Here is a 57,350-nt window from a genome sequence, read left to right on the forward strand (position 1 = left end):
GGGGATTAGTCGCCACTCCTAGGCCTTGAAGCGTTTGAGTGGCTTGTTGTAATGGCCAATGTTTTGGCCATTCTTGATGAGAGATTATACTAAGGTCTGCACCTGTATCCAGTAGTCCATTCAATTCATGTCCTTGAATATTTAGTTTTAGCATGGGGCGAGAATCTAAATTTAAAGAAAGCATAGCCCAATCTACACCTGTGGAGCCTACTGCCAGCTGATGACATTCTCCTGAGTAGTGTGACCTTGGTGCTGGCATTTCATCCTTGGTTTCTTGAGAAGACTTTGGTTATTCTCTTGGATGTTGAAATTTCAGTTCTTAATCTAGTTACATCCCCCTACCTCAACAGAGCAAGGAGTGTGGATTCTAGGCTTGGGAACCCGAAATAAATCATTCTGGTTGGATTATGATTTTAACTATATTTGAGTTTCTGATATGACCATTAAAAATAAACACACACACACACACACACACACACACACGTTGTTGACCTATTTTCATCAGTTCTTTTATTCCTACAAATAGTCATTTATTGAGATCCTGCTTCTTGCCTGGGGCTGAGCTATGTGTTGGGGATGAAGAAAACTGAGTTTTCTAGCATCTCTCGGTCTCTCAGAAGAGACAAATGCAAACACAACTGTTCAGAATCCAGTGGATCACACCCAACAACAGAGGAAGGAGCCTGGTGCTTTGGAGTAAAGAGGGAATTCACTTTAGGGTTTAACAAGTTTATATAAGTCCCGTATTTCTTGCACTGACTGCTCAAAATCAGAGCTCTATTTCAATACCATTCCTTCTAGAGAGATCTGTCAGGAGACCAGGATGGATGATTCAACTCCTTCCAACTTCTGGCTGGCACAGGGGAACTCTGTTATCTGAATGCTCTGTGAAGCAGTTTTCTGGTCTGTTTCCGTGGGTGTTCCTCAGCTGTTCCTTGGTCAGCTCCTCACAGCCTCCCTGCTGCAGTGCCTCTGGGGCCTGGGCAGATACTCATGCTTGGGGAAGAGCCTCACTCCCTCTGAAGCATCAGGCTTCTCTAGCTGTGGGTGCCAGTGAATTAGGGTCTTCCTCCCTCTCTTTGCTTGGCGTCACTACCTTAGCAATGGTTTTAATCTGCTGCACAAAATTCTTAATGGTGTAAGCAAAAATAATGAAAATACAAATAACCAGGACGTTAAGCAGCCCTCAAGTGGATCAGTAAGCTCTCCTTTATCCTGCAGCAGAGTGAATCAGTCAGGCACAGGAGGGCTCATTTTCTGGTTAAGGAAATGGCCCCCGGGTTACAGAAGGAGTCTGAGTTTTATAGTTTACAGTGAGGGTGAATTAATCATTAGAGACTGCAGACGTGCTGTTCAAACAGTCAGGGACCTAGTTGTGCAGGTTAAACTCAGGAAGGCAGTTGTAAGAAGTTTGAAACTCATTGTCACTGGGAAAAGCTCAGAACTCGGTGTTCACTGCTTATCTTCCTTCCTCTGGGACCCTTTGTTACCTAGAGCTTCACTATTTGCTTTTCTCTTCCAGGAAATGGGAAAGGGCAAAAGTCCATGTTAGGCAAAAGTCCATGTTAGGGCAGGCTGAACATTGTTTGCAGGCCAGGCTGAACGAATGATAGCTGCAGGATAACCCACGCACTCAACCCCCTCTGTCTGGTTCTTTATCACCTGTTTGCCTCAAGTGCTCATCACCACCCCCCACAAGGATGAACACTCAATCCCTGCTCATGGCTGAATACTCAGTGCCCCCTGCTTAAGGCTGAACACTCAATTCCCCCACCCAAGGCTGAACACTTAACCCCCCTTATGCCAACAAGGCAGCTTGCAAACCCAGAGACCCTATTAGATTTAGGCAGCACAGCAGAAGGACTATAAAACCCTTCTCCTGCCGGGATTTCTCTCTCTCTCTCTCTCTCTCTCTCTCTCTCTCTCTCTCTCTCTCTCTCTCTCCTTTCTCCTCTTTCTCACTGCTGTAATAAAGATTACTTGGTTGCTCTGAGTGTCGTGGTCACTTTCCTTTCATCTGGTGCCAAAACCCAGGAAGAGGATTAAAACCCACTTTTGGGTCCCTCTTCCTTTGGAAGCCCCTCACTGGATGGCCTGAACCCATTTTCTCGACTGCCAGAACTACAAGTACCACCAGCCTTCGATTGGTGAGATTCCCCTTCCTGGAGTCCTAAACCCAATGGTGGTGTCGGGAGGATTTGAACGTAGATGGTTCGGCAAACCTCTTTGCCCACCTGCGGGGAGAAAAACATGTCACCACAGCCTTCAAGGCCACAGTGGTCCTCAGGGACTTGATCCTCCCACAGATTCGACCCTCGGGTTCAAAATTATTTCCCTTCCCCTTCCCTGGCATAATTTTATAGGTCATCCTCAAAGGATGTGTAACCTCTGGGAGCACATAACAGAGAACTGAAGATCACACCCCACCCAGACCTTCATGGTCCCCGTGGCCCTCATAAAGTCCTCTCACCTTTAAGACTTGGCCGCTAGAGATACACTTACCCTCCCCTCCCACTCTCCTCTCTCTGGCCCTGGGAGTCTCCGGCCCCTCTGGGGGGGGGTCCTGAAAAGCCTTGGCCAAGTCTCCCACAGCTCTGGCCCCATCCAGGACGGGAGCTTCGACTGTCAGGATTCGGTGACGACCAATCTCTGCAGCTCAAACCTGCCACTAGGCACTACCTGATTTTTGGTTCTAGTGGGGACACCCCTTTTGCAAATAAATCAGTTCCTTCCCTCTCCCCTTATGTTACGTTTGCAGGTCCTCCCCCCCACCCCCTGCCAATCCCCCCCCTTATACTATGTTTGCGATGTTTGCGACATGGGTAATGCGTCCTCTCTGTGGTCGACTCTCCCTTACAATGCCTTTTAGACAACCTCAAAACCCTCTCCTTGACACCAGCTAGTAAACCCCAAAAACTGATCTATATTAAATATAGCACCCAGGCTTGGCCCACTTATCCCCTAGAAAACCAAAGCAAATGGCCCCCAGTTGAGTCTTTACAATTACTGTGAGCATTTGAAAAAATGGGTAGAGATCTCTTATGTCCAAGCTTTCTCCTTCTCTGATCCAATCCTGCTCTCTGCACCTCTTGCAAACCTCTATAAATTCTTCTAGCTTACAAACCAACCCCACTAACCACTGATCCTCAACTTTCTCCTCCGGACTCATCCACTGCTTTTGATCCTGCTGATGAACCCCCACCCTATTGCCCGGCTCAAATAAGTCCTCACTCTCAACCTTCTGCCCCAGCCCCTCCACCGTCACTCCAGCCTCAACAACCTGCTTTCTACCCTCCAATTTCTAGATCAAAAACCCAAACCACCACCCTTCCTCAGATCGTTGCCCTCTTGCGTGAGATGGCAGGTACTGAAGGTATTGTCTGAGTGCATGTCCCCTTCTTTATGGCTGACCTTTCCCAAATTGAAAAACGACTAGGCTCATCTACTACCAACCCGGTCCTATATACCAAAAAATTCTAATACTTCATACAGGCCTACAGCCTCACCTTCCATGATGTCTATATGATCCTCTCCGATACTTTACTTCCTGAGGAGCAGAGAACAGGCTTGCACTCCTGCAGACGAGATCCATCAGACCAATCCGGCACATCCCACTGGGCCCTAAGCAGTCCCAGACCAAGATCCCCTCTGGGACTACAACACCAGTAATGGCATCACAAACCAAGATCATTTCACCACTCGTATTCCAGCAGGCCTAAAAAGGGCAGTCCAGAAAGCAGTCAATTTTGAGAAACTTCAGGAAATTATCCAAGATAAACATGAGAACCCACCAGCCTTTCTGGACTCCCTAACTAAGGCTCTCTTGTAGTACACTAATTTGGATCCAGAAACCCCTGACTGCCGATGGTTATTGATGACTTATTTCTTTGCCCAAAGTTTTCCTGATATTCGGATAAAACTTAAAAAATTAGAATGTGGCCCCCTCACTCCCCAGACTGAGATTCTTGCTACTGCTTTTAAGGTCTATCATAACCAAGATAAAAAGACTAAACACCTAAAGTGCCAATTGCTGGCTCAGGCCCTCTGTGGGCCTTCCCAAAACTCATCTCCTATGTTGCGAGACTATCCCCCAAGGTCAGAATCCCCTGGGGCCTGCGTTAAGTATGGACAAGAAGGACATTGGAGCAGGGCCTGCCCAATCCAAGGCTACCTACCAGACCCTGCCCAAAATGGGCCACTGGGCTTCAGACTGTCCCAATACCCGAAGGCCCTAGCCCCCATAATCTCGTGGGATTGGCCATCGATGATTGATGGGCTGATGGGGCCTCAAGACTCCTGTCCCAACAAGTCCAATCACCATGCTGGAACCCAGAGTCTAAATGACAGTTGATGGTTGCAAAATCCTTTTTTTAAATAGACACTGGAGCAACATTCTCCGTCTTACAGGAGTTTTGGGATCCTTACTTTCCTCTCAGTCCTCTATTGTTGGGGTAGGTGGACAAACAATATAGCCCAGAACCACCCCACCCCACCCTGCTTACTCTCAGGCCACCCGTTCTCACCCTCCTTCCTGGTGACGCCCCAATGTCCCATCCCCCTTTTGGACAGAGATATTCTATCTAAGTTTAAGGCCATGATTTCCTTTCCACTGTTTTCACCATCCTCCCTCCTCTCAGTTATAGCCATGGCTGCCCTACAGGCTACACCAGATCATTCTCTTCCACTTCCACAAGATCAAGTGAACCCATTAGCCTGGGACACCAAGACTCCATCCTTGGCTCAATTAAAAAACATCCATCACATTCCAAACAAGCCTCAATATTCCCTCCTGATGTCCAATCAAAAGGGACTACAACCCATCATTTCCAGCCTTCTCAAAAAGGGTTTTCTTACGCCCACACATTCACCATATAATACTCCCATTCTTGCAGTCAACAAACCCAATGGGACTTACTTCTTCCACGAGGCAGTCAAACCTATCCACCCACTAGTCCCAAACCCATAGATTCTCCTGTCCCTTATCCTGGCCTCAACTTCCTATTTTTCTATTATAGACTTAAAGGATGCCCTTTTCACCATTCCTTTGGCCCCACTTTCCCAAGACCTCTTTGCCTTTACCTGGACAGATCCAGATACTCAATAATACCAACAATTAACAGGGGCTTTAGAGACAGCCCACATATTTTTGGTCAGACATTGTCTGCCGATCTAAAGGGCCTCAACCTCCCTCTGTCAACTGTCTTCCAATATGTAGATGACTTACTCCTCTGCAGTCCCTCCCTCAATATTTCTAAGACTGATACCAACACACTTCTTAACTTTCTGGCTGACAAGGGTTACCAAGTGTCTCCCCAAAAGGTACAATTATCACAACCCAAGTCACCTACCTTGGAGTCCAACTCTCCCCAAATTCCAAGACAATCACTCTAGATTGAAAGACTCTAATTCATGACTACCCCACCCCCAAAACCAAGGAGGCAATCCTATCCTTCCTGGGTCTGGCAGGATATTTTAAGACTTGGATTCCCAACTTCTCACTCCTGGCCAAACCACTATACGAAATGGCCAAGGGGGACAAATAGGAGCCCCTCCCCTCGTCACCTAAATCTCATTTTCTTTCCATACAACAAGCCCTCCTCCAAGCACCAACCCTACATCTCCCAGACATCCAACAAACCTTTCTTCTTTATGTTCATGAAAAAATAGGCTTATCCCTTGGAGTGTTGGGTCAGAAGAAAGGGCCCACCTTTGCTCCTGTTGCTTACCTTTCCAAACAACTGGATTCAACTGTTAGGAGGTGGGCTCCATGCTTACGTGCTCTAGCTGCAGCACACATTTTACTACAGGAGTCAAAAAAACTGACTTTCAGAGCACGAACTATTATCATTTCCCCTCACACTCTGGAGGATCTTCTCACTTACAAAGGTTTACAGACCTTTCCCCCTTACCACTTCCTTTCCCTTTTGGTCTCATTCCTCCATGATCCCTCCATTTCCTTAAGGCCTGCTCAGCCTTAAGCCCAGCCACTCTTTTTCCCAAGACTGAAGCACCTGCCTCCCACCACTGCCTCGAAATACTAGAAAACCTTATGCCTTGGGCTTGGGATGTGGCTCAAGTGGTAGCGCGCTCACCTGGCATGCCTGCGGCCCAGGTTCGATCCTCAGCACCACATACAAACAAAGATGTTGTGCCCGTCGATAACTAAAAAAAATAAATATTAAAATTCTCTCTACCTCTATCTACCTCTCTCTCTCTCTAAAAAAAAAAAAACAAAAAACAAACAAACAAAAAAACCCTTATGCCTTGCCCCACTCATATCCATGAAGGGCCTTTTTGCCTGATGCCAGTTACACCTGGTTTACTGACGGCAGCGCCTTTACACTAGAGGGTCATCATTATGCAGGCTACGCTGTTATCTCCCTGACTGACCCACTCGGCACAAAAATTTCTACAATGGAGGCAATCCCTGCCTCCACACACCACCAACCAGCAAGCTGAATTAATAGCCATCACTAGGGCATTCTAAGTAGCGGCTGAACATTCCCTAAATTTATACACAGACTCTAAATATGTTTATCACATAATCCTCTCCCACTCTGCCATATGGAAAGACAGAGGACTCCTTACAACTAGGGGCTCCGCAGTCACCAATGCTCATCACTGATCTCCTTAGAGCCTCACTCCTTCCCACTAAAATCGGAATCGCACACTGTCGCTCACACCAACATGACTCTTCACCTGTCACAAGAGGCAATTCAAAGGCTGATCAGGAAGCCCGACTAGCAGGCTTTGCCCCATATTGCACCCTAGCGCCAGTTATCCCGCAACCCAAATCTCAATGTCAACCCGATCCCTGCTCTCATACCTCCATTCCATCCTTCACACGGACTCCCAGAGCCTAAAAGCTTTCACAAGCTCATTTCTCACACTCAGCCCCGAGGAAGTCCACTTCTAACTGCTCCATCTGTAAAAGAACAAATCCTCGAACCCCACTGAAACCTGGAACCTACCTCACACATCAAGCACGGGGCCACATTCCAGCAGCCAACTGGCAGTTAGATTTTACCAACATGCCACCAGTCCGCAAACTTAAATACCTACTAGTTCTAGTAGACACTTTCTCAGGATGAGTTGAAGCCTTCCCAGCTGCCAACAAGCGGGCTACACAGTCGTCTCTATCCTCGTCTTTGAGATTATACCCTGATTTGGAATACCCACCTCTTTTCATTTCTCAAGGGACCCAAATTCATTTCTCAGATTACACAGCATATTGCTAAAGCTCTTAACATCCCATGGCACCTACACATTCCTTATCATCCACAATCATCTGGAAAGGTGGAGCGTACCAACTGGACAATAAAAGAAATTTTAACTAAACTTACCCTTGAGATTCACCTAGATTGGACCAAACTCCTTCCCCTCGATTTATTCCAACTCAGAGTATTACCAAGGAAACCAACCCTTCTCTCCCCGTTTGAGGTCGCGTATGGCCGTCCTGCCCTTCGCCCTGGTGACATAGTTCTCCGTGGACTCTACCAGGAAAGTCTCTCTTTCCCTCTTCTCTCCTTTATATGCTCCCAACTCTGGAAAAACCAAGAAACCCTACTTCCAGACCCCCAGAGGTCCCACGCTTCTTTTCCCCTGATGCCAGGAGCCTGAGTATTCTTCTCTCCCCCACAACACCAAGGTTCTCCCTTGTCACCAAAATGGGAAAGCCCCCTACAAGTTACCCTATGTACCCCCATCACCGTGAGGCTTCAGGAGTCTCCAACAAAGCTAACTCCCTGGATTCACATTTCCAGGTTAAAACCTGCATCAGCTCCTGAGCCTGAGTCTGCGGATACCTCCTCTTCTTCACCGGCATATGCCTGCAGCCCTTCTCCCACCAACCCACTGAAACTCCATTTCACCAGGTCCCCCAAAAGCTATGAATAACTTCCAGATCCGGGTCCATCTCCCTCACCTCCTCTTAGGCTACACCTCCCTTTTCCATATTTCCTTGGATCCTATATATGGAGGTTCACAGTAGTTGATCAATGGAAGGATGATCAATATCAAAAACTGAACAAATTGCCACTTATGATATGCCCATCAATTCAACTGGCCCCATTACCATTTCTCTTGCAAATTATTGATTCTACAAAACAGCTTCAATAGGACCCTATCTCTGCTTTCTATTTGATCAGACCCAAGATTATTGCAAATGGTGGCCAGACAATTATAAAGGCTGTCCTTACTGGTCATATAAAATCCATCACCAGGACAGGAAACTAGATACCAGTATGTTTCATACCTGAAGAGACTTGGCAAGAGGCCTGAGCACAGGGCAGATGGTGAAAATACCATTTTGCGCTAAAAATCTATGATCCAGCCCATCCATCATTGGCCTCAGGAGTCACAGGCGCCACCTTTTGGGTGAACTACCAGACCAAACCCTCTGGATATTTATGGACAGGGAGAAGCATCATAGCACAGGCCCCATCCAGGTCAACAATCTTAACCTCAGACATACAGTACTCTGAAAAGGTCCTAAGTAGGCAGTTAGGGGAACTCCAAGGTCCCTCCTCCTCAGACCCCTACAAACCTGGTTCTCAGATCCATACTTGGATCAAAATCATCCAAGACACACTGACATTTCTAAATATGACAGTCCCCACACTAAATCCCCAAGACTGTTTTCTTTGTGCCTCCCTGGCAAGGCCCCTCCTGGCCGCAGTCCCCCTCAACTTCTCCTCTTATGATCTCTCCCCCACTGGCATTAAAATGCAACCTGCCTCAAACATCCCTTTGCAGGAACCCATATCCAGTACCACCAATTCCTCTTCCTTGCCCCATGGCTCTGTATTAGCCCTCCATCACACACCCAACACGACAGAAGCTCACATTACACGGTTGCTTCCACCAATAAATACACAAACCCTGGAGACTTTCTTTGGTGTAATGAAACCTTAATGACCCACATCTCTGACAATATAACTGCTCCCTGTTTTGTTGTCCAGGTAACCTCTCAACTTACTTTATGTTGCACCGCAGAGTTTGAGCTCTTACTCCCTCACCCTAATTCCCCACGCAGCAAGTGTGCAGCCTTTCTGCCAATTTTGATAGGACTCTCTGTAGCTTCAACTGTAGCAGTGGCTGGAGTCTCAGGAGGAGCTATAGGGCACTCTATCTGGACTAAAGATGGCCTTCACAAAAAGCTTCAAGCGGCTCTCGATGCTACGGCAAAGTCACTCTCCTCCCTCCAGAGGCAGGTCACCTCACTGGCTCAGGTGGTTCTCCCAAACCAATGAGCTCTAGACTGACTGCCAAAAAAAGGGAGGTACTTGCCTTTTTCTAAGGGAGAATGCTGCTATTAAGTCAATGAATCAGGCCTAGTAGACAGAGTGTTAACAAACTCACTGACCTTGCAACCCAACTGACTAAAACTACTTCCCAAACTTCTTTTCTGGGATTCTTTCAAAATCCCTTATTCACCTGGCTCCTGCTCCTCCTGGGCCCACTTATAGGCATACTGCTCTTCTGCACCTCCCTCCCATGCATAATAAATTCCTCCAAAACCAGATGATCAAATTTCTAACCGTACCTTTAACCAGCTTGTCCTCAGGGACTGCCAACTGCTTCACAACCTAGATGACTCCAACTCATCTCGAGAAGCCCTCACCCAATGTTGACAACGCAAAAACAACGGCCAGTGGACAACGAGAGACAATGCACCCAGAGAACTTCTTAGCCTGTCATCCTGGATTTTTGAGCCTTTATGCCCTTTTGAGCCTCCTCATGGCCCTTGGCCTCTTCCCTGTTAGTCCCCCAACTTGGAACTCCTGCTCAAAACTGACCTTTGCTTTAATCCTCATCCTGTTTTTGCTTACTCTGATCCTCTTCAGGTGCTGGTGACGCCATGTGGAGACAACGCTTTCAATACTTCCTAGAGTCCCTATGACGGGATCAGTGGCTGATACCAAGGATCTCCTCTGCTCAGGAATGGTTTGATGCCATTGACGACTTATGGCTTCAAGGGACTTTTGTGGACTTTGCCCCTGACCAGATAACTGTCTATAGCCACTGGGTGCTATTTCTAGCTGCCCTGGTACTCCCAGGCCTGTCCCTGAACATTCTTCCACTCTCCCAGGCAGGTCCCACGCTGCCCCATCCTCTCAGCAGGAAGTAGCCAGACAAATTTTTGCCACCCCCACATCACTTAGAAACAAAAAGGGAGGAATGTTAGGTGCAGGGCAGGTTGAACGAATGTTAGTTGCAGGATAACCTGGGCACTCAACCCCCCTCTGTCTGGTTCTTTATCACCTGTTTGCCTCAAGTCTGAAGCTCCCCCGCCCCCCGACTGAACGCTTCCCCCCTGCTCAAGGCTGAACACTCACCCCCCACCCCAACCCCTCAAGGCTGAACACTTAACCCCCCTTATGCCAACAAGGCAGATCACAAAAAACCCAGAGATCCTATTAGATTTAGGCAGCACAGCAGAAGGACTATAAAACCTTTCTCCTGCTGGGCTCTCTCTATCTCTTTTCTCCTCTTTCTCACTGCTGTAAAAAAGATCTCTTGGTCGCTCCGAGGGTCGTGGTCACATTCCTTTCAGTCCAGGGTTCAGAGTTTAAGTATCTGCCTCCTTCCTTCAGGACCCATTGTGGTTGGGAAGCAGGTGAATGTTTGCTTTTGGTGGAGATGCTGGGAATGAACCCGGGAAAGGATGAAAGTTTGCTTTTTCCCTCAGGGCCCACTGTTACTAGGAAGGGATGTACTGGAAGAGGTTTAATGTTTGGCTAATTTCTCTTCCTCTTCCCAAGCCACACTATCCCTGCACTTTTCCTGGGAGAGATGCCTTGTAGGAATATTATTTTCCATAACCCTTCAAGGGGTCCTCCATAGCCACTTAGAACTGATCCACTTAGCTGGCCAATGTGGTTAACTACAAGTTTGTTCCCTTCCGGGTAAGAAATGCTTTAACCCATAAAGGATGTGTCTCTAGCTGACTCTTAAAAGCGACTCCAGAGTTAAAATCTTGAGGCTGATTAAGTGAAAAGGCCATAAAGGCTTGAATAGTTCATCAGTCAGGAGAGGAACCTGTGCCCAATGGTGGTCCAAGGCTTGGTCTGAGTTTGAGTCCTGCCTCCTATACTTATTAGTTGTCTTACCTTGAGCAAGTTCCTTACCCTTTCTGTGCCCCATCTGTAAAAATAGTGTTGTTAGCGCATAAAAGAACCTACTGATAAAAGGTCATTGAGAATCAGATGAGTAAAAACAGGAAGCACACAGAACAGTGCCTGGCTGAGAGAAAGGATTCACAGTGTGACCTGTTATCATTGCTATAAACGGCCTTTTCTGTTGCAGGGCAAATCTTTCCAATAGATTTTATGCCCTTGAGGACTGGATCTTCTAACTGCAGACAGAAGCTGAATCAGGCATTGCACTTATCCCCACACCAAAAGCTTTGAGGGTAGGTAGCAAACTGAACTGAGTGTCTGTTACATGCCACGCATTGCTGGGTACAGTGGGAAGGATGAGTAAGTAATTGCCAACACGGTCCTACCTTTCACTTAGAACCTAGGAGAATGTCTGCCCTGTAGATGTAGGTTGCAAAAAGTGAAGAAAGTTGATATGAATTCTTTTGAATATAGTCCATTTTTAGACGTATGCTAACATCCTTGTGCCTTTGGCTTTTTTTTTTTTTTTCACCAGGGATTGAACCCAGGGGCGCTTAACTACTGAGCAACATTTCCAGCCCTTTTTTATATTTTATTTAGAGACCCGGGTCTTGCTGAATTGCTAGGGCCTTGCTAAGTTGCTGAGGCTGGCTTTGAACTCATGATTCTTCTTGCCTCAGTCTCCTTAGCTGCTGGGATTACAGGCATGCACCACCACGCCAGTATTGCCTTTGACCTTTGACTAGCAAAGGCAGGTTTCACTAAAAATTGTGACAGACCGTGTGGGTTTCTTGGCTCTGGTTGGCTCTTGCTGGTAGGCAGCTGGCCTTAGGACAGTATATGAATTAGCAGCTTGGATCTTGCAAATTCCTCAGTTATAAAGTGTCTGGATTGATGTTACTTTTGAGAAGCTTTAAGAAAAGATTAAGCTTTAAGAAAAGATAAATGCCAGTATGTGTGCCAGCCCAGTTTTCAAAAAGAGAATTGCTGATACTCTGGAAGTACAGCTAGGAGCCAATGCCCATGTTCCTGTCACATCAGTGTCCTGGAGTCCCTGGATCCTAGAGTCCTAAAGTCACTCAAAATTTGGCTCAATATTTTTCCTTCTCAAATCCACCCATAGGTATCAATTCTCTCTCATTTTTGAATCTTGTATTTCTTTTGCCTGGTCAATATTTAGTTATTCCATTTTATTATTTTTTTCTGAAACTTCTTTTGTATTTTTCCCTCTTTATTTTCTCCAACACTGAATTTGTCTTAATTATTTGCATTTCAAGTTATTTCAAATCTGACAGAAACTGTGTGTGTCTGTGTGTGTGTGTGTGTGTGTGATGCTGGAGATTGAACCCAGGGCCTCGTTTATGTCAGGCAGACACTTTACCACTTCATGACTTTAGCCACATCCCCATAGGAAAAAAAAAGTGTTAGGTGGGATTTTAAAATGTAGATGTAAAGCAAGTGACAATGATGGCATGAGGAGGGGAGGAAAGGTAAGGAGGATAGATCTGTAAAAAGTTCTTTCATTGTTTGGTAAGTGGTAAAGGAACTAACTTAAAGTAGACTGTGGTAAGATAAGAATGCATACCTTGAAATCAGAGGGTAACCACCAGAAAATAATATCAGAAAAGCTTTTAGCTTTTTTGTTTAGAGGATAAACTTTTTAAAAAATTGGTTAATATAATAAAGGCAGGAGAGAAAAAATCAGAGAAAAGAGGACTTCTGGGTTAAATGCAAAACAAATAGTACAATGGTACACTTAAAACCAACTCTACTTATAATAATATTAAATATAAATAAACTAAATATTCCAATTAAAAGGCAAAAATTGTCAGAATGGATGTGTCAGTTATATAGGTAAATATATGGAAAAAGACATAACACAAAATATTAAAAGAAAATTGGTGTATCTTGAGAAACTTTATGGAAAGAAGAATTACTAGAGATAAATAAGGATATGTCATAATGATTAAGTAAATGGTCAATTTAACAGGAAGACACAAAAAAACCCTAAATTTGGATGTACCTGATAATAACATTATAAAAGAACAAATTTATGAACTTTCTCTCAGTAATTAAAAGAGCAGAAAAAGTCAGTAAGATGACTTGAACTGAACAATTAATAAAAATTGATCTAATTAACATATATAGATCATTACAAGAAAAACTATGTTCTTCTCCTTCTTCTTTTTAGAACTGTTGTCTTCTTAAGTGCATGTGGAACACTTATCCAAATAGACCATATGCTGAGCCATATGATAAGTAAGTCTCAAAAATTTCAAAGGATGAAAATCATAAAGAGCATGTTCATTAAGCATTATGGAATTAAACTAGAAATCAATCATGGAAAAATCACTTAAAAATCTCCAAAATGCTTGGAAGCTTAGCAATATCCTTTTAAACAAATATAGAGCAATTTAGACACACATAGAAATTAACAACTATTTTAAAATTATTTATAAAAATACAATACAGTAAAATTTATGGGATATAGGTAAAGAAGCATGTAGAGGAAAATACATAGGTTTTTTTTTGTTACTGGGTATTGAACTCAGGGGCACTCAACCACTGAGCCACATCCCCATTCATTTTTTGTATTTTATTTAGAGACAGGGTCTCAATGAGTTGCTCAGGGCCTTGCTAAATTGCTAAGACTGGCTTTGAACTTGCAATCCTCCAGCCTCAGCCTCCTGAGCCTTTGGGATTACAGGCATGCACCACCACACCCAGCTTTAACTCCTTCCTCAGCCTCCGGAGCTGCTGGGATTAGAGGTGTGTGCCACTGTGTCTGGCAAATATATAGTTTTAAATGCATGTATTGGAAATTAAAAGTTAACTTTTATTGATATGAGTTTCTACTTTAAAAATCCAGAAAAAGAACAAATTAAATCTAAAGTAAGTGGAAGAAAACAAACAACAACAACCAGGGGACTGGGAAAGAGAAACAAAAAAGAGAACACTAAGGATAAGAATGGGACAGAAAAGAGACTAACAATATAAAAAACTAAGTAAGGGAAAAGTTTGAATTTAAAAAAAGATTAATAAAATTGATAAACCCTTGGCAAACTGTTCAAGTAAAAAATGAAGGAAAACAAATTATTGTAATCATTATTTGATTATTATAAATAAAAGACAGGCTATCACTACTAATCTTACTGATATTAAATAAATAATGTTGGGAAGTTTTATGCCACTAACTTTGACTTCTTAATTGAAATGGCAAATTTCTAGACAAACACCTGTCACTAGAAAAAAGAGAATATCTAAAGAATCCTTTAATTAAGAAATTGAATCTGAAAGCTAAAATCTTCTCACAAGATTAACTACATGACTTCAGTGGAAACTTCTTTCAAACAATTAGGAAATTAATAATATCAATCTTACACAAAGTCCTTCATGGAATTAGGGAATGCTGCTCGCTTGCATTAAGAGATCAGTATAACCTTAACGTGAAATCCTGGTGTAGACATTACAAGAAAGGAAAGTCATCAGCCAATATTTCTTAGAAACTCAGATGGCAAAAGAAAATCCAGCAAATCAAACCCAGAAAACATAAAAATCACACTCCATCATGAGAAGCTGAGGTTTATTCCCAAAATGCACAGTTAGTGTAACATTAAAAAAAATCAGTGAATGTAATTCGCCACCATTAACAGAATAAATAGATGACCTTACTGAATAAAGACAAAGTATTCAACATCTCTCTTTTTAAAAATATCTTTTATTTATTTATTTATTGCTGAGGATCCAACCCAGTGCCTCATGCGTGTGAGGCAAGCGCTCAACCACTGAGTCACAACCCCAGCCCAACATCTCTTTTTGGTTAAAAAAAAAAAAAAAATCAGTGAGCCAGGAATAGTAAGGAACTCACTTAATCTAATAAAGGATATCTATAAAAACAAAACAAAACAAAACACACAAATGATAACACAAAGAAAATAACAAAACAAAACTTCAGTTAACATAATCTTTTTTTTTTTTTATATTTTTATTTTTTAGTTTTTCAGCGGACACAACATCTTTGTTTGTATGTGGTGCTGAGCATCGAACCCGGGCCACACGCATGCCAGGCGAGCGCGCTACCGCTTGAGCCACATCCCCAGCACAACATAATCTTTAAGAGTGAGATTTTGACTGCTTTCTTGAAAGTCTGAGGGAAAACCAGGATGGAAACTCCTGACTGCTATGAAAATTCTAGTTAGTACAACTAGGTGAGAAAAGAAACAAAACATAATTATTATAAAAAAACTAGAAGAGGTAAAAGAGTTATTTCCAGAAGACATAACTGTGGCTAAGATTTTTAGAATATTAATCAAACTATTAGATTTAATTAGTGAAGGTTGGGCACACACACCTGTCACCCCAGTGACTCAGGTGGCTGAGGCAGGAGGATTGAAAATTCAAAGCCAGGCTCAGCAATTTAGTGAGACCCTGTCTCAAGATAAAAAGGATGTAGCTCAGTGGAAAGTGCCCCTGGATTAAATCCCTGGTTCCAAAACCAAAAATGCTGGGAACAATTATCCTCAGTACAAAAAAAATATAGTTCTTCTTATTAGTAGCTATATGTATCTACACAATATGTTGCATTTTTATTTTTTCCCTCAAATAAAAAGTTTATTTACTATTTATTTCTTGAAATTTTTTTCTTGTGATAAAATGTATATAATACAAAATTCGAAATTTTAACAATAAAAAGCCATTCTTTTTATTATAATTGTTAACACATATTGATTTGAACCATTCTTAAGTGTACGATTCAGCAGCGTTCATTACATTAGCAATGTTACACAACTATCACCACTGTTTCCAAAATTTTTTCATCATCTCAAACAGAAACTCTGTAACTATTGAGCAATTAAAAAAAACCCCATTCCTCCCTCCCCCAGCTCCTGGCAGCTTCTACTTTCTGCCTCCATGAATTTGCCTATTTTAGACTTTAACATAAGTGGATCATATAACGTCTGTTCTTTTGTGTCTGGCTTGTTTCATGTAGCTTGTTTTCAAGGTTTATTCATGTTGTAGCATGTATCAACTTCATTTCTTTTTATAGGCGAATAATATTTTATTGCATGTATATACGACATTTTGTTTCTGCATTCTCCTGCTGTTGTATATACGACATTTTGTTTCTGCATTCTCCTGCTGTTTCCATCTTTTGGCTGTTGTGAAAGTGCTGCAGTGGTTTCCCATTGTGACATTTCCCTAATGACATTTTTTAATCAGGCCGAACATTTTCATGTGATTTCTTTCCATTTATGTATCTTTTTTGGAGAAAGTCTACTCATATTATTTGCCCATATTTTAATGAGGTTGTCTTTTTGTTATTGTTGTAGGAGTTCTTTGAATATTCTGGATATTAAACCTTCATCAGATAGATGATTTGCCAGTATTTTCTCCTATTCTGTAGATTGCCTTTTCACTTAAAAATTTTTTTTAGTTGTATATGGACTTAAGGGCTTTATTTGTTTTTATGTGATGCTAGGATCGAAGCCAGTGCTTCACATGTGTGAGGCAAGCGCTCTACTACTGAGCCATAACCCCAGCCCTGTCTTTTCACTTTCTTGATATTGTCTTTTGATGCACAAAAATTAATTCTGATGCACAGAAAGGATCAAAAAGACGGGAGGTAGAATGACTATAAAAGGAAATATTTTCTTTACAGCCACCATCTATGCTAGAAGTATCTACACAGGGTTTGAAACAACTCAAAGAAGGCCTTTTTAAGTGATGAAAATCCTCCAGAATAGAGACAGATTGGTGGTTCTGTGTCAATCAATACCATAGCTGAACTATCTTATGTGATTTCCTGCAAAGAGCAATCAGAGAATAAGACAAAACAGTTTACAGATTTCAGGTTGGAAAGATTTTAGCAACAGGAAGATGTTCACACAGGATGGGGAAACTGATTGTGAAAAGGAAATGCCTTCTTTACTGTTCCAGCTAAGCTAGGTTGGAGGAGAGTCCGTCAGGGGTTTGAAGTAACTCAAAGGTCTTTTTCTGTGTTGAAAATCCTCCAAAAATAGGCAGATTAGCAGGCCTCTCTTCCAGGCATTCTGCTCTGTTGCTGTTTTCTGGAAACACTTGGCAGGTACATGGGGACATAAAGTTGCCAGATTTCTTTAGGGTTGTAAAACAACACCACGGGAAAACCAAGCATGAAGCAAGAGCTCAACTCTTAACAGGGATATTGTTTGTGGTTTTGTTACTGGAAACTGCCGGTGACCTTAACAAGTCCTGTTATATAAACACAACTTTGGGTAAACACAGGAATTACAAATTAAGAAAGAGGTGGGGTGAGATTTTGAGGCATAAAAGGCTCAGCAGGTGCCCCACAGTACTGCACGTCCAGAGGCCAAGTCAAAGATGAGGTGAGTTTATAGCACCCGGCCCCCTTCTTTATTTTATCCTTCTTTATATGTATTAGTATAGAAGAAGCCTACAGGGGAGGTGCACAAATGTAACAAAGAAACAAGGCCAAGGGCTAAACTGTGGTGGATTAAAGGGCTTCCTGTATTAAGGCCTTTCCTTTTTTTTTTTTTGTATCCACAAAAGGCGGTTTTGTCTTTCTCAGGAGCCAGGATCTACTCTAAGGAGGATCTCCCTGTTCCTCCTCCTTTTCCTCCTCTTCTTCCTTCTCCTTCTTTTTCTTTTGCAGTACTGAGGCTTGAACCCAGGGTTGCTCTACCACTGAGCTATATCCTCAGCCCAGATGGTTTTTCTTGAAGTTACAGTTTTCCTCTTCACAAGGGATGCAGCAGCTTCTTGGCATTTTAACTATATTTACTAGCAATTTTTTAAAAAAATTAGACCAATAGCAACACATTTGAGTGACACAATTAAGGATTTAGATTTTATCAAAATAAGACTTTTTGAAATGTTAAAATGACAAGAAACTTAATATCACCAAATAATACCTGGATGATTGACATCTGCCAGCAAGATGGTTATGTGGTTATGTGGTAAGTGTGGCCTGTGTGCTAATGTCCATGGCCACGGTCATGTCTTCAGGAAGCCAGTTCTCTTTCAGGTAACCTCCTGGCATTCTGGAGTTTGATACCATTTCTTTTTTAAGTTTTTTTTTTTTTATGTGTGTGTGTGTGTGTGTGTGTGTGTGTGGTTGTGGTTAGTACTAGGAATAGAATTCAGGAGCACTTTACCACTGAGTTACATCCCCAGCCCTTTTTATTTTTTGAGACTAGGTCTTGCTAAATTGCTGAGGCTGGCCTTGAACTTATGATCCTCCTGCCTCAGTCTCCCAGTCACTGGGATTACAGATGTGCACTCGAGCTAATTATATACCATTTCTTAAAAGCAAATGATCATAAAAACAATTAATACAATCATATGTGGATTTTAAATTGCATATTTGGGCTGGGTACAGTGATGAGGGCTTGTAGTCCTAGTTACTCAGGAGGCTGAGGCAGGGGAATTGCTTGAGCCCTGGAGTTTGAGACCAACCTGGATTGATCCCATCTCAGGAAAAAAGCAGTAATATTTAAAAAGTCTTTTATTATAGAAATTTTTAAGAAGTAGAGAGGTTAGCATAATAAGCCCCATGTTCCCTTTCTTTAAGTCCACATTGTATTGGGAGCATCTTTGTAGCCTAATTTAGGGGTACCCAGTGGAGGTTCCTCTTGGCTGGAGAGCTCATATATTATTGCCAATTTAGTGTTTCCTGAAGGTGGCCATAAATTGAGGCTCCCTTAACTCTGTGCCTTCATATCTTGGTGGTTACTCTCTGAAGTGGACGTATTATTCCTAGCAGCATAGAACTTGCTGGAATCTGGGTGTGTTCAGAAGAGCTACTAAAGCATATATGTGGGTGGAAGAGCAACTTCTTGGTCCCGGCACTTCTATATATCTATTTTCTTTCCTGGGTGCTTGAGGGAGGGGTGTGTGTGTGTACGCGCTCTGTAAAGCAGGGGATCATTTTTGCATTCCTTCCTTCATCTCTCTGCAGCACCCTGGGAGCTCTGGTTGCTCTCCTGCTCTGCGGACAGCTTTTTGCTGCAGATTTTGGCAATGATGTCACAGATTTTACAGGTAGGTCTTTGGGTTTGGGCAGCAGTTGTGCATCCCCACCTCTGCTGTGGCCCACTCTGACCCACTGGATCTGCATTCTTGGAGAAGACCCAGTGGTGCCTTCTCATCCTATTGTGTCCTAGCAATGAGGGTAGATGCCCTTTATTATCTTCCAAAGGTTGGAAGGAGGTTGATATGCACAGCAGCTTCCTCTCTGACTTTTTATAGGTCTCTGGGAGCAATAATTGAATATTAACTTCCTTTACTGGTTTCCTTTTGTTTGCAGATGACAGCTGCCCGAAGCCGCCTAAGATTGCAAATGGCCATGTGAATCACATGGTTCGCTACCAGTGTAACACCTATTACAGACTGCGCACTGAAGGAGATGGTAAGACCTGGACAAGAGTCTCTGCCCAGCAAACACCCTAGCCCTGACATCCCCATAATGGCCAAAAAGTTCATCTGCACTTCCTGGACCCAGGAGATTTAGATCCTGAGTTAGTTTTTGTCACCAGTAGGTGGTTCTGTGAGCAAACTTTTCTCAGCCCCAGATTCTCTTTTGTTAAGTGGAGTCCAAGCCATGGAGCCTACCTATCTCAGAGTAAGCTCTCCATCTATGAAAGGAGATATAGTAAAAGAACAAATGACAATGACAATGGGTAACCCTTCCCATTGTAGGCAGCACTATATTCCTGGCACTTTCTAAGTGCTTCCTATCTATTTGGAGCACTTAGTTCTCACAGCACTGCTCTGAAGAGATACTGTTATTCTTATTTATCTGATGAGGAAACTGAAGCACAGAGAAAATGAATATCTTGCTCAAGTTCAGGTGGCCTTTGAGAGGTGGAGTCAGCTCTCCAGCCCCATCTCTATTTGTCCTATATCTTGTCATGAGCACAGTCTGTCCTGCTGGGGATGCCTGGAGCTCCCAGTGCTTGACTCCTCTCCTCCCTCCTCCTCTCTTCTCCTTTTACAGTCTTCTCTTTAAATACCTTCTCACCCTGCCTGAGGTCCAGAATCGCTCTCTCTCTGGGCTCATTTCTTTCCTTTTGTTTCAGGAGTATATACCTTAAACAGCGAGAAGCAGTGGATCAACAAAGACATTGGAGAGAAACTTCCTGAATGTGAAGCAGGTGGGTGCTGGGGTTAGGTCATGGGTAGGCAGCTAGGCTGAAATGTTGCAAAGCCACATCCCTTTTCTGTGGCTTCCTCTGAGCATACAGGAGCCAAGGCGAGGGATCAGGGAGAACCATAGCCAGTGGGGTCAAGACCTCTAAAGGAGCTTACTGAGCATCTTGTTTCTTTTGGGCTTGAAGGGCATTGTCTTTACTGCCCCTGGATTAGGAGACCCTATGCATATAGACAGCCTACCTAGAGAGCCTAGTTCAAAGGTAAAACGAGAAAGAACAAGTCAGGGAAGGTTGAGCAAAAGCTTAACCCATGGAGGTACAAAACAGAAGGCTGAAGATGAGCTGGGACTCCTGATTCCTTGCTTTCCCCCTTTCTTCTGGGAACAGAGGGTCTTGTCCACTTTCTGCCATCAGGGCTGTGGAACTGCTAATCTGCCTTGGATCAACTGCAGTGTCTATAAAATTTGCATTCCTGCCAGTGCTAACACACAGCCCTTGCTAGTCAGGAAGAAGGAATTAGATAGCATCCAGCCCTTTTAAGAATTTCAGGGAATTGTGAAAATTCCTTTGTGGTGACAAAATTATTTAAATATTCAAATAGTTTATCAGCTGGGGTTTAAAAACCTTAGTTCTACTTACTTCTTTTTTGTTGGAAAAGCAGGGACTAAAACTCTACTTTGTGATGTACAGAATGAAAAAACATTATTTTAAACTGTGAACATTGGCAGTGAGGTGAGCAGATGGTAATAGCAAAGCATTTGAGCATTTCTAATTTTGAAAAGGGTAGACAGTAAGAACATCAGTGCTTTTACTTGTCTTTCCTGGCCTGGGAGACTTTCACATGCCTGCTCTTGAGTTTCTTGCTCTCCTTGACAGTGTGTGGAAAGCCTAAGAATCCGGTGGATCAGGTGCAGCGCATCATTGGCGGATCTCTGGATGCCAAAGGCAGCTTTCCCTGGCAGGCTAAGATGATCTCGCGCCATGGTCTCACCACAGGGGCCACGCTGATCAATGAACAATGGCTGTTGACCACGGCCAAAAATCTCTTCCTGAATCACACAGAGAATGCAACAGCAGAGGACATTGCTCCTACTTTAAAACTCTTTGTGGGGAGAAGGCAGATGGTGGAGATTGAGAAGGTGGTTCTCCACCCTAACTACTCCATGATAGATATTGGGCTCATCAAACTCAAACAGAAGGTGCCTGTGAATGAGAGAGTGATGCCCATTTGCCTACCTTCCAAGGATTATGCGGAAGTGGGGCGTGTGGGTTATGTGTCTGGCTGGGGGCGAAATGTCAACTTTAATTTTACGGAGCACCTCAAGTATGTCATGCTGCCCGTGGCTGACCAATCCAACTGTGTGCTGCACTATGAGGGCAGTACAGTGCCTGAAAAGAAGACCCCAAAGAGCCCTGTGGGGGTGCAGCCCATCCTGAATGAGCACACCTTCTGTGCTGGCATGTCCAAGTACCAGGAAGACACCTGTTATGGTGATGCTGGCAGCGCCTTTGTCATTCATGACCTGGAGGATGACACCTGGTATGCCGCTGGGATCCTGAGCTTTGATAAGAGCTGCACTGTGGCCGAGTACGGTGTCTACGTGAAGGTGCCTTCCATCCTGGACTGGGTTCGGAAAACCATAGCCGACGAATAATACAAGCTGGCTGAAGTCTACTCAGAGGGGTGGTCTGAAGCCCTTGCCTGACAGTGAGATTTCATCCTGAAAGAGGGAAAGGTAGATGGGACAGGACACCATCTGAAACTGATAGGCCCTAGCCCTGAACTGATGAGTCAATTAATAAAGAACTTGCTTATGATTAATTTTGGTGCTGTTTCTAGTCTGGGCCTTTTTTATTCTTTCATTTATGGTACTGGGGAGACAAGTGGCATAGAGTTTACCGGAAGTATGTCAGAAAACACTCCAAGCTGCCTGGAAATTCCCAACATGATACAAATTGGTTCATTTTTGGGGAACTGTGCATTGATTGAATGCCTACTGAATGCCCGATCTCAGAGAGATAACTCTTATCCTTGTTTTACAGATGAGGAAATACAGACTCACTTTGCTTAAGTTTCCACAGCTATTAAAAATGGAAGCTAAACCAGAACCTAGGTCTATTTAAATACAAACTGTGAGTTCTCTTTAACTGTATCCTGTTGCCTCTTTGAAGTGGATTAGGAGAAAGGGCACAGGAGTTATGGTTTAGATAATCGTCCCTCCAAAGCCTAGGACTTGTAAGGCATGGTCTCCAGCCTGTGGCACTACTGGGAGGTCGTGGAGCCTTTGAGAGGACTTATGGGAGGAAGTTAGGTCAATGGAGGTGTGCCTTTAAAGGGGACTATGGGACTCTGGTCTTCTGCTCTTCCTCTTTGCTTTCTGGATGTCATGAGGTGAGCTGTTTTTTGCTCTATCACGTGCTCCCCTTCACGATGTGCTGCCTCACCACAGGTCCCAAGCAACAGGGCCAACTCTGAAACTCTGACCCAGAACAAAACTTTCCTTTTCTAAAGCTGATTATCTTAGGTATTTTGTCACAGTGAGGGAAACTGATACAAGCTAAAGTGGGATGAAAAGAACGTGTTCTGACCCAGACAATACTTTTACTGTTGTGTTTCAACTTTCCAGGGCTCCAGAAAACAAAACAAGGAGATATAAAGGAGGATCTCTGATTTGCTGGGTCTAAATCACAGCTCGGGCATAAACCTGCTAAATGCTTTAAGCTCTCTGGCCATTATCAGATCCCTGGTCTCTTCCACAGGGACTTAACAGAGGATCTCCAAAGTCTCTACCAGCTGCAATGCTCTGGGACTCTGTAAAAAGTTAGGAGTCTCTTCCACAGTAGGAGGAGATGTTTGTCAACCTGAAACCCATCCTCTACCAGGAGTCAAATGCAAGCTGTGTGATCTTCCATTTCACAAAGATAAGGGGCTTGCTCCTAAGGGTCTCACAGGTGAAAGGTGAACAGGAGGCTTTTTTCTCTGAATCCTTTCTTGCTCTAAGCCTTTAGTACACTGACCCTTCACCAATTCACCTTCTTATCATCTTAACATATAGCCTCTCCTTCTCATAGTATGAAAGGTCACTGATGTCACTATTCGTTCACCAGGATCTGGCCTTCACTGTAAAGTTCTCTTTACATGCATCTCCCAGATCCATTAGTATATTTCGACAGGTGGACTAGTGGACTAATGAAAATGTGGAAGAAATAAGACAGAAACTGAAAATGACACAGTTAAATGCTTACAAAACGCTTCTCAGAATGCAGTCACTTATACCCTTTTCTTTCTTTTTTTATATTTATTTTTTAGTTGTAATTGGACATAATACCTTTATTTATTTATTTTTATGTGGTACTGAGAATCGAACCCAGGGCCTCACATGTTCTAGGCAAGCACTTTACCACTGAGCCACAAGCCCAGCCCCTCTTTTTTTTTTAACCTTTATTTATTTTTATGTGGTGCTGAGGATCAAACTCAGGGCCTCATATGCGCTAGGCAAGTACTCTACCGCTGAGCCACAACCCCCGCCCCTCATTTATACCTTTTTCTTTCGAAAGTATCTTCAGCACTAAGTTTTCTGGGAGAAGAAACCATCCCAGTTCCCTAAAGAATTATCTGGTTGTATTAAATGGCTTCTGATCACTCCTCAGAGGAAAATAATGATGAGAAAGACAAGAAAATCACTTATGTTCTCTGCCTTCCTAACAGCACCTCCTGCTGTCTGGGCCTCGTTCTTGGTTCCAGAACAGAGTCTGAGCTCTCTCTGCTGCCTCCATCCTTGGGCCTTTTCCCTTGGGTCCCTCCCCTTTCTGCATAAGGTCTCTTACTCTCTCTCTTAAGACTCAGACATTGCCTCCTCTCAGAACTTATATTTATGCAGCAGCTAGTATCAGATGGGGCACCCAGAATGTACTCAAAAAGTACTTGTAGAATAGAAAGAATTAAGATAGGATAAAAAAATAAAAATCAGGACTTCAGAGAAGATTCCCTGAAGTGCTCAATGAGATGATATAATTTTAGCATGCAAGTTCTGAGTTTTGGGTGGTTATTTAAATACTTATCATGTACCAAATATTGTGTGATTGGGGCTGTGAAGAACAGAAAACTCGAACAACAGTGATTTAGGTAAAGAATTATTTTTTTTCTTTCATAGAAGTCTGGAGAGAGGCACATATAGAATTCACTCGGGTACTCAATAATGTCACCGTGGATCAGACCCTTTCATTGTTCTTTTCAGCATATTATTTTCTCATATTGATGCTGGTTGCCTTCTGAGCCTAAGAATGGCTGCTATAGTTCCATGCATCATGATTTAAACTAAGTGGAAGTGGTAGGACAGAAGACAGGTGGTGGTGAAAGGATTTTCTTTTGCTTTATTCCTGGAGTAACTCTCTCCTTTTATCAGCAAAGGACACATAAACCCCCAGCAGTCTTTCTTCTGTGCCACATTAGCTTGAATGTCTCATGGAAAGAAAGTCTCATGGCCATCCCTCCTGTGAGACAATCTTGGACAGAAGCACCTAGCAAAGGGGTCAGTAGGTAGTGAGTACTGCCCTGAACAGAAATGGGCTTCTGCTGGTAAAGAAGGCAGTGGCTGCCAGGCAGATAACATGTTGCCTGATCCACTTTCTGTAGCTCAGTGTCCATTATCTCATTCTAGAAAGTCAGTATTCAGAGCTGCCATGAGGCTTAAGAGAAGCAGTACTTGCCCAAGGCTGTGCCAGGAGGACTCTGAAGAGCAAGGCTTCTTTGTAAAGTCATTAGGGTTGGCAACTCCTATAAAGGTGATATTTTTTTCTAGAACTTCTAACATTTTTTCAATCTTGAACCCTTGAATGCAATTTTCTGTCTCAGGAAGAGGTAGCAACTCAGACTTCTGGGAAAGCTTTGCTCTAAGGGTAGTTAAGTCTTTGTTTAGCTCAAACTGGGTACTGGATGATGTTCAAGTTCTTGCTTCTTGAGCAATAACACAAAATCTAGTTTATATTATCAAGAACAACCAAGACAGTTTTTCACCACTACCTGTCTTCTTGCTTTTTGAAATGAGGTCTCATTGTTGCCCAGGTTGGCCTTGAATTCCTGGGCTCAAGCAGTACTGCCTCAGCGCCTAAGCAGCTGGGACTACAGGTGTGCACCACTGTGCCTGGCTCAGGATGGCATTTTTGAAAGTCTCAGTTCAAAAGATTTCCACCCCCCCCCCAAAAAAAGCCTACTATTAGTAGACAATTACTATTCCAAGAGAGATTGGAGTAGAAAGGCCTGGAGCTGGGGGAGTAGGAGGGATATGAGTAGAGGAATGGGCAGGGGTTTGCATGTGTATACAGGATAGAGAAGAAGTACTTTTTCTCTTACAGGACTGATTTTCCATTTACTTGTGCATCAGATAACATGGATAAGTCAACTGTACTTGCAATGTCTAGAAGGATTCTGTATCATCTTGAGGGACAAAGAAGAGCAGTCTACAGGACAGTGAGAAAAACTACCCTGTGGAAAATGAACACTGTTCCCTTGGTTGCTTAGAGGCCTGCAGAGAGAAAATGCTCAGCCCTTCAGACCGGGGAGTGCCGCCAGGTGGTCTTCTGCTCAGGGGCCAGACATCATACACACAAGTCACACCTCTTCTCTTCTGGGATACTGAACACATTTCTGAGGGAGTTCAGAAAACAGCACAGCTGGATTCAGGCACTGTTTCAATGCATGCCATTCTCTTCATTTCCAACAGTGGTTAATGTGCTAAATGTCTTGATAGAGAAGGTCATATTTAGGAATATTCTTGGGATCAATAGGACTTTGGACAATAAGCTTTCCTCTCATGGCTCCCCGATAGATTACTTCAATCAAATCTATGAAGTCTTGTTTGGTTTTGAAACTTCCCACAAACTTAGTGTGATCTGGAGACCTACATGGCACAGGAGAGAAATAACTGCTTTCAGATCACTTGCTGAAGACTTGCAGGATAAACAAAACAGATTCATTACTTCCTTCTTATCAGAGAGACTTTAGACACATAGCCCAATACATGAATTTTCCCACTTGGTATATGATACATGACTAACACCAGTGCTGTGGACCACACTGTGGTATGTGAAAGATTCTGCTTAATATATTTTAATCATTTTATAAGTCATCATCAAGTAGAATTCACTAGCATTAGAGTGGGCATGGTTAGTGTTTCTGTGCAAAGCACATTAATTAGTCATGGTCTCCTAAGTTCCACCAGTTATACTTTTGAGTTGTAGGTATTAACAGATTATTTAAAAAAGTTTTTTAAACATTAGGTATATTTTATTTATTTATTTTTAGTTTTATTGACTTTATTTTTTAAATACACGATAGCAGATGTATTGCAATTCTTATTACACATATAGAGTATAATTTTTCATATCTTTGTATATAGAGTATGTTCATGCCAACTCATGCCTTTATACATGAACTTTGTGGTTTTTTGCATTACAATTCTTTTTTTTTAATTTTAATTTTTTTTATTGTTGGTTGTTCAAAACATTACATAGTTCTTTTTTTTAAATTCTTTTTTAATATTTATTTTTTAGTTTTCAGCGGACACAACATCTTTGTTTGTATGCGGTGCTGAGGATCGAACCCAGGCCGCACGCATGCCAGGCGAGTGCGCTACCGCTTGAGCCACATCCCCAGTCCCTACATAGTTCTTGATATATCATATTTCACACTTTGATTCAAGTGGGTTATGAACTCCCATTTTTACCCCGTATACAGATTGCAGAATCACATCAGTTACACATCCATTGATTTACATATTGCCATACTAGTGTCTCTTGTGTTCTGCTGCCTTTACATTAGGTATATTTTAAACATAGGTATATTTAAAACATTAGGTATATTTATTTTTTAAACATTTTAAACATTAGGTATATTTATTGTATAACTTTTTAGAGAGAAATAAAATCACCAGTGAGGACAGAAAACACCTTTTGGTGTTATATCCTTCCAAACTTATGTGTATGTGTGTATATGTCTATGTATAAGTGTATTTAATTGTTCACGATAATGAGAATCATATTCAAACTATTTAGTAACACATTTTTTCAACTAATACATATATATATATATATATATATATATATATATCTTTCAAAGTCATTAACTATATACCTACAACATCATATTAAATGTTTAAACACTTTTAAGATGTTTTGACACATGGTGTCATAAATTGTCCTTTAAAAAGTTTATTTAAAACTAATACTTACATCAAGTAAGTATTACTTTCCTGTGTTCCAGGAAAATAAATAGCTTTAAAACACTTTCAAACAGTATATAACTCACTTTCTAACATATAATACAAACCAAGTATACGTTTCAACCAGAGTAAGAAATGTTTAGAATGATGAATATAGTCAGTAACATTCAGTATTGGGATGCTAACTAGATGGAATGGAAGATATTAAAAAACTAATGTTACATTTTTTTGAGGTGGAGGGTACTAGGGATTGAACTCAGGGGCACTTGGCCACTGAGCCACATTCCCAACCCTATTTTATATTTTATTTAGAGAAAGGGTCTCACTGAGTTGTTTAGTGCCTCACTTTTGCTGAGGCTGGCTTTGAGCTCACAATCCTCCTGCCTCAGCCTCCTGAGCCGCTGGGATTATAGGTGTGTGCCACCGTGCCTGGCTCATTTACATGTTTTGACAGGCCTGGTTGAAGAATGACTTCAAATTCTCTGAGTAACAGAAGATACTTGGCAAGAGAGAAGTTTGCTGGCAGAAAGGCTTCTTTTATAAATATCATCTACCAATCCCAAAAGTTTTAGAACAACTATATATTGTGTTTCAAATAAAATTCCTGGGAAACTTTTTATATTCTATACTTAGTTAATTTAACTATTTTGTATTTATCAACTTGAGGATGATTAGTGCTTCGTAAACTATTCTTTCATATTTAAGTTGGAAATTAAAAAATTTGCTAATCATTTATGAAATACTCTCATTTTGTACCTAATTTTCATATAAAAATTAAAGGATACATCAACTGAGGAAATAGTACTAACACAAGACTCAGAAAGCAAACATCACATGCAAATAGGTAAGTTGGAAATGGCTTAGATAAAGGACACTTTCAAGATTGCAATGACTTCAAAGTCAACTTACCCATAGTCCACCTTCATATGCTGCCCGTTGAAGAAAAATACAGTAGATGGAATATAACTGATGTCAAAATACTGTGTATAAACTGGAGTGTGGTCCACATCTACCAGGTATATAGCAGCCATTTTACTTAAGTCAGAAGAAGTTTTAGAGAGCTAAATGACAAGAGAGAGGGAGGTTATAATATGAGAAGTAGCCAATATTTCTTCTGAGAAACTTTTTACTACAACATATTGTTTAAAAAAATTCCTGGGCCAAGACTCTAGTCTATTTGGGTTTTACATTAGATAGAGTATAACTATTGTTCACAGGTTGAATCACTGTTGACAGGTTATGAGAGCTCCCTGGGAAAAATAAATTTATTTTTTAAACTTTTTTTTTTTTTGTCCATGTTGGATTGCTCCTCTAAAAGTAATCCATACTCATTTTAAGTGGGTTGTTGTATAGAGCTCAGTGGCAAAGCACTTGTCTAGCCTGCACAGGGACCTGGGTTCTATCTCCAGTACCACAAAACAAACAAAAACCACATATTATACTCACTTAAAACAGAACAACTCAGAAACATGTAATATAGATACTGAAATTCCCCCAAGTCTCTTTCTTCCCAATATTCTAGAAACAATTATTATAATAGCAAATGTTTATACAACACTTCCTGCATGCTAACAGTCCTAAATGCTTTCATTTGCTGACTAATTTAATCCTTACACATTCCTTTGAGGTATGGATTGTTTGAGTCCCTATTTTATAGAGGAAGAAAGAGAAGCACAAGAAGTAAAATAACTTGTCCCAGTTCATACAGTTCCTAAGCAGCAGGGCTGGGATTTGAATTTTGGCAGCTTGGCTTCAGAAACTATATTTTTTCCCCCCAGCGCAGGATTGAACCCAGGGCCTCACACATGCTAAACAAAGTGCTCTGAGGACATATCGCAGCTCAGAATCTACCCTCTTGACTTCTGTACTATTTTTTCCTCCACACAGGTAAGGGTATAATTTTCTGGTCATTTGTCTTCCAGGTTAACACATCACACATCTGTTTTTAACCAAATGAGGATGCTTACACTTAATTTCCATGGTGGATGGCAGCAACTGAAGGGGGAAGAGGTCTTAGTACTTGGTTAAAACTCTCTATAATAGACAGAGACAAGAATACACTCACTCTGTCCCATAATTTTTCCCCTTACTAATCAGAATGTGAAGATGTGCTGTGAGACCAGAAACAATCATCAGGGACATTCTAGAGGCAGCACATAAGAAAAGGGATTGGCAGCTAGAGAAAACTGAATTTAAATCCCAGCTCTTCAATTAAGTGCATCTGTGCCAGTGGGAAACTCCTTGACTTCTCTGGTGTTTGTTTCTGCCACTGGGAAATGGGGCCACTGCTCTAGCATCAAAAAAAGATAACAGGGGCTGGGGTTGTGGCTCAGTGGTAGAGTGCCCACCTAGCACATGTGAGGCACAGGTTAAATACTAAGTATCATATAAAAATAATAGCAGATAGAGTTTAAAAAAAAGGTAATGTTCATAGACTCCTGGTAATGTTTTCTGCTCTTTCACTGCCTTATCTGTGAAAATGAGTTTTGAAATCTGCTAGTGGGGAAGGACACTGGAGCAGATTCAGCACAATAACAAATTTGGAGGTTCAGCTCAGAGCAAACACAGGATCAGCTCTTAGTGAAACTGTGTTAATGAACCAAGAGCTACATTTGAGCCTTGCCTACTTCCATTCATTTTTCAGACATGGAGGCATTTATTTGGGCTGGGGCTGTAGCTCAGTGGAAAAGCATTTGCCTAGCATGTGTGAGGCACTAGGTTCAATCCTTACCACAGCATAAAAATAAACAAACAAAATAAAGGCATTCTGTCCATATACAACTACAAAAAAAATAAAAAAAAAACCCCATTTGTTTAAAAAATTCACTTACAATGTCATCTAGTTGCAGACAGACAGGATCCTCATCTCTCCCAAACCTGAGAACCAACACTTTCTCTGCAGTACTTTTTATGGCTTGGTCTACTTCTTTTTTGCTAGTCAGTTTGGGCAACAGGAAGCTCATCTTGAAATAATCCAAATGTTAATCCCCACCATCAATCCTGAAATGAAGTTGCAATGTTTAAAGGCAGTTTAAATTAAGTGCATGAGTTCTAATTTAAAAAAAATAATTTTTTAGAGTAGGTAATATAATTACATGGTTAAAAAAGAAACATTATAGAAAGGTACACATGTCCCTATCCCCATGGCCCTTCTTGGGCCTGGTTCCCACTGCCACACATGTCCCACATACCAGGAAACTGTTTTCATTAATTTCTAATGTATCTTCCACAGTTTTGTCATATATTCACAAAAAAATACCAATACGTGTTTCTTTCTTTTTTTTTTTTTAGTTGTAGATGGACACAATGCCTTTATTTTATTTATTTATGTGTGGTGCTGAGGATTGAACCCAGGGCCTCACACATTCTAGGCAAGTGCTCTACCACTGAACTACAACCCCAGCCCAGGTGTTTCTTTTTTTAAAATATTATTTTTAGTTGTTAAAGGACCTTTATTTTATTTATTTATTTTTTAAATATTTATTTTTTAGTTGTAGTTGGACACAATACCTTTATTTTACTTACGTATTTTTATGTGGTGCTGAGGATTGAACCCAGGGTCCCTCCCGCAAGTGTGAGGCGAGCGCTCAACCGCTGAGCCACAACCGTAGCCCGGACCTTTATATTTTTAATTTACATTTATTTATTACATTTATTTTATTTATTTATATTACACTATTTTATTTATACCAAATGTCTAGTCTAGTGTTACTTTTAAAATCTGGGAGTGGTGGTGCATGCCTGTAATCCCAGAGGCTCAGGAGGCTGAGGCTGGAGAATTGCAAGTTCAAAGCCAGCCTAAGCAATTCAATGAGAAATTTCATATTTGAGAAGCTCATTGATCAAGGAGCATATTATTGCATCTACAGAAGACTTCACTGAGACACCTGACACTTTGAATTCAGTTTCAGAGTTGGCTAATGCTACAAAAAGGTAGTATTTCTTTTTCTATGTATATTTTTGGTCACATATCAATTTTTAGATATGAACTTAATAAAAATTCATACAGGAAATGAAAGTGTTCCAGCAATAGGTACACTTTAAATAGGGAAGCTGATTTCCAGGGGGGACTTTGTCATATTTGGCAGAAAAAATTCCTGATGAAAGAGAAATTCAAAGAGAATATAGATCTGTTCTATCACTGGAATTCAGACAAAGAGTAAATCCTCAAGGTTACTAATAAAGAGGAGGAAATAAGGGAAGGGCAATGTCAACAGAGAGGCTAGGGATGAGCTTGGACAAATGCTAGAGACAGTATTGAGACCCACCTGAGAAGATGTCCATAGAAAAGGAAAATCAGAATAGAGAATTCACAAAATAAGAGGTACAGATGGGTAGTGAACACGTTTGGAAGGTTAAGCTTTACAAGTAAGCAGATAAAAGCAACCCCCCCCCCAAAAAAAACCGATTAAATTGACAAAGATTAAACAATATAGTAAAACACAATAAGGGCGACAGTGTGAATGCAGGGGCAGGCATTAGATAAAGCCAAAATTATTTCCATTTTACAGATATAGAAAAAGCAGAGGGACAAAACCTTTCTGGAAAGAAAACTGACAAACTCTTTGACAATTCAATGTTTGAGAACTATTTCTTAGTAAATCATCAGACAAATGCACAAAGGTTTATGTACATAGGCTATTCAACGCACTTAGGGCAAAAAGCTGAAAACAACGTAAATGGACATTGGTGAAATAAATGACAGCACAGTCCTGCAGCCATCGAAGAAAAGTTACAAAAAGTATATAAAGATTGATCCCACATTTTCTACGAAACTTAGCTTGTATATAATTCATATTTACAAAGAAAGGTGGAATATTTTAAAACATCATCAATGGACATACCTGCATCTGAACAGACGGGTGATTTTTATTTACATGGGGCCTACGTCTCTACTTTCGAAAATACCCCATGTAAGTTTTTTTGAAGATGCTTGTGTTTGGGCTGCTCTTAACCCACAGCTGTGAGGGACGAGGATACTTGACATGTCCCAGTCACCTCCGCTCCAGGGCCGTCAGCAACCTGGATCCTTTCTCTGAGTACCCAGGCCCAGGACGGCGCACTTCTTCCGCCCCAAGCAGGCCCACAACCTCAAGCCAAAGTAACCCCGAGTTGTTGCCTAGCAACGCTCGTTAGCCCACTGCGTGAGAACTAAACGGAAATGGAAAACGCACAGGCGCTGGGAAGGAACTCGTAGTAGAGGATCCCACTCAACAGACCAATAAAAACAGAAGAGATTATTGCAGATACCGCCTACTCCCCCTGACCAGAAGTTTGTTGTCATTTCCGCCCTTAGCAAATATGGCCGTTCTACTCCCCCAGCCAACCCCGTCTCCCGCACACAGACTAGAGGCGGGTTTTCACCTCTCGAACTAAGCGTGATTGGTCGCAACGTCTCGGAAATGTCTCTGATCAGAGCTGATCCCCAGAAGACACTCTAGCTTTGAGAGCTGGTTCTCGTTCTGTCCCACACTTGGCCTAGGAGCCAACGTTTCCTGGACTGTTCTCGATGGTATCTTTGGATGATAGAGGGGGCCGCGCAAGGTATTATGGGAGGATAATGGCGGCTTTCAAGGAGGGGAATTTGTCTCTTTGAGGCCTTCAGACCGAGGGGTGGCAGCGCCAGAACCCCCAAATCCGGAACAGAAGGGTCCCAAGAGTCGCTCTTGGTGAGGTGAGTGTCCCTTCTTCCTTCCTGACCTGGCCTTCGCCAATCACAGCGGCTCCAGGAGACAGATACCGGCCTCCGGTTCAGGTTTCCCCACTTTGGAAAGTTCCTTCCTCCTTGTCACCTAACTTGCTTTACTAACCTCGACTATATTGTGCCCATCCTGTTTCCTGCGGCCTTTCTCCTTGCTCTGGTTAGATGCTGAGATCCAGAGGTGCTGTCCAGGGTCGCCCTGCGCCCTTACTTAGGACTTGGCCCTAGCCCACTCCTAGGCAGTCACTGCGCCTGAGCGGGGCTCCTCCGTCTTTCTGTTCTACCTCACAGTGGTATCTCAACCCGGAGATTTAGTGGAAGACCTCCTATATTAGAATGTAAGCTCCAAGGGTGCCAGGGATTTTTATTTTTGTCTGTCCCTTTTGCTGAGAACAGGGATGGCGCAAGGAGGCATTCAGTGAATAATTATTGATCGAGTAAGTCCAGGTTTCTTCACTGACTTTCTGGTACCCTCTCGCCTCTTTGCTATTAATCTTTCTGCAGAGTCTGGCCTCTTAACTCTTTGTTCTTCTCAGCAGCCAGTTAAGTCCTCTCTCTCAGACTCCCTTGTGCTCTGTTGCTGCTATCTTTTCATGCTGTTTCTAGAAACGTTTGACTTCCTGTTCTCCTTTAAGTTTAAATGTACTTATTCATTTATTCATCACATGTTTATATTGCTACACTGAGCCATAGCAGTCAACAAAACAGACCAGGTTCCCTTGTTTGCATAGAATGGCCTTTAGGGGCATAATTCCTAGTTCAGATAACTGTTGATGACAGCATGTGTACCCCAGTCTTCCTGCCTGGATTTCCTTACATGCCTACAAATGCTTGTGAGGAAACCAGCATGCAGGTTTCTCTTTTCTGTTGTTCCTGATGACGTTTTCAAAATGCAACTCTTGTTCTTGCGTCCACATTATGTTTGTAATACTCCTCTGTAGAGCTGTGCATGTTGATTAGAATCTGGCAGAAAATTTTGGATTCTGGAGGTATCTTACCCCTTGACAGTTCTTTGCTTCACTTACTTGTTTGAATGAGGGCATTTATCCAAGTGCCCAGCATAGATGTACATTTATAAGTGGATAGTGTGTAGTGAGAGACAAAGAGGAAAATGTTACAAGTTAAGCTCCAGGGAATCTGCCTAATTCAGTGTTTCCCATAAGTATTTTTGGTAAACATGGATTGTTATTAAACTGATTTTGACTTCTGTAAGGTAATTGTGTTTTTACAAAATACTACCGGTCCAGAAAAAGTCACTAAAGTGGGCAGAACATGAATGGTAACCTTCTGTTTTCACGTCTTTACTCTGCTGTACCTTTAATTGAAAGGGAGGGAGAGGTAGAAGAACTCATGTAAAAAAGTGGTAAGGAACCCAATTAATATATAGGAGTATAGCAAATAAAATATGAAATAGTGTAACCATTATGTCTATAAATCTGGCTACAGAATACTTTTTTTGATTCTTGTAATAATTCTGTGGATTAGATAAAGCCAAAATTATTTCCATTTTACAGATATAGAAATTATGGCTAATCCAAAGATGAAGTTGCTTACCATCATAGAAGTAGAAAATGCCAAAAGTCTGGTTTCTAATTGAGTTTCTGACTTCAAATCTAGTTTCCCCTGCACTCAGTTTATAGATGGTATCATGTTCCAGTAAGCAACCCTTAGTGAGGTCTTTTCTTGCCTGCATGATATCCTTTTGGATATTGATGTTTTTGTATCCACATTATGTTTGTAATACTCCTCTGTAGAGCTGTGCATGTTGATTAGAATCTGGCAGAAATTTTTGGGTTAATTGTAATTATTATTTTGTAATATTGTAATATTTGGTGAGTGTGTATGTATATCTGTATCTTTGGTGTGGGGGTGAGAATAGGAGGGTCTTTTGAGAATGTCATTGATTTGATGGAAAGGTCTTGACAAGAGGTAGCAAAAGAAGTTCTGGTCTTGGTAGTGGGTAGGTAGGCTTAACCACCTAAGTATACCTGTAACTATAGTTATTCTGGGCTATAGCGTAGCTGAGCTTTATTTCTTATGTTCTATACCAAATGATTCTCCTCCCTCCCAGAGAAATCCCAGAGCCTGCGATGGAGGACACCAATGAGGATGCCTCAATCCATCGGTTAGAAGGCACTGATCTGGACTCTCAGGTTGGTGGTCTTATTTGCAAGACCAAAAGTGCAGCCAGTGAGCAGCATGTCTTCAAAGCCCCTGCTCCCCGCCCTTCATTGCTGGGACTGGACTTGTTGGCTTCCCTGAAACGGAGGGAGCGAGAAGAGAAAGATGATGGGGAGGACAAGAAGAAGTCCAGAATCTCTTCTTACAAGGACTGGGAGGAGAGCAAGGATGACCAGAAGGATGCTGAAGAGGACGGTGATGAGCAGGCTGGCCGAAGTAGCCGGAAAGACAGGTAAAGGCCTTTGGGTAGGTTGGCCCAAAGGGGATAAAAGTGGAGGCCAGAAAACAATAGCCCATGATTAGTTTCCAGTTTTCCTATTGGACATTCAGAGCTTGTAATTTTTTTTTTGTGATTTTGTAATACTGATGCTATGTAGAATTAGCATTTTCTTTACATTTGTGGTAAGAATTCAAAGGCAGCTAAGGGGGAGATGATAGAGGTTAGAAGTGCCTTGGGTTGATGCCGTATATAAGCCTGCAGCATCAAGGAGTAGAAAAGGACAGGTCACTTGTTTGGCATAGCCAGAGGTTTGGGGTAGGGTCTTCTCCTGTGGAGGGCTCTTTACCAGCTGCACTCCCTGTTTCAGACACTATCGGTCTGCTCATGTAGAGACTCCATCCCATCCTGGGGGTGTGAGTGAAGAGTTTTGGGAACGTAGTCGGCAAAGAGAGCGGGAGAGGCGGGAACATGGTGTCTATGCCTCATCCAAAGAAGAAAAGGATCGGAAGAAAGAGAAATCACGGGATCGAGGAGACCATGACCGCAAAAGGGACAGAGGTAAACTATGCAGCACGGTTCCTGTGCCTGTTAGCATGTGAATAGACACATGCCAGGCTTTTTCCTGTTGCACAAACTTGAATTGTGCCCATTAACTGGATATCCCTGTGTACATGATGTCAGCCTATGGGTTTTACCCTGCTGGGATTGGGGATAGCAGGCAGTTTAAGAACAGCTGTCAGTTGTAACACCTGGTTTGCTTGAGCATGTGGTCCTTGTTTTATTATGAAAACTCATGATAAAGGAAACAATGGATAATTCATATAAGAAACCAGAGTATACAAGAGTGTCGGAGATACAGAAAGGACAGTGATATGGAATGAAGCTTGACATAAAAGCCAGTGCTGGTCCTGCTCAGTATTTTATGGCTTACAAGCTTTTAACTTTATAAAACTATTCACTATAGACTTGAAACTATTTTTTTTTTGAAATCTTGCAGGAAAATAACTCTTATTTTGAGTTTGAAATTTTCTAGCCAGTAACTATATTTTTCCCTTTGAAAGAATGGGAATGTGTGAGTTCAGGAACCCATGGACCGCATTAGAGCAGTACAGGTTGCACCTGTGAGTGAGTGAGGCAGCCTGTCCTTTCTCTAGGGTGCAGCTGGGTATGTGTGAGGACAGGACACAGCTGCACTCTGTGTGGTGCTGAGCTCTGTGTGTGACTCTTCATAGATGAGCGGGATAGAAGTAGGCACAGCAGCAGATCGGAGCGAGATGGAGGCTTAGAGCGCAGCAGCAGAAGAAATGAACCGGAGAGCCCACGGCATCGACCTAAAGGTAGACTTAGCTCTTTTCTGTGGTAGTTGTGATGGTTTGTGATGGTTCAGGTGACTACAAGGCTGACTGACTTTCTTTCTAGGGGGTTGCTGAGGCAGTGAGACAGTGGGAATACTGAGCCTCTGGGAATACTGGGCCCTGAGCCAAGTGGGTGCATCCGTGCCCTTCTCTGTTAGGTTACATATGTTTCCTTTAGGTGATAGGCTGGATGGCCAGTTTTCCAAATGTCAGGAAAGGATAGAGAAATAGGGGCTTATGAAGGATTTATAAAAAAGAATTATTTGCATTTAAGATGGATATGTTTGCTGAGAGAAATTAAATATTCCTTAAAAAATTGTTATAAACAGAATGAAAACTGGACCACTAAATTCAGATATCTTGTCAGGAATGGTGTTATGTCCTTGTAATCCCAGTGGCTCAGGAGACTGAGGCAGGAGGATTGCAAGATTAAAGCCAGTCTCAGGAACTTAGCAAGGCCTTAATCAACTTGTTAAGACCCTGTCTCTAATTTAAAAGAAATAGAAAGGGCTGAGGATGCTGCTGCTCAGTGGTTAAGTGCTCCTGGGTTCAATCCCTGGTACCCCAAAAAAAAAAAAAAAAAGAAAAGAAAATTCAGATATCTTTAAAAAACTCTCAGAACCATCTTATCCATTGCAAGTAGATGCAAAGGTTTATAAACAGTAAAATAAATAAATTGGGGGAGTTAACTTTTGGTTAGTTGTTTTGGAGCTGCATCTCTGGTGAAATTGGATGCTTCTGGTGATGTGTCTCTTGTGGCCCCAGACGCAGCCACTCCTTCAAGATCTACCTGGGAGGAGGAGGACAGTAGCTATGGCTCCTCAAGGCGCTCTCAGTGGGAGTCACCCTCCCCGACACCTTCATATCGGGATTCTGAGCGGAGCCATCGACCGTCCACTCGAGATCGAGACAGGTGATGCCTGGGTAGAGCTGCTCTGGGTCTTGGTGAGGCATTAAAGGGACCTGGGCAGGGAGAGCTGGTGGCTGAGGACACAGCTCAACTCTGTGCCTGCTGGTCTTGCTGTCCCAGGTCTGTGAGGAGCAAGTACTCAGATGACACACCTCTGCCAACTCCCTCCTACAAATACAACGAGTGGGCTGATGACAGACGACACCTGGGTTCCACCCCTCGTCTGTCCAGGGGCCGAGGTAAGGCCTGGGGGACAGGAGGCAGAAGAGCACTTTGGCTTATCTTGGGGAGGCTGAGAAGAGGCTTTTGTTCTTGGAGGTTTGTGGCTTTGCAGGTCTTTTGGGGGCCTCTGGGATAAGCCAGGTTGGTGTGAACTGACCTACCATCTGCTGATTTTCAGGAAGACGTGAGGATGGTGAAGAAGGGATTTCATTTGACACAGAAGAGGAGCGGCAGCAGTGGGAGGATGACCAGAGGGTAAAGGCCACAGACATCTTTGAGGGATTCAGAGTGGGCTATGACTGACTGTAGGGGCATGGGTGAAAGGGGGTATCAGAGCCCAAGGGCCCTGAGGGAGTCTCCAGCAGTACTGGGCTTTGAGGAGGATAGTTGGTGCTGTGCAGTGGACTCTCCTTGGAAAAACCCAGGCTGCAGCAAGGCCTCTCCTAATGCAGCGGGTCATACATAACTCGTTATGTGGTGGTGCCACCATGTGGTGAATCTAAGAAGTGCCGTCGTGATGGGTGGCCAAGTCAAGTCAGCCCTGTGTTGTCCTCCACTAGGTAGACTTTCCTGCACCTCTCAGAAGGGTTGTTCCAGTGCCCACTTAACTTCCTACTAAATATCTGTTCTCCTCTACCTGTGTCTCGTGCATAAACTTGATCTTCCCCTTGTTCTTGTTGCTTTGTCTTCCTGCAGCAAGCTGACCGGGACTGGTACATGATGGATGAGGGGTATGATGAGTTCCACAACCCCCTGGCCTACTCCTCCGAGGACTATGTGAGGCGGCGGGAGCAGCATCTGCATAAACAGAAGCAGAAGCGAATTTCTGCCCAGCGCAGGCAGATCAATGAGGTGAGGCCACTGGCAGTGGTTGGTGCAGATTCAGAGCTGGAGTCTGGATGTGGGAGAAGTAGCAGGTCTTACCAGGTGAAGAAAGCCTAGCTAGTCTTCTGTTGCTGAGAGGACAGGATCAGATATGCCTCTGGCCAGAGAGAAAGGGTGGATAGGGAAACTTGGGTCACTTAGGAATAGCTAGTTCATACTTCTGTCATCTGCAGTGCTGTGGGTGAGAACTGGTACTGTGGCACCTGCCTCTGTGGTCTGTGTTCTTTGTGTCTCAGAGTGGGGCTGTGGATGGTCACTGTTCGTATGTCTGGCTAGAGGTTCTGACTTAGATCAAAAGTGTTGCTTCTTGGAACAAAGTATTGCTGGTGATTTAAGGTCAATGACTCTTTTAATGAACTGCAGGGTAGAGAGATCTGTGATGCCTCTGTGGCCACCATGGCCCGCCCATCTGTTGAGGCAGGATATGGGAACTTGCTTGGAGACTTTTTAGGATGGCTTCTGGTTGCAGTCTGAGTGGGGCTCCTACTGTGTCCTCACAGGATAATGAGCGCTGGGAGACTAACCGCATGCTGACCAGTGGGGTGGTCCATCGGTTGGAGGTGGACGAGGACTTTGAAGAGGACAACGCAGCCAAAGTACACCTGATGGTTCACAACCTGGTGCCTCCCTTTCTGGATGGACGCATTGTCTTCACCAAGCAGGTGAGGCTCCTGTGGCCAGAAGCAGGAACATTCAGAAAGATTAGAGGAATAGAAGGAAGAAAGAAATAAAAGTGGGGAAACAGCCCTGTGTCATGATAGGGTAACCCCTCTGCCCTATTACTCCTGAGAACTGTTAGGACACAGGCCCTCTGGTTGGCCTTAGAGACTAGTGGGTGATTTCTCTTTTTCTTCCACCTCCTGCAGCCAGAGCCCGTGATTCCAGTTAAGGATGCTACTTCTGACCTGGCCATCATTGCTCGGAAAGGCAGCCAAACAGTGCGGAAACACAGGGAGCAAAAGGAGCGCAAAAAGGTTGGCCTCTCGCCACCCTGGCTGGGAAGTCTGTGCATGTTTTTCTTTTCCTATTTAAAACACTCATTAGACTATTCAAGTGTGCTTCCTTGTAGAAATGGGGCACATGGAGCAAGACTCAGCTCTTGGAGAAGGGCATTGCTTTCCTCCACTGTCCTTAGTCAAGGCAGCCTCTGGCCTGGGGTTTGGGGATCTGGAGGCTTGAGTCTTGGAATGCGTTGCCTGGTACCCCCAGTGCCTTGTGGGATTTGCCACCTGCTAGATGAAACCTGATGTCAGCTGGGACTGAGTTTCCACTGCCACAGTTGCATCACAGGATGGAGTGGACTTTATTTTTCTTCTTCAGGCTCAGCACAAACACTGGGAACTGGCTGGGACCAAACTGGGAGACATAATGGGTGTCAAAAAAGAAGAAGAGCCAGATAAAGCTCTGACAGAAGATGGGAAGGTGGACTACAGGTGGGGAGTCTTCGCCAGCGGCAGACTTGCTCTGAAAACCAAGGATAGTCATGGCAGAACTGATAGACTTCATGACTTATGAACTGAAAAATGACAGGCTGTTACTCTGAATCTTGTTTTCCGTGATCTCTTCATCCTGATCTTTCTTCTATTATCTTTAGCTTTTTGTAGGTGTTAGGCTTACTACCACTACCACAGGGGCTTCCTCTTGGCCTGGCAGTGGTCTGAGTACTATGAGGCCCTGGAAGGTTAGGGAATTTGTTGAGGTCACTCAGCTAGTAAATAGTGGCATCAGGGTTGGTCCCAGACAGTCTGTCTTTGGAGCCCATGCATTTGGCCTTGCTACTGACCAGTAGCTTCTACGTAAAGCACTCAATGTCTGACATGTAGATACATCCAAGACTCAGAAGGACTGTGGCATCTTCCCAAGTCAGCACTCCCTGAGCTTTGGTGTATTTCAGGTGTTCGTGGGGAGAAGATGGGTTTTGTTTTTTTAGTCAAATTTTAATTCCATATGAGAAACAACTATTTTAATAGAGATTCCAAAATAGAAAGTGTTATCAGGTAGTGACTTATCTGTTTATAGATGTATTAAGTATATATTGCATACTCTTTGTTGGGATTACTGCCTTGAGTAGCTGAAAGACACAAATGTCCCTCATGATTCATTCTTTGAATTCTCTTACATCTTTGGTTGGGGGTGTGTACTGGGGATTGAACTCAAGGGCACTCAACCACTGAGCCACATCCCTAGCTCTATTTTGTATTTTATTTAGAGACCAGGTCTTACTGAGTTGCTTAGAGCCTCGATATAGCTGAGGCTGAATTTGGACTCATAATCCTCCTGCCTCAGCTTCCCTACCCACTAGGATTACAGTTGTGTGCCACTACACCCAGCTGTTACATCCTTCTGAACTGTCATCTGAATTAAGAATTCTCTGTACCCCTGTGTGAAATATCTTCAATGAGAAGTTGCCATTATTGGTTAGCTCTTGTTAGTTTCTGGGTAGTTTAATCTCTTAGATATCATTTGTTGGGTAAAATTAGAAAGAGGAAGCAGTTAATTGGTCTGAGGGACAAAGTATCTCTTGGAAGAAGTGACTGGAAGATGGTGTGGGCTCAGGGAGTGGAGTACTGATTTGGGAATATGCCACAGTGCTTCTAGTCTCGGGATGTATCCACATATCAGACATTGAGTGCTTTTGGTAGAAGCTACTGGTCAGTAGTAAGTGAGTTTTTCTCAGATTTTTGAAAATGAGTCCTTATGGGCCATGCTGCCCTGTCATGAAGGGGGAAGATTGACCTACACTGTGTGCTGTGGCCATAACTCCTAGAAGACCCCAGATGGCTAAAATAGGTGGCTGTTTTGGCCCTTTAAGTATTGTGCAGAAATTGCCCAAGGTGTTCTCTACAAGTTAGTGAGTGTGATTGACTTTAGCTCCTCTCCCGGTCACTTTCTATTTAGGGCACAGCATTTGCCCACTTGATAATCTGTACCTCCTTAGATCCTTGGTTAGCTCTGTTTGACCCTGTCGTGTTGAGAGTGTATCATAGATTCTCACTGAAGTTCCAGTCCTTAGTTCTGAAGAGAAATAATCTCAGACGACCTGGCTGCTTTCGTGTGTCAGATTTATTGCTTCTCGTTAAAGTCATTCGTATTCCTTGAGCAAGAAGAAGGGCAGGAGGTACCATGGGGGACATTGTGCATGGTGCTTAGGCTGCTCTGTGTTCCCAGGACAGAGCAGAAGTTTGCAGACCACATGAAGAAAAAAAGTGAAGCCAGCAGTGAGTTTGCAAAGAAGAAGTCAATCCTGGAGCAGAGGCAGTATCTGCCAATCTTTGCTGTGCAGCAAGAGCTACTCACTATTATCAGGTAATGCCACCAGATCCAAGGATCCCAGTGTCAAATCAGTGGCCCCTCTGTCTCCTGTGTTTGCTCAGGAGCTTTTTTGTTTTTGTGCATCATCTGGTGGGAAGGGAACTCATTTGTTTTCCCAGGACTACGCTGCATAAAGTAACATGATGGCATTGTTCTTTTTTAGTGCACCTGTTTAAACCTCACTGTGTTCCAGGTATCTCAGGTGGTAGTTCTGTAGGAGGCTCTTTTCCCAAGGAAATCATCTTTTCTGATCAGGCATGCTCTCTGCTTAGCTAGCCATGGTGAAGACAGGTGGCAGAGGCTTCTTGGAGTTAGCCTTTAACTGAGGAAGCTGTTGAACCTTTTGAACTGCTTTTCCTTGCAGGGACAACAGCATCGTGATTGTGGTTGGGGAGACAGGGAGCGGCAAGACCACTCAGCTGACCCAGTACTTGCATGAAGATGGTTACACAGACTATGGGATGATTGGGTGTACCCAGCCCCGGCGAGTGGCTGCCATGTCAGTGGCCAAAAGAGTCAGTGAAGAGATGGGGGGAAACCTTGGTGAGGAGGTGAGTGGACATGAGTCCTGAGCCAGAGGGTGTGATCTGCTAAGACCTGGACTCAAAGATGGGGTGTGCTCACGGAGCAGGTGGCTCCAGTTCTGAGTGAGCCATCTGTTTGACCTCCAGGTGGGTTACGCCATCCGCTTTGAAGATTGCACTTCAGAAAACACCCTGATCAAGTACATGACTGATGGAATCCTGCTCCGAGAGTCCCTCCGGGAAGCTGACCTGGATCACTATAGTGCCATCATCATGGATGAGGCCCATGAACGCTCCCTCAACACGGATGTGCTCTTTGGGCTGCTCCGGGAGGTAAGGACGTGGGTTCCAGTCCCTTTGTACTTGGGGCTTTGACCAGTGCACTGCCAGTAGCCAGTGATTGAGGTGCTTCAGGTGGGTTGGGACTATTCTGGGGACACTGAGAGGGTCTCTGGCAGGCCAGGGTTTTCCCTGAGGCTCTGTGTTGTCAAGTTCAAGTCTGGTCTTGTAATTTACTCTCTTCTTACTCAGCTGAGTGACTTGTGGTTTTCTTGGCTGTGGCCTGTTGCTCAAATCTCTAGGATTGTTAAATCTAATAAGCCAGTTTGCAAGCTTTGGCTTCTGCTTTATTCATGGGTAGTGCTGATGGGATTGGAGGGCAGAGCCAAGGGACCCAAACTCAATTTGCTGCGTGACTTTTTCTCTCAGGTTGTGGCTCGTCGCTCAGACCTCAAGCTCATCGTTACATCAGCCACTATGGATGCAGAGAAATTTGCTTCCTTTTTTGGGAATGTTCCCATCTTCCACATCCCTGGTCGAACCTTCCCTGTGGATATCCTCTTCAGCAAGGTACCGAGGGTCTGTTTTTTGAATTGACCTTCCATGCCATGTGCCTCTTTGGCACATGGAAGCCAGCTGGAGTGGATAGAATACTGAGTTGGAGGAGATTTGTGGGGTGTCACGGAGCAAAATGGGGCAGCCTGTAGCTCTAGGCTTAGAGGACTGTGCTCTGGGGGAGGATTTATTTCCTTGCTTCTTTGAAACTGAAACATGGGCCCAGGGAGGCACCAGGACTTCTTGTAGGGGCCTTGCAATCAGACCCCCAGGTGTGGCAGCCCTGAAAGTCCACTTATCAGCCCAGACCAGTGAGTGGCTGTGGGGCTCCCAGAGGGAGGCCTGGTCCTTGCTACCCTCTGACTGTTCCTGGCTGCTGTTGCAGACCCCGCAGGAGGATTATGTGGAGGCCGCAGTGAAGCAGTCCTTGCAGGTGCACCTCTCAGGGGCCCCTGGGGACATCCTTATCTTCATGCCTGGCCAAGAAGATATTGAGGTGCGTGCCTTGGTCACCGCTGTGGTGAATGGGGGTGTCTCCATCCCTCCATATGAGAGTTTGGGGCTTCAGAGTCTTATGACTCCTCCTGGCGCGTTTAGGTGACCTCAGACCAGATTGTGGAGCACCTGGAAGAACTGGAAAATGCACCTGCTTTGGCTGTACTGCCCATCTACTCCCAGCTGCCCTCTGACCTTCAGGCCAAAATCTTCCAGAAGGTATGACAACAACAATTTTTTTGGGTCCCCATCTTTGGGTATCTCCTCCTCCAACAGAGAGCAAAGGGGAGGAGATGTTCCTTCACTAGAAGGGGTGGGAGGGAGGTGGGCTGGGTCCTGCCTTGGGTAGTCTTTCTACCCTTGTATGTCCTGCTCGGCCCTAGGCTCCAGATGGCGTCCGGAAGTGTATTGTTGCCACCAACATTGCTGAGACATCTCTGACTGTTGATGGAATCATGTTCGTTATTGATTCTGGTTATTGCAAATTAAAGGTAAGGAGAGATGTAGGAAGTAGGGCCCCGGGTCTTCACCTGAAGCTGACTGAGCTTAGGGGGTGGGAGGTCAGGCCCTAGTCCTCCTGGAAGGTGACACCCAAGTAACTAGTGGTGCAAGGCCAATATTTAGTGAATGCTGGTTTTGTTGTGAGTTTGATTCATTTAATCTTTGTGATTATTTGAAGAGGTAGATCATTTAAATAATTTTGTAGAGATTATACAGCTGGTGTGTCTGGGGAAAATTCCTTCAGGTGTTTATGAGAACATTTCTGAAGGCTTCTGGCTCTAAAAGGATGGCTAATGGTATTGCTGAGACACTTCCTCTGTGATGTGCAGCAGCCGGGATTTGGCTTTTCTGTATTTTAGAGCCACTCTTTCCCCGCCAACTTTATCCTTAATTAGCTTCTTTCTACCCCCTCCTAGGTCTTTAACCCCAGGATTGGCATGGATGCTTTGCAGATCTACCCCATCAGCCAGGCCAACGCCAACCAGAGGTCAGGGCGAGCTGGCAGGACGGGCCCAGGTCAGTGTTTCAGGTAGGAGCCCTGTGCTAGCCTGCTATCTGGGGCAGCGCTGGGATTGCTGAGAGTCTGCACCAGAGTGGGGGGGATGCTGGTCTCAGAGCTGATCCCCAAGACTAGGGCTCCTGTGGGCTGCCACATGGTGGTATTGCTGAGTGGAAGAAGAAACCTTTCCAGGGAGTGGTGAGGTGTGAGGCAGACTTAGAAGGAATGTCCACGCAGTGGAAGACCCGTACAGCAGGCTCTCCCATCAAAGATGGAGCTGAGCAAAGGATGTCATTTGTTGTTTTGTACTTTTTCAATTATTCTTTGTTGTGATTTTTTAAAATAATGTATTCATTATAGAGATTCAGGGTATATAAAGATACTGAGAAAATAAAACCTTGCCATAGTTCTAGTCTCAGGCACTTTAGTTTGAGAAATGAAACAGGTATGTAGAGGCAGAAAAGTTGAGTTGGCATGGTGGGTTTCTGAGTAGGTAGAAATGAATGAGTTAAAGGAGTGGAGGTGGGGAGAAGACATGGGTGTTTCCCTGTCTGTAGGATTTCCTGGCTATTATGGGGTACTCTTAGAAAAAGCTAGAATAGTGTTGATCTTCCACCATGGAGTCCTGTGGGCAGCCAGTGTAGTAAGAGGCCTTGTGGGCCAATGTGGTGCAGGTGCAGCAAAACCAGAGTCTTCTCCCTGCCAGGCTGTACACACAGAGTGCCTATAAGAATGAACTCCTGACCACCACGGTGCCTGAGATCCAGAGGACCAACTTGGCCAACGTGGTGCTGCTGCTCAAGTCCCTTGGGGTGCAGGACCTGCTGCAGTTCCACTTCATGGACCCACCCCCAGAAGACAACATGCTCAACTCCATGTATCAGCTCTGGATCCTTGGGGCCCTGGACAACACAGGTGTCGTGGCCCTGGGAGCCGGCAGGGCCTCAGGGGTGCTGGTGTGTGGCTTCTCTCTCTGTACTCCACTGTCCCATTGAATGTCTGGATTTGCTTCTCTCTCCTAGGTGGTCTTACATCCACAGGGCGGCTGATGGTGGAGTTCCCTTTGGACCCAGCCCTGTCCAAGATGCTCATTGTGTCCTGTGACATGGGCTGCAGCTCTGAGATCCTGCTCATTGTGTCCATGCTCTCAGTCCCAGCCATCTTCTACAGGCCCAAGGTGAGGAGTTGGTGGCTGGCTCTTCTCCCTTCTAGGAAGGCTTGGGGAGTATTTGAGAGGGGAAGAGCTCTCTGTATTTTGGAAGTGGAACATAAGGCTGGGAATTAGAGTTTTTGAAGCATGATTTTGCTGTCTTCTGTTAGGTGGTGTGGGGGAACAAGGTTGGGTTGGATCAGTGGTCCCCTCGGGGTGCTTTGGAAATTTGCAAGAGCATCCTTTGTCTTCTAGTATGGTTGTTTCTGAGCTTTTACATTTTGACATTTTATTATAAATTATTTTTATTCTATATCATTAGGCAATATATTGCTGTGTTTGAAGTTATGTGTGGGTAGGTGATAGTGTGAGAATCCTCGGATATGCTTGGTGGGCCTGATCCTCCTTGCCTAGGGTTAAGCTTCTTTTTCCCTCCCTAGGGCCGAGAGGAGGAGAGTGATCAAATCCGGGAGAAGTTTGCGGTCCCTGAGAGTGATCATTTGACCTACCTGAATGTTTACCTGCAGTGGAAAAACAATAATTACTCCACCATCTGGTGTAATGACCATTTCATCCATGCCAAGGCCATGCGGAAGGTGGGGCCACAGACGAGCAGGACTTCTGGATTGTGGGGTGGGAGAAGAGGGGAAGGAGGACTCCGTTCTGGTTTGCTTGTGTTCTGCTCTAGGTCCGGGAGGTGCGGGCCCAACTCAAGGACATCATGGTGCAGCAGCGGATGAGCCTGGCCTCATGTGGCACTGACTGGGACATCGTCAGGAAGTGTATCTGTGCTGCCTATTTCCACCAGGCAGCCAAGCTCAAGGTGAGCCTTGGGAGCCCTGTGGAGCTCTGGCCTCCTCCTCCTCGTGGTACCTGAGGGCAGGTGCCAAGCCTGGGTCAAGATGATTTTAAGGGATGGAGTAGCTTCCCCAAGTAGGCAGTGTGTCTCTGATGTGCCTGCCTGTTGTGTCTTCCCTAGGGAATCGGGGAGTATGTGAATATCCGCACAGGGATGCCGTGTCATTTGCACCCCACCAGCTCCCTCTTTGGAATGGGCTACACCCCGGACTACATAGTGTACCACGAGTTGGTCATGACCACCAAGGTGAGTCTTTCCTGAGGTGCTTGTGTAATGTGGGCCCACCTTCCTGGCCACACTTTCATGACCTTCCCCTGCCTTCTACGATGAGCTTTTGCTCCAGCAGACTTGGGACCACGCACATTGCTTTGCAGGGCTTTTGAGGCTGGTTTTCAACTGGGGGGCCTGGGGAAGCTTTATAGAAGTAACCTCTAGAACGCAGTGACCTCAACCCTGCCAGCAAGATGGTTTCCTACTTGCTGTTTGGGATTAATGACCCCTGTTGATGTCATTAGAAGGGCTTTCTGCAGTGTTGAACCTTTTCTCTGGTATATTTGGGAGTGTTTTTTCAAGCAAGGGAGAACTTGGATAGGAGAAGGGATGACAATCAGTATCTGGGGCTCTCCCCTGCCTTTTCCAGCCTAGATGGGCTGGGGACAGGGCCCTTCTCAAGTGACTCCTAATTGTGGAACCTGTGGGAGGGACTGGCCCACCCATGACCTCTGCCTCACTGCCCCTCTGCCCACAGGAGTACATGCAGTGTGTGACTGCTGTGGATGGAGAGTGGCTGGCGGAGCTGGGCCCCATGTTCTACAGCGTGAAGCAGGCAGGCAAGTCGCGGCAGGTGAGCATCCTACATTTCCCATGGAGATGCTGTTTGCCCATGTTTGAAGACTCTGTCATCTGATCCCTTCTTCCTCCAAATATAAAAGCTGGGATCAAGCCTTCCTGATGTGTCTTATTTCCCCATCATTCAGGTGGCTGGGTCACTGAGCTTTTTTTTTTTTTTTAAATTTTTTGAAATTTCCAAATATTCAGCAAAGTGGAGAAAACACTACCACTGTATCTAGCTTGAAAGGAGTCATTTTTTTTTTCTTTAATGGACACAATACCTTTATTTTACTTATTTATTTTGTATGTGGTGCTTAGGATCGAACCCAGTGCCTCTACCACTGAGCCATAACCCCAGCCTTTGAAAGGACTTATTTTTTTATTCTAATTTGTTATATATGACAGCAGAATGCATTTCAATTCATATTACACATATAGAGTACAATTTTTCATGTATCTGGTTGTATACAACATAGAGTCACACCATTCATGTATTCATACATGTACCATCTCATTCCACCATCTTTCCTACCCCCATGTCCCCTTCTTTCCCCCTCCTTCCCCTTTGCCCTATATAGAGTTTGTCTATTCCTCCCATGCTCTGCACCCCCCCTTCCCATGAATCAGCATCCTTATATGAGAGAAAACATTCAGAATTCGTTTTTTTGGGATTGGCTTACTTCCCTTAGCATTATATTCTCCAACTCCATCAATTTACCTGCAGATGCCATGATTTTATTCTCCTTTAATGCTGAGTAATATTCCGTTGTGTTTATATACCACAGTTTCTTTATCCAATCATCTATTGAAGGGCATCTATATTGGTTCTACAGTTTAGCTATTGTGAATTGTGCTGCAGTAAACATTGATGTGGCTGTGTCACTGTAGTATGCTGTTTTTAAGTCCTTTGGGTATAGATCAAGGAGTGGGACAGCTGGGTCAAATGGTGGTTCCATTCCCAGTTTTCCAAGGAATCTCCATACTTCTTTCCATATTGGCTGCACCGATTTTCAGTCCCACCAGCAATGTATGAGTGTGGAAGGGACTTACTTTTAAAATATAGCCTCTGTGTCATTATCACTTCTAACAGAATTAGTCCTTTATGTCGTCTAAGTTTCTAGTATTTATTCAGATTTCACCATTTATCTCAGAGAACTTCTCATGACTGATTTGCTTGAAATAGGATCCAAACTTTTCAACTGATTGTTCTATTCCAGAAAGGCCCCACCCTAACTTTGAAAAAAATTTTTAGATTTTATTTATTTTGGTCCTAGGGATTGAACTCAGGGGCGCTTAACTGCTGAGCTACTTCCCGAGCCCTTGTTATTTTGAGATGGAGTCTCACTGAGTTGCTTAGGTTCTTGCTTAGTTGCTGAGGTTGGTCTTGGACTTGTGATCCTCCTGCCTCAGACTCTTAAGCCATTGGGACTCGAGGTGTGCGCCACTACACGTGGCTGACTTTTTGCTTTTTAATTTTTTTTAAATGAAACTTATTTACTGGAGCAACTGGGTTGTTTATCATAGACTATTCCATGTTATGTATTTGGCCTGTTGCCCCCTTGTAGTGGTGTTTAACTTGTGCCTCTATTTTGTGTACTTTCTGTAACCTAGTCATTAATCCAGACAGCTAGATAGCGTCTTGGTTCAGCTGTATCAGGCAGGGATGCATGTGTATGTTGCTGTGAAATTCCTTTCAGATGCTCTTAGGAGGCACATGAAATCTGGTGGCCCCACTTTTGGTGATGCTAAGGTTGAGGAGTAGCCTGGTCTCTGTTCTAAATTCTCAGCTGCTATTCATCTCCTCAAGGATTTGATGTCCATTGATGACCGTCATTTATGTTCGTTATTTAGGGTTGCAAAATGTTGTTGGCTTTTATTTTCCCAATCAGCGTAGTTCTCTCCATATCTGACCAAGCACATCTTCCATCTGTCCTTTCCAGCCAGTTGACTTCCTTATTTTCCCATTCTCTCTGGCATAGGTGTGAACTTGATTTTAAAAATTTAAGTACTTAACTGATGTGACTGGATTGCTGAGGCATGACTGGCTTAGGACTGACCTGTCTAATGTCTATTGTGAATCAATGAAAAAACAGGCCTTAGCTACAGAAGAAGAAGTGGCTGGTGTGGGGCAGGCAGCCCCACAGCCTCTGACCCTGACAGCTGGTCTTGTGCAACAAGCACCTGGGTTCAGACAGGGCCTCCTCACCTGATGTCCTCAGTGGGATCAGCCAGTGCCTCTACCCCTTCTCCAGGAGAATCGCCGTCGGGCCAAAGAGGAAGCCTCTGCCATGGAAGAAGAAATGGCGCTGGCTGAGGAGCAGCTGCGAGCCCGGCGGCAGGAGCAGGAGAAGCGTAGCCCCCTGGGCAGTGTCAGGTGAGCTTCTGCCTTGGGACCTGGCTGGGAGGCTGCCAGGGACTAGGCCCTGGTCATGATTTAAGAGAAGTTGACTATATAAAGGCGAATTGATGACAGAAGCTGCTTCCGTCCTGGTTGGTCACATGTGGAGATACAGGAGGAATTCCTAACTCCTTTAAAGGCACGGTCATTCATTTGCAGTCCTTGGTCATTGCCACGTTATATGCAGGGCTTGGGGTGGTGTGGAGTAGCACGGGAGGTCTAATGACTCTACTGACATAGTCATAGCCAAGTCACTCATGTACCAGGCACCCAGAGGAGAAGAGAGTCTTGGGTTTGTGCCTCTGTGCAGCACCTGGTGTTTGGTCAGGTTTTCACAAGGTAGGAGCACAGTCCTCCATAGGGCTGCCTTTACTTCAAACACCAGCTGCAAGCTTTGAGGTCACCCTTACTTTTGATAAACTTGCTACAAATTTGGGGATCTCCTTGAACTTTGCTGGAATGACTCAAAACGCAGGAAAGTGGTATACAGTTTTATTATAGCAAAAGAGTATAAATTAGAACAAGCCACAGTGAGAGATGCATAAAGAAGGTGTGAGAGGGTTCCGAAAGTGACAATTTTTGCCCTCAAGGGCTCAGTTACCTTCCTGGCACATCAGTGACAGTACACACAGGGTATTGCCAACCAGGGAGGCTCTTCTGAGCTTCATGACTTTGGCCTGAATGATTGAATCCTTGCCCATGTGGCTGAACTCAGTCTCTGGCCTCCTTCCCCTCCTCAGCGATTAGGCTGATATCACATGACTCAGTCCTGATTCTGAGGCTCAAAGTCCCAATTATAATCACATAGTTGGTCTTTCTGGCCAGGCCAGCCCATCTTACTCCACCATCAGACGTGGTCTGCAGGGCCCACTATGAACAGCAGAAGCATTCTAGTCCCTTGGTAATTCCTCCTAGAAAGTGGCCATGGAGGCAAGTCCACTCTTTATTACACAGCTCTAGTGGTGGTCTGCTGGAGTGGATGGGAGCTATCACCGCAGCTCAGCCTGGGGGTGTGGTAGGAGTTATTTAAAATGGATATCATAATGAAGTGCTTGCTTTATTTTATTATACTCCTGATCAAAAATGGAGAGGCAAGGGAGTGAGTGTGTGCTCGGGACAAGATGCTTTAGCTCCAGAGCTGCTTCACACATAAGTTAGAAGCAGCAAGGGCTTAGGCTGTGTGTCCTGCTGGGGACCCTGCTGGGGTAAGGAGTAATGCCTCTCCTGTACCCTCTTTCTGTGTCTCCAGGTCCACGAAGATCTACACTCCAGGTCGGAAAGAGCAGGGGGAGCCTATGACACCTCGCCGCACACCAGCCCGCTTTGGGCTGTGAGCTAAGGCTGTCTGAGAAGACGGTGGCAGCAGGTGTTGGGTCCCGAGCCCTCTGGTGGGAGTGCCCCCAGGCTGTGGACAAAGCCTTCTCATCTGTGGACTTCATCTGTGTACATCAAGGCCCTGGGGCAGTTCCTGCTGGGCCAGGTTCTGCCACAGAGGAAGGAGGAGCTCCTGGGTGCAGGAGCCTGGCAGGATCTGGGCTGCAGAGCAGCTGAAGTGCTGCCAGAGCAGAGGGAGGTGGCTGGACCCATCTGTCCACAAAACCTGTCCCTGGGTGCCTGGTACATGAGTGACTTGGCTGTGACTATGTCTTTTTTAATCCTTGTGTAAAGCAGTAAGATAGACCCAGAGGCAATTGTAATTTGGTTATCATTCAGGATTTGAAAATACATTTATTATTTGTAAAATGTGATTGCATTTTTTTTCCTTCCTTTTTCTCTTACTGCCTTAAATTCTACAATAGGAAAGGGAAAGCCTTGCTGACTCTGCTTGCCTGGCTCTCCCTAGAACCCTACCTCCACCATTACGTTCACTCCGCAGGCAGGGCAACTTAGAGGAGGGGTTGGCAGGCTGGACACAGCTTAGAGACCTAGGAATGGCCTGGGTCCTCAAAGCCAAACTCAGAGGATGCCTGGATGTTCCTAAGGCTGGTGGGCAATGGTGAGGCTGGCCTTGGTGGCCAGGACTGGAGGGAGGTAAGCAGGAACCTGCTGCTGCCCAGCCATGGATAGGCTGGCTGCTTTAAAGAGGCCTGTGCTATTGCTCAGAATGGTAGAGGTTTCTACCAAAGTAGTATAAAATGTCACTTACTGATTTTCATGTAAAAGTTGATCCTTATGATGGAATTGCTAGTCTTTTGTTGAACAGACTCTTAAATCTGTCGAGGTGGGTTTTTCAGTATTTGGCCCTTTGCACCAACCTCGGTCTTTGTGATTCCTTGGCCTTGGGCTTCTGCTAGATCTTTGGTTGGCAGGAGTGCTGGGGCTGAGTTGCTGATGTGGTTGAGGCTCAGAAGCACCTCTGCAGGCCAGTGCTCAGGGCGAGCCCCTTGGTGCCTGGCTACTGTGCTGTAGGTTCCAATCTCCCACTCCTTTCAAGATTTGAATTTCCTCAAGTTAAAATATAAGTCAATTTTGTGTACGAGTTTGGAAGCCCAGCTTTGCCAGCCAGCATAGGTACCACCCCTACTTTGTTCTCCATATCTCCAGTTGCCTTTATTGGTAATGACTTTTCAGGGCTCTGTGGTGAAGAGAGGCTTATAGCTGCTTGTCTGGGAAGGCTTCTGATCTCGGCCCTAGATTGAAGGGCTGGGAGAAGTGTGTCTGTTTATTCTGCAGGGAGAAGTTGGCTGGGATGAAATCTTTAAATATGGATTAAGGCTCAGGATGCAATGAAATAGGGAAAAGATTGGGGTTCCAGTTGGTAGTTTTATCACTAACAAGCTGTGACCTTTTTTTTTTTTTGGTACCAGAGATTAAACCCAGGATGCTTAAGCTCTGGGCCACATCCCAGCCCCTCCCCTCCTTTATTTATTTATTTATTTTTTAAAATTTTGAGACAGGGTCTCACCAAGTTGCTTAGAGCCTTGCTAAGTTGCTGAGGCTGCTGTGAATTTGTGATCCTCCTGCCTCAGCCTCCTGAATCACTGGGATTACAGGCATGTGCCACTGTGCCCAGCCACTCAGCTTCTTATCTAAAGTCCCTTAAGAAAAATTAGGCCAGAGAGGTTATGAAAACTATATGTCCTATCCAACCTAGTTTAAAAGTAAGGAATCCCTGGAAAAGGACATTTGGTGTCCCCAGATGAGTGGGGGAGGTATCTGCTCCCCCAGCAGCTCTGTTTTAGTGTTGGAACTGCCCAAGACTCTGTCTGGACCTACATCTCTAAGGTTTTCTTATAATTTTAGGCCCTTTTCATTTCACCCATCCTTTCAGCTATACCCCTGGTTCTCACTGGCTTCCTCAGATGATAATGATGCTTTCTCTAGAGGACAGAGCATTTCTATGACAATGTCTGTTCTCTGAAGTGGGCTCCTGAATCTAGCTTCAGGCCTCAGACTTGCTGGAGTGAGGGAACCAAGAACCGTGGTCTGGACAGTTTTTACAAGAGACCCCGGCCCCGGGCTCAGTTATGTGCCAGACAAAGTCATCTACTAGACAAAATAGATGGGTACTGTGGACACTAGAGGTGTCAGTCATTAAAAGTCTGAGGCTGAGATGAGGGCTCCTGGGACCCCAGAGCTGACTTGACAGGTCTTTTCTGCAGCAGATTCCCAACATGGTCCTCAGTTGGGCTGCATGGAAAAGGTTCAAAAGGCACGTTAATTTGTGGCAGATGGTGGTTCAGGCAGCTTCCCCTTCTCAGGGAGGAAGGTGGAACTTTAGTCAGGAAGGAGGTGGGCTGGGGGCTGATGTTTGCTCTGGGTTCCTTTAGCTAAGGAGACCCATACTCCTGTGGGGAGAGGAGATCTGCTTCTAGCAGGATTCTGTTGTCACTGGTTTTCAAAAATGGAGTGCTGTCCTCACCCTGGAGGCCTGCGGTGCTTATTTTATTTATAATCTCTTGGCTAAGTCCTAGCTTTGTCAGCATGTCTTTGCCATGACACGCGACTAAATTGGTCAGGGTCACTCCCGGTGAATTGGGCTGGCCAACAAATCACACAGATACAGAAATACCTTTTTCTTGGGGTTCCCTGACAGCTCCTCTGCCTCAGCTCCCACAAGAGGCCAGCAAGAGAGAGAGAGAAAAAAAAAATAAAGAGAGCATGTCCCCAAACCCTATTTTTTGGGGGGGAAGACACTCGAGAAAGTTCCACCCAAATGAGGCAAGGGATTGGGTTTCAGGGGTGCATAGCCTAGTCCCATTGAGTGATGCCCACTCCCAGAGCTGTAATTCCTGGCTGATGGAAGGTGAGGTCCACCTGCTTTCACACTGCAGCAGAGCCAGTTCCAACCTTAATTGCTCAAGGCTAAGGGTGTGAGCTCAGCTTCTATTCATGGTGGCCCTCAACATGTCTTTATTTTTTCCTTTCTAATTTTTATTGTAAAGTATACAAATCAAAATCTGCCATCTTTTTTTGTAAGTTTTTTTTTTTTAAGAGAGAGAGAATTTCAATAGTTATTTTCAGTTTTCGGCGGACACAACATCTTTGTATGTGGTGCTGAGGATCGAACCCGGGCTGCTACCACTTGAGCCACATCCCCAGCCCCAAAATTTGTCATCTTAACCTTTTTTTTTGTGGTGCTGGGGATTGAACCCAGGGCCTTGTGCATGTGAGGCAAGCACTCCACCAACTGAGCTGTACCCCAGCCCATCTTAACCATTTTTAAGTGTACAATTCGGTGACCTTAAATATATTCACAATGGTTTATAGCCATAGCCACTCATCCATCTTCAGAAGTTTTTTCTTTTTTTCTTTTCCCTCTCTCTCTCCAAGTGTAAAAGAGTAGGATTTATTCAAGTGAGAAGAAAAGAAACTGAGTTCTTGCAGGGCGAGAGGGGACTCAATAGGGGTTGCCCAGGTCTTCTCATCTTGTAAAACTGAAACTCTGTACTCATTAAATGTTAACTCCTCGTTTTCTTCTCCCCGGCCCCTGGAAACCACAATTCTTTGTGTCTCTGACTGTGACTACTCTAAGTACCTCACAGAAGTGGACTCATACAGTATTTTTCCTTTCGTGACTTTCACTTACAAAATGTCCTCAAGGTCTGTCCATGTTACAGCATATGCCAGAATTTCCTTCCTTCTTAAGGTTGAATAACATCTACTATATGTATCTACCACATTTTGCTTCTCCATTCATCTGTCCACAGATGCCTGGGTTGCTTCCATGTTTTAGTGATTGTGGATAATGCTGCTGTGAACATGTTATTAGGTCATATGGTAATCTATTCTCAGTTTTTTTGGTGTGTGTGTGTGTGCGGTGTTGGGAATTAAACAAGGGCCTTATGCATGTACTACCACTGAGCCACATCCCAGTCCATCTTTTTTTAAAAATTTTATTTTATTTTAATCTTTTGTTGTTGTTATTTACTTATTTATTTTTTTATGTGGTGATGGGGTTGAACCCAGGGCCACATACATGCTAGGCATGTGCTTTACCACTGAGCTATCTCCCCAGCCTGAATTAATTTATTTTTAATATCAGAAGTTCAAATTCCTTTTTGGGAACTCATTTCTTTGCTTTATTTCTTAAAGTGTTATAGGTAGGCAACACTCAGCTTCCTGGCCTTCCTTCTGTCTAGAGAAACTGCATTTCTCTGAACCCATCCCCTCTACCCACTCAGGTCTTCTGCCCAGCTGGGCTTTCACAGCCTGATGGCTGGGTGACATATCAATATTCTTCTACCTCTGTGCTCCCCAAAACACACAGCGTGCTTTGTTTGGTATAGTTAACCCTCAAGAAGTGAGTCAACTTTGGGAATAAATGCAATATTTATAGAATGTAAAGATTGGAATTTTGGTCAATGTATCTGAAGCCTCGTGGAAAATTATAGAGATAAAATGCCTTTTTAGTAGACTAAATTTGGGATTTTAGTGACATTGAGCTTTTGTTTGAATAACTGGGCCATGCCTAGGACCAGGAAGCAATTTCATCAATACCATATTTTTCAGTCTTAGTTTTCTCTAGAAAATAAACCCTTATTCTAACCCAATTGGAGGGAAATAATCAAAAGAGCATAAACAGAGAACAACCAGAGAGGCTCATCCCTTACCTCACATGGCACTTCCAAGAACTTGCCCTTCCCACTGGCAGGAGCATCCATGAAACAAATCACTATTAGCAGTGGATTTTCTTGGCCTTTATTTGGCCAGGGAAGTGTGGGGTGCTAAGGAACCTAACTTGCAGGCTGCTACCCACTTCCTGGTCTGGGGGCCACATGTGGCTAAGATGACGCCTGGCGGTCAGCCAGAAGGCGGTGCTGTGGGTTGTGATGAAAAATGGGACCACCTCTAGGATAGGCCCAGGACTCTTCTCGTGGACAGTTCATGCTTTCCCTTACAGCCCATGGAATGGGCGCACGTGAGCCCTTCCTGCCCCACCGCCCTTTGTTCTGGTTGGCTTCTTTACTCTATATTAGCTGTGTGTACTTCCTCAATAAACGAGATCCTGCCTTGACTGGTCTCCCTGAGGCTTCTGATTGTCCTGGGTGTGGGCGGTCAGTCGGCCCTTTCCTTTCTTGGCTCGTTTCGTCCTGGCTGGGGCATGCTCTCCCTCTCTCTCTTGCAGGTCGGGTTGGAACGAGGACTAAAAACCCCGACAGGGAGGGAGTCAAGAATATTGAAAATCATCACCAACCAGTGGGTTTCTTTCTTCACTTTCCCTGACCCTCAGAAATGCAAGCTCTTTCATTTCTTTCTCTTACTTTATCCTAGTAGCTATTTGTCTGCGTTACCTCTAGACTAGAAATATACATTCTAGACACGTACTCAGTTTAACAAAATCCACAATAAAATACTTTAGCTGTCCTTGGAGTTTGTGATAATGGAATTTTACTTGTATTGAGGTGGCTAGGGAGAAAAATAAAATTGTTAAATGGAGGAATGTAATATGGTGGCTTCCAGGGAGGAAGCAGATGGCTTGCTCTTTCTCCCTGACTTGGAAAATTCATCACTTCTTTCTCTTTACTTTCTTTTGGGTCTCAG

The 57,350-nt window shown here is 44.0% G+C and overlaps 3 protein-coding genes across 5 annotated transcripts; 2 read left to right on the forward strand and 1 right to left on the reverse strand.

Annotated features, from left to right (window-relative positions):
• The first annotated feature begins 17,358 nt into the window (after positions 1 to 17,358).
• LOC107150933 (haptoglobin-like) lies at positions 17,359 to 22,091 on the forward strand. Its single transcript, XM_015496132.2, has 5 exons — positions 17,359 to 17,485; positions 19,078 to 19,160; positions 19,426 to 19,527; positions 20,198 to 20,272; positions 21,146 to 22,091. The coding sequence occupies exons 1-5, from the start codon at positions 17,481 to 17,483 to the stop codon at positions 21,922 to 21,924; spliced, it is 1,044 nt and encodes a 347-aa protein (XP_015351618.1). The 5' UTR covers positions 17,359 to 17,480; the 3' UTR covers positions 21,925 to 22,091.
• Positions 22,092 to 24,390: 2,299 nt separating this feature from the next.
• On the reverse strand, positions 24,391 to 32,739 carry Txnl4b (thioredoxin like 4B). Of its 2 annotated transcripts, XM_015496135.2 has the most exons (4): positions 32,334 to 32,739; positions 30,321 to 30,489; positions 28,399 to 28,550; positions 24,391 to 26,169 (listed from the first exon to the last, which is right to left on the reverse strand). In XM_015496135.2, the coding sequence occupies exons 2-4, from the start codon at positions 30,450 to 30,452 to the stop codon at positions 26,004 to 26,006; spliced, it is 450 nt and encodes a 149-aa protein (XP_015351621.1). In that variant the 5' UTR covers positions 30,453 to 30,489; positions 32,334 to 32,739; the 3' UTR covers positions 24,391 to 26,003. The 2 variants fall into 2 exon arrangements, with proteins under 2 accessions (XP_015351621.1, XP_015351623.1); XM_015496137.2 differs by lacking the exon at positions 30,321 to 30,489 and having other exon boundaries at positions 32,334 to 32,618.
• Positions 25,730 to 52,114, forward strand: Dhx38 (DEAH-box helicase 38). 2 transcript variants are annotated; one of them, XM_015496134.2, is made up of 27 exons: positions 32,819 to 33,163; positions 35,262 to 35,603; positions 35,959 to 36,149; positions 36,824 to 36,928; positions 37,712 to 37,859; positions 37,977 to 38,095; positions 38,257 to 38,333; positions 38,775 to 38,930; positions 39,464 to 39,625; positions 39,830 to 39,937; positions 40,284 to 40,396; positions 42,132 to 42,269; positions 42,640 to 42,826; positions 42,947 to 43,132; positions 43,508 to 43,648; positions 44,019 to 44,129; positions 44,231 to 44,347; positions 44,512 to 44,619; positions 45,046 to 45,158; positions 45,835 to 46,043; positions 46,151 to 46,305; positions 46,719 to 46,874; positions 46,967 to 47,101; positions 47,258 to 47,383; positions 47,886 to 47,981; positions 50,221 to 50,342; positions 51,616 to 52,114. In XM_015496134.2, the coding sequence occupies exons 2-27, from the start codon at positions 35,281 to 35,283 to the stop codon at positions 51,698 to 51,700; spliced, it is 3,687 nt and encodes a 1,228-aa protein (XP_015351620.1). In that variant the 5' UTR covers positions 32,819 to 33,163; positions 35,262 to 35,280; the 3' UTR covers positions 51,701 to 52,114. The 2 variants fall into 2 exon arrangements, with proteins under 2 accessions (XP_048648565.1, XP_015351620.1); XM_048792608.1 differs by lacking the exons at positions 32,819 to 33,163; positions 35,262 to 35,603 and adding an exon at positions 25,730 to 25,924 and having other exon boundaries at positions 36,092 to 36,149.
• Positions 52,115 to 57,350: the final 5,236 nt, after the last annotated feature.

This window comes from Marmota marmota, unplaced genomic scaffold (assembly GCF_001458135.2).
Source record: "Marmota marmota marmota unplaced genomic scaffold, marMar, whole genome shotgun sequence".
NCBI classification, from domain to species: domain Eukaryota; kingdom Metazoa; phylum Chordata; class Mammalia; order Rodentia; family Sciuridae; genus Marmota; species Marmota marmota.

What these genes read in the sequence shown, in the direction of transcription:
- LOC107150933 (XM_015496132.2), top strand. An exon ending in TGATGTCACAGATTTTACAG is followed by an intron (nt 19,161 to 19,425) that starts GTAGGTCTTTGG and finishes TTTTGTTTGCAG; the next exon opens with ATGACAGCTGCCCGAAGCCG. An exon ending in ACTTCCTGAATGTGAAGCAG is followed by an intron (nt 20,273 to 21,145) that starts GTGGGTGCTGGG and finishes TCTCCTTGACAG; the next exon opens with TGTGTGGAAAGCCTAAGAAT.
- Txnl4b (XM_015496135.2), bottom strand. Translation starts at nt 30,452, where the DNA reads ATGAGCTTCCTGTTGCCCAAACTGACTAGCAAAAAAGAAGTAGACCAA. An exon ending in GTCTGCAACTAGATGACATT is followed by an intron (nt 28,551 to 30,320) that starts GTAAGTGAATTT and finishes CTTGTCATTTAG; the next exon opens with CTCTCTAAAACTTCTTCTGA. An exon ending in CATATGAAGGTGGACTATGG is followed by an intron (nt 26,170 to 28,398) that starts GTAAGTTGACTT and finishes TGTGCCATGTAG; the next exon opens with GTCTCCAGATCACACTAAGT.
- Dhx38 (XM_015496134.2), top strand. Translation starts at nt 35,281, where the DNA reads ATGGAGGACACCAATGAGGATGCCTCAATCCATCGGTTAGAAGGCACT. An exon ending in CTGGTTATTGCAAATTAAAG is followed by an intron (nt 44,620 to 45,045) that starts GTAAGGAGAGAT and finishes ACCCCCTCCTAG; the next exon opens with GTCTTTAACCCCAGGATTGG. An exon ending in AGCCCCCTGGGCAGTGTCAG is followed by an intron (nt 50,343 to 51,615) that starts GTGAGCTTCTGC and finishes CTGTGTCTCCAG; the next exon opens with GTCCACGAAGATCTACACTC.